This window comes from Galendromus occidentalis, unplaced genomic scaffold (genome assembly GCF_000255335.2).
Source record: "Galendromus occidentalis unplaced genomic scaffold, Mocc_1.1 scf7180000077147, whole genome shotgun sequence".
NCBI classification, from domain to species: Eukaryota; Metazoa; Arthropoda; class Arachnida; order Mesostigmata; family Phytoseiidae; genus Galendromus; species Galendromus occidentalis.
Genome location: NW_003805135.1, coordinates 123822 through 192591, shown reverse-complemented (window position 1 = coordinate 192591; position 68770 = coordinate 123822). Strand labels below are relative to the sequence as shown.

Here is a 68770-nt window from a genome sequence, read left to right as displayed (position 1 = left end):
CCGGGCGGCCGAGAGAGCTCCGCAGGTTGTTCTAGCGCGCCCGAAGGCGCTCGACATTTCTCCGGAAACATTCAATGGAGATCGACTCAAGTTTAGACAGTTCATCGTTCAGTTTCAATGCTTCGTGAAGCAAAGGCCATCCTCCAGTCCAATGGAGCGCCTCATGGTCTTGAGAAAATTCCTCAGCGACGAGCCGAAGCGACTAATCAGCTCCCTCGAATTAACCGATGCGAATTACGACGTAGCGATCCGTATGCTCGAAGACAACTACGCAAGAGTCGAGACGGAGAAACAGAGACTTCTCGCAGAGCTCAGGGGTCTCCCCCGAGTTCACCGGCTTGATGACACAAAGGCCCTGCGAAGACTTCTGACGAAAGTGCAGGCTCATGTGCTTACGCTTGAGTCCCATGGCGTACCGCTCAGCCAACTCGCGCTCTCCCTGAAATCATCTCTCGAGTCGGCCATACCGCCTGAATTGCGCCAACGATTCAAAGAGAGCTGCCGTTTGGAGAAGCGTTTCTCTGCCCTCGCCCCTAATTCGGAAGGTGGAAGTACATCAAGATCATCGCTCCGGAGTCAAAACAATAACAGTCTAAGTGGCGACAGTGATTCCAATGGCGCAGTGGAAGAGATTGAGCAATTATTCGAATTCTTACGCCGCTACGTGATCGATCGTGAGGATGTCGGATTCCTTGATACCGCCACAACGGGTGCCGGTACACGTGAGGAAAATGAAAGCCGAAGGGGAAAGCATCTTGATCGCCGAAAGCACTTCAGCGCAACCGTCGGAGGTGTTTCTCAGAGTGGAGCAGCTACGAGGTTCGTCCGGGCGTGCTTATTCTGCAAAACCACGGAGCACAATACTTCTCGGTGCAAGGCAGGGCTCCCCATCGACCAGCGACGAGACACGCTCACGCAGCAGAAGCGGTGCCACAGATGCTTCCGTTTTGAGCATGAAAACCCGGGACAGTGTCGAGGTCCTCGCGCGCCGTGCTCGGTATGCCGCTCCCGCGAGCATTATACGTCCATGCACGATGGTGAGGTTCAGGGCCAAGAGAAGGGTGCATCTGGGGAACCCGTGAGGGGAACGACGTGCGGAGCCGCTCTCGGTGGAGACACTCTCCTTCTCACGACGTCTGCCTACATAGTGAACGGTGGACTGAGGATTCCGGTGAGGGTTTTCTTGGACCACGGCAGTAGTTTAACCTTCATCTCGCCATCTACCCGTGGACTTCTCAGGACAGAGAGACCGGTTCATCGGGCGAGTTTAAACGTGCACGGGTTCGCGGCCCAGCATACCTTCACCACATCGCGATACCGGATTCGTTTGGCAAACCTCGCTGGCGACTACAATGTTGAGTTGCTTGCTTACGAGTACGAGTTCGGGGTGCATCCTTCGGATCAGGGAGCTCGGCGTGCTGCTGAAGCCATCAGGAGATTTGGCGAAAGCCATCCTCTGGCGGATCCGTCAATTGTTGAGGAGCAGGCGTCTCCGGCTCCAGACATCCTGGTTGGCCTGGACCAGCTATATAAGATCATGTCGATTGGCTCACGCTCGGAAAGCGTTGTTGGAAATCTGAGTGCCTTCGAGACCCGGTTTGGTTGGGTTATTGGAGGACCGGTAACATCAGATTCCGCGAAGGCGTCGGCCGGGGTTGCCGCGATACATCTGGTCTGCTGCACGGCGACCATGTCACAGCCGGCCAAGGATTTGGAGAGACTGTGGGCGCAAGATACGGTTGGAGAATCCGGGGAGGCGTCATTGAGGTCCTTATCGTCTGATGAAGCAGAGGCGCTCAAGCAATTCCACGATAATCTGGAACATGACGGCCGCCAATACGTCGTCACTCTCCCGAAGAGGGACACCATCGCGGGTCTCTCTAACAACATGTCGACGGCTCTCGGACGTCTTGAGAGGAAGATTGATCAGCTCCGAAGAGACCAAGCGAAGTACGAGAGATACCACCACGAGATCATGAAGTTCGTAGACGAGGGACACGCCGAAGAGATTGACTTTTCCGGACCGAGCGATTCAGACCAGTGCGACGGAACCTACTACATGGCACACCACGCTGTTGTGTCAACATCTGACGCTGATGAAAAATGGAGGGTGGTGTTCGACTGCTCGGCAAAGGCAAAAGGAGCGTCATCGTTGAACGACCATCTCCTGCCTGGGCCGAATTTGAATGCTGACCTGGTCACCCTACTCCTAAATTTTCGTTTGCACCCGATTGCGGTCTGCTCGGATATCGCTCGTGCGTATATGAGGATCGCTGTTACCAAATCAGACAGCGATTTTTTCCGTTTCCTCTGGAGACCCCCACGTGAAGAGGCAGTCAAATGCTACCGAATGCGCAAGGTCACCTGGGGGGCGGCGCCGAGTGGATTCCTTCTTGCGGCAACCCTCAGGGAGCATTTCAGGAGGACCAGCCCAGCCGAGGCGAAAGACCTCAGCGAATCATTCTACGCTGACGACTTCGTCAGAAGCTTCGAGAATTCCAATGAGGCTATCGAGTTCACGGACCGCCTGCGGGCAACTCTTTCTCAAGCTGGCATGTCACTCGCTAAATGGAAAACAAACTCCAGCGAGGTCATGCGACACGTCAATCGCGACGCGCTTCCATCGCTGAAGGTGCCGGCGCCTGCAAGTAACGTCTTCAAGGTGTTGGGTGTCTCCTGGCTGCCCGCAAAGGACAGGCTTCGCTTCTGTCTATCACCGCTCGAGGACCGTGCGGGATCTCAGAGAACGTTGACCAAGCGCATAGTTCTAAGCTTGGTTGCCTCCATCTACGATCCCCTCGGCCTGCTGACACCCTACACACTTCGAGGGAAGAGGATCGTCCAGAAGTTGTGGTGCGAGGACTTGCAGTGGAACCAGACCGTCGGAGAAGACTTGCGAGCTGAGCTCATCGAGTGGACAAGGGAGCTCAGGACGCTGAATGAATTCGATCTACCGCGCCGATATAACGCTTCAGGCGGAAAACCCTCTTCTTATCACCTCCACATATTCGGCGACGCTTCGCAGGCAGCGTACGCCAGCGTAGCATACATCGAATATCGGTACGCTGATGGACACTCGGATACGGCGTTGGTGATGAGCAAGTCGAAGCTCGCTCCTAGGAAGCCGACAGCCTCGCACTCCCTCCCGCGGCTTGAGCTATTAGCAGCGCTCATGAGCGTTCGACTCAAGGCGTTCCTGACTGAACGTATGGCGGTTAAATTCGACGAGGTGACATTCTACACGGACTCCATGATAACATACTACTGGGCTACAGCAGCTAACCCAGGGAGGTGGAAGACGTTCGTGTCGAATCGAGTGGGCGAGATCCAGAGACAGTCGAGAAGTGAACAATGGCATTTCGTGCCCGGCGAGCACAATGTCGCAGACCTAGCCACACGTGGAATCTCGGCTGGAGCTCTCGTCGGGTCTGCTGAGTGGACATCCGGACCTGCTTGGATCCGTCTGCCACGTGAGGAGCGACCAACCTCTCAGCCTAGAGCCGCGGCTGAGATTGCCGGAACCCCATCCGTCGAACGCCGCCAGTTTGTTGGCGCTGTGGTGGAAAGCGCGCCCCTCGTCGACTGGGACCGTTTCAGTACATTCGGGAAGGCGAGGCGAGTTGTCGCGAACGTTCTCAAGTTTCTGAACCTCGTTCGAAGGCGACCGGTTCCCGCCGGAACGCGGCTGACATCGGAGGCTGAGATATTGCTTCTACGGTGGACTCAACGGGAGCACTTCTCGGCAGAGGTGAACGCGACAAAATCTCAGGAGCGAGTCCCATCCAGTTCGAAACTCGCTGCGTATTGTCTCTTCATTGACGGAGATGGGCTCCTGAGGGTGAAGACGCGGCTGAGTCAAGCACCACATCTGAACTACGACGAGAGAAACCCAGTTGTGGTGGCGGGTGAATCTCGGATTGCTCGACTGATGATTCTGGAGGTACATCGCATAAATGCTCACTTCGGAGTGTCGACTGTTCTTAATCATATTCGACGACGTTTCCTAATCACTCGGGCCCGGCAGGTCATCAAATCTATGCTGGCCAAGTGCGTGGTTTGCAGGAAGCGACAGGGTGCTCATGCTGCGCAGATCGAGGCTCCGCTGCCGGACTATCGAAGCGAACTCACGACGCCTTTCGCAACTACGGGGGTCGACTTTTGTGGACCTTTCCTGACGCGTAGCCGAGAGGGAAATTTCAAGTCGTACGTGGCGTTGTTTGCCTGTACATCAATCCGTGCTGTTCACCTGGAACTTGTGCCTTCAATGTCGACGCCTCAGACGCACTTGGCTCTTCGACGGTTCCTGAGTAGCTATCCGGCTTGCTCCATGTTCGTATCCGATAACGGACGGTCCTTCGTCAAGGCCGCTACAGACATAAAACGGCTGTTTAACTCGGTGAGGGACCCGAAGGTGAAGGAGCTTCTCGCCGGCAGGAAGCTGGATTGGCACTTTCTGTGTCCGCGTGCCAGCTGGCACGCTGGATTCTACGAGCGCCTTGTCGGGACGGTCAAGGCGGCCTTGTACCGCACCTTGGGGAAGAGTCTGCTCAACTACGAAGTAGTTTCGAACTGTGCTGAGTGAGCTGGCAACGACGATCAACGAGCGACCGCTCACCTACGTCGCCACGGACCCCGAGGTTCCAGTGGCATTGACGCCAGCAATGTTTCTCCGTGACGGGGCTCCACGAGCAGCGATTGCCTCTCTGATACCCACCGATAGACTGGGGCCTGAGCCTGCGGCGACGGCGAAGAGCCTACGGGATACGCACGCGCACCGTACATCATATTCCAAGGCCTTGCAGGTCCGGTGGTATCGCGAATACCTGCTCCAACTTAGAACGGCAACACAAACCGCTGGCACGCCTGCGAAACCAATCAGCATCGGGGACGTGTGCATTTTGAGGGACGATAATCTGCCCCGGATTCGTTGGGAGTTAGTGCGAATAGAAGATGCGCATCTGGGGCGTGACAAGCAAGTCAGAGTGTACTCAATCAGATTTCCTAATGGTCATGTATCTAGGCGCCCCGCTCAGCTTCTCCACCCGCTCGAAGTAGTAGACTAGTCTGTATTGTGATAAGCTTGATTCGGAATATGAGAGAGTTGGGAAAACCAAGGTTTTCGGGGGGAGTGTCAAATACCTCATAATAATCGTGATGTTCATATCAGTCCCCCGGCGATCGGGAAAAAGCGAGTTTTCCAATAATTTAAAAGTACGCGGGATAAGAGAGCGAACCTCTCTGTTCATAACATGCAGACGAGAATAAATTGTGTTCAGTGTATGACGTCAAGTCGAAATGCCGGTGTCTTGAAGATCTAGCGTTTTGTCAGTGAAAACATAGGGAATCCCAGCCCGAAGGCAAGCAGCCAACCCCGATCCGAACTATACTTCACACACTTAATGCTCACTTCGAAAAACCGCAGCTGTCTGTAGGTCGATGGGCTCTGGGCATCACCGGAGACAAGGTAGTCAACGAGTTCATCCAAGGTGAAACAGACTGGTCATCATTCTAGGCATGAGAAGCTCAGAGCAGAATCCGATACTTTACCAGGATAAGCTCAATGGAGGCACATGGCCGAGAGCGATCTTATCAATGATTGCACTGACGAACAAGTATACTGAGGCAATCAAACGATTGAAGATCCTGCGTGAAAAATACCTTGAAGGGGGAATACCCGTGGTATACACTATCGAAGGATGATCACTCCTAAGTACAAGTAAATGGAACAAGAAGTCCGGGAAACGCAGGACAACGTATGAAGCGTAGGGATGTCCCTCATACAAAGCTTGCAGATATACAATACGTATAAGGAGAAAGGAGGGCTGACCACAGTCGGCACATATTATAATAGGAGAGGTAGCACCCTTCTTGCAAAAGCGAGAGCAGGGATGCTACTGACTCGAAAGTACCGCAGTAAGTTCCCGAACATCCACGCACACTGTTGTTTTTGTGTGTTGAGGGAAGAAACTATCCAGCACGCGCTATTGGAAAGCACCCCACATCACTCCAATGAAGAGGAACTCCGTTAAAGACCGGGACTCCAGGAGCTTCTGGATCGTGGAGCGCTGCGAAATACGAAGGAAATATTAGAGCGATGGGGGAGGAGATCCGACCGGTCCGCTGGGAAATCGCCCCTGAGATGAAAGGGATGTGGTCCTGTGATATAGTACCGCATGATCATATCCCCCCTGATCCGCCCTTTCCCCCTATATATTGAAACAGTAAGGTCCAGACTCGCCGTACCACTCATCGGTGCCTACCCCTGCTCGCAATGACTTTGAACTACACTGGAAAGATGCGGAGCCGCCTGAAGGAGTGTAAGATATAGTTTCCCAGTTGTTTTATCATGTCCTTATCCTGGAAATTTCCTCCCCGGTCCGAGCTGAGATGTTCGTCACGGCCCTCTCCACTAACTCTCTCCACCAAGCAGTTCGCCGAGCACCATCCCGCCGCTTGAGGACTAACGACTAACGACTATGTATGTACGTAGTTCCCACCTCCTAATCATAAGGACAGCGATTACGTATGTGTGACCTTTTCCATTCGAGCTATCCCACGAGAGCTCTGCTGTTCTATAGGATCTAGGACGTCTACATGAAGCGCTCTACAGCGAGAGGGAGAATGGCGGCCTAACATTCGATTCATTAGATAGATGGAATTTTTTGACGTAGAACTACGTCATTGCGCTCGCTAGAGTGGCCATCGGTGAACACCTCGCGTGACGGAAGTGACCGTTTTTTGTCGAACAGGAATCGGCGTCCAAAGACTCGGGAAAACTGTCTCAAGATCGGCATCCATGTACGCGACTCTCTGCGCACCCTCGTTTCACACTTAAGCTCCCCCACTGAGTGCACCGGAAGCGCGCGAAGAGGAGTAGAAATTCAAAATTGATCATATGGCGCTTGGCTTTCACGGTCTACTGCATTGGCTCCCTGGTAGGCTGGGTCAATGAGTGACGGGTTTTCGAGTGTTTAGCGCCTTCGAGTGGTGGCGTAAGGTCGAGCCCTGCTGTTGTGGAATTATGCAGTTTTCCGAACCCTCAATCTCTGTCTCAAACTCATATCTTGCTGAACTTGAACGTGCAGAGCCTACAGGCCCACGCTCTCGACATTTCATCAGATTCGCTGCTCATGGAAGCCACAATATTTTATTTCACAAAATCTCAAAACAAGAGACCACAGAGAGCAGGTGGCCATTCGTCGCCATTTACGACCGAATGGACTCGCCCGGAACCACCGAATCACTCCCTCAGCCAATCCTAACACACAACGATTGCGGAGATCTTTGTTTCGCTCGCCTCCAAATCTATAATCACATGACAGCGATTATCTGCATCTATATCAGTCAGGATCAAACTTCTCGAAAATCGAAGCCATAAATCATCTGCGGCGATTTCGATTGGAATATGAACAAACCAAACCAAAGAAATTAATTGATCAATTTCATGTCAACACAATTGAATGTCAATCTGATCACAGACCCGAGTCTATCAACGACCAACAGTAACACCTGCCTTCATGTCATCTTCACCCGAAATGTAGCTCATGAAGATATCATCAATAATATCGCATATTTCAGCTACCACAAACCAATATCAACCATCATAAACTTGAAAAAAAGTTGATATTTTCTTTCCATTCATATCGTTGTCGATCGCGAGTTGTTGGACTTGGCGCTCACTTCTATTTTAACCGTTTCAATTCTAGTGCTAATCGAGTTTCGTCCGTTGCGCTTCAGTTTATTCCATGTCGGAGTGCGCTCCGGTCGTAAGTTCGTCGAAAGTTGAGGAAACTTTTCCCTATTTAGCGAAGGTCTGCGTTTCATAACTTAATTATTTGGTCGTAATTTGAAACAAGGTGATAGCGGAGAGGAAAAAGCTGGACAAGTTTATTTAGCGAAGGTCTGCGTTTCATAACTTAATTATTTGGTCGTAATTTGAAACAAGGTGATAGCGGAGAGGAAAAAGCTGGACAAGTATCAGGTTCTTGAGAGCCGCTTCATTGTGCAACCAGTTGCGATTGAGACTCTCGGAGTTTTCGGTGAGGGCACAGAGGCCTTCCTCCGAGATCTGGGTGCTCGTATCGAGTCCGAGTCGGGCGATAAGAGGGCAACGGAGTTCCTCCTTCAGCGCTTGTCGATAGAGGTTCAGAGAGGGAACGCCGCTGCTGTTCACGGCTCAATGCCTTCGGGTGACGGGTTGCCCGGAGTAGGGTGATCATACCTTATTTACTACGTTAGAAAGATCAAGAATAAAAATTTGTTCGTACACTCGAAAAAAAAGGTGATAGTCAATCATTTTCATAAGTTAGCATCATGCCGAAGAAAGGTCGGAGACGTCGTTTCGATCTCCGACGCAAGAGGCGTAGAGAATCCCTTGGCGAGACATGGAGGATAGAGAACCGCTTTTCCCACGGTACTCCAGTGATCGAAAATCACAAAGGAATGGACATTTCTTGTGGGGACAAAGGTTCGCATTCCCCTTAAAGTTCTGATGGTAGAGGATCGCATTTTGCGCGAGACTCAGGGAACTTCGGAGCTTGACGATTGCACTAGCATGGGCATCGAAGGTGAGCGGGAAATCATTGTCGGTGATCTCGCGGGAACCAATCGACGGATCGCACGGAAATTCCGTGATGCTCGGGAGACACACAACTGTCCTTCCAACCCTCACAGTTTTGGACGGATGGACGATCTTTGCGCTGGCGGCGGAGCTGCCCATTTCGATGCCGAGAAGACCACTCCCGGACGAAGTGCGTAAGTCATGTGCTGTGCTTCGAACAAGGTCCAATTGACTCGCTTCCAAGATTCTCCTGCGCTACTGCGGTCCCTGTCTTCGGATAAAGACGAACAGTCAAAACATTTTCGACAGAATATAAGGAACTACAATAATGCATTGGTCATGGCCTCAATGACAGCGAAAATCGAGACGCCGCGAGGATTCGGCCCGTACTGCTTCCGTTCACTCCTAGTCGGGATTCTCGGAGAACTCCACAGTGAATATAATGAATCTCGCATCCTCGAAATTATTGGAGAAAAAGTATCATGCAGAGGGAAAGGAAGCGCTGCGAGGAAAGGTGATTCCGACAGCGCGAGCCGAGCACGAAAGAAGACTCTCTCCGAACAAAATTGCAGCATCGCACTTCGGACCCGGCTCTCAGAAACCTCATGAGAAACCTGCGGCGCGCGTGAGGACTTTCGCACCGGAAAATTCCCGCATTCTACTCAGCTCCGTGCGTTGTGCGGAAATTGAGCTTGTGGCGAATCTCGGGGTAAGGCAGTCCATGATTAGGAGGACCCCGTAGAATCTCTAGCTGCAAGCGGTCGATGATTGGGGACATGCCGTACGAGAAATACATTCACCCTACCGGGTTTGCCATCCGTGGGACGATTCTACAGGCGATTCACCTCGGGTTCGAGCTTGAGATCCGTTTCGTCTCGCCGACGATGATGATAACCGCATCTATCCTCGAGCTCAATAGTTTCTTAAAGATCAGAGTAAGAGCAATCTAGAAGCTCGCGCATTATCTTTCATCGCACCTCCTAGAAGATGCCTCTTTATTCGCACAGAGACGCTCCGTCTCATCTAATAATTACCTAGGTAAACTTTGAAATATCGATGTTTTCATTCAGCTCGAAATAGCTCTACGATCTCTGAAGCCCTGATCGCGACAACGACCATGGATCTTTCGTATGGAGAGGGGATCGCCCCGACTGATGTGCTTCCTCACCATCCCTCCGGGCTCGTCAAGCCTATGAAATCTTCGGAGAAGCACAATCTCCGACCGGGGGAGATCTGGTGCATGTCGTAGGACTGTATGTAGTCCATTATCGGGCATCCGGGACCCATGTATGTTCCGGTGAAGGATCGAGCCATCATATCGTAAAGCGTAGGCTCGATGTAAAGGTCCATCGCAGCGGAGCCGTGGATGTGTAGCACCTCGAGTCGAGGCAGGATTCCCGGCAAGTTCAGCTCCATCTGTGAAAGACTGCTCGGCAGCTCACTAAGCGACAAGCAGAGCTGCTTGAGCTTCTTGATGCTGCGGAGTGCCCTCCATGCAAACGCCGAGTTCATGTCCACCCACTCGGCAGAGAGTTTGAAATTTTCAAGACTCTCGCAGTTTTCCACAAATCCACCCAAAGCTGCTATGTCGCTCGGGTACCTCAAGCTTAACCTCACTGTTCGAGCGGTGTGGCTGCTGAAGTTTTCGAATGCCGATCCTGCCACATCGATCTCCGTCAGCGTCAACTCCTCCAGGTGCGCCAGTTGCCGCAGATCGGGAGTGTTCTCGCGGAAAAACTTTCCGGCGCAACCGCGACAATTGCTGAAGAGGCGAGAGCTTTGCCTATGGATTCTGACGCATGGATTGTTGCCCCTGACGATGAGCTTCGCAAGCCCCATTTGACTGAACACTTGGGTCAGACGCTCGCACTCTGCTTCGGAACGCGCGGCTCGCAGTAGACAGGCAGAGATGCCTAATGATTTCATCGACTTGCAGGAAGCGAAGAATTCGAGCGGCAATTTCGGATCGACAGAGCCGTCGCTGTGGAAGTCGATCAAGTCGACCGCCACCAGTGATGAAAGCCTCGGCGTGATCTCCTGAAGGAGCTCGTTCGTTCTCAGAGTGCTCCCGGAGAAGTTGAAACGAATTTCGCGCGCTTCGGACCATGATCTTCTTGAGAGATCTCCCAGAGTCTGCTCCCTGCTCAAGGCGATGTGCTGGGTCCGCTGAAGGGCACTTGTGGCGTCGGCGGGGAATTCACCACTCAACCAACCCTTCTGGTAGATGTAGCACTCCTTTTCCTCATCGGCCCACTCGCTCATTCGTCCATCAAATCTGTCCCCGAAAATTCGCTGCAGAATACACTTCTGGAACGATGAGCAATCGGACATGCTCACAATGATGACGAGAGTATTCAGGCTCTCGGGAGTCTGCACTGGTTCAAAGGCGTCGAATCCCCCACTCAAGTCCCGGACACGCTCCGTTCCGATGACATTGATGGTCATATTCTCGAGGGACGTACACTTTTCGAGTAGTTCCAGGGTATATTCCATTGGTTCTTCCATCGGCGACAACTCGATCTGCAGCTTTTTGATCGAGGGGAAAGTCGCAGTGTTCCTTGGCACAGTCTCCGAGTCGGAAGGGTACACTGCGGTCTGAAGGAAGATCGAAAAGCTCAGACTCTCCAGCTCCTTGAGATCTTCTAAAACACTCCATAGAGCCGGTAAGGTTAGGGATGTGTTTTGAATGTTCAATTCTTTGACCCCGGGACACATCCTCAAAGCATAGCATAAGTCTTCGGAGCTTGCCATGCTGTTGGACAGGTCCAAGGATCGCACCAGATGTCCGAAAGCCTCGAAATAGCTCCACGCAGATTCCGTCAGGATCTCAACCTTCTTCGAGTGGCGAAAATCCAGGGCCACGGCATGAATTCGAGGATTCATCGAGGAGACGGCAACCAAGGACTCGGCGTCCATGCGGGAGAGTACCTCACGGAGGATCTCGTTAGGCAGACTTAGGAGAGCCATTTCGCGATCGGAAGGGTGAAGAAGGTCCTCAATAGGAACAAACACTCACGAATACAAATCGTACGATCGAGACGACTACTTCGACGAGCTTGTGCCCAGTGATGACTGCATGAAATTTGGAGCTCAATATATACCTGAATTGTATCGACGGAATCCGAGTTGAGTTCCTCCCCTCGCTCAATCTGACGCTCTATTGAAAAACGAGATCAGAGCGGTCCGCACCGGGTCGCCCTCTGGTGCGGACCCTCTCCCACATAGTCAGAGCTGCATAGCCACGAAGCCCCGCGATTCCGCGCTTCAAGACGGACTTTGTCGGAATTCCGGAAGAGAAGCCCAACATAACGATGCTGGCTTCGTGTCGTGAAGACGTCGAGTATTTCTCTCTTGATCTACATCTCTCTCCTTTCCGCAATCCTTGTCGAATGCTCGTTACAAAAATGAGTCATGGAACTATCAGATGTGCTCGAGCGAGGGGGACCATTTTCGAATTTCGGCATCACTGTTTTACTGATCGACTGGTGGCGATGGATGATTCGCAAGCTCTCTTGAGACATGGCGAATCCCGGACATGGACATACGATCCGGTGCCGCCGGGGATCCGTCTCCGAGACATCGATGAGCTAGCCCGACGAGGAGTCTCGGAAGAGGTTACGTAGAGATATTCACACGCTTCGAGCTATCGGTGCGATTGGCGGCTGGTCTATTTTCTTCCTCAGTGATGCAGTCTCGAGAAAAATGAGCTAGCTAGCTCTATACCACATGGTAGATGGAAATCTCCAATCTGGGATCGCTGCTTCGGACAACGTAGGGGATCATCGGCTCCCATGCTGGGGACTCAAACTCAAACTCGTGCCAGACGAGGATCGATTAGAATGTATTCGAACAGCTCCGTGCATTCATGTTGAATGTACTGATCTTCTCGAGCTTCAATTTCGGCGGATCCTTCTCTCGCTGACGTAATTTCCGCTGCATTTGTCCACTGTGGTTGTGGTTCTATCTTGAGCGCCCTTGAGGCGCGGCACAGTAAAATTCAAGACTTGAGAAAAGACCAAACACTTTCCGGTGGAGCTCAGATACTATTATCCAGTGAGAGTACATTCTGGCGTCTATCCCGCGATCTCGGCGCCGACGAACTCAATGCCTGATTCAAATCATCAATTCCGTGGCAGCGTCTGGTGTTAACTCTAAAAGCAATAACGTCAATGTCCGTTTATTCAACGGACCAGAACCGCTTGTCCCTCAGACAATGCTGTCGGGGCCTTCCGAACCATATCGAACGATGATTTCATTCCCTCCTGCGCCTCGGCCAAGTATCGATGTCCTTGTTGTCCTTTTTCGGCGGTCGGCTGACATCCCTCAACAGATCGCGGCGGCTTACCTTCAAGCTCAGCCGTGAACCCGGAGAACATTCCGAACGGGTTCTTGCGTAAAGGCTCGCTGACCGTAGTGTTAATCGAGAAAGCCATCTTTGAATGGAGGCTCCGAAATTACGATCACCCCTCAGATACGAGTGCCCTCGACCTTTCCGTCGAGGGGCAGATGGTCCCCTCGGCAAGGCCGTTGCATTGTTGATCGCCAAGACTCGTCCGTATATGAGCACTTCCTTGTTGTCCTAGGAAATCCGCCGGCACTTTGCCTCGAAAGCAGGAAGCGTCATCAGAGAGGTCGGTGCCGATCCGACCGAAAGAATCCGATTTGGTCTCCAGCGCTTGCGTCACGGATCCTGCGGGTATTCGCCCTATCGGGAACAGGCTCACGAACCTGGTGCAGAGAATCAAGGGCCACCGAAACATATGCTGGCTCTTCGTTTGGAATGGTGATCGGTCCCGCAAAGTCTAGTCCGATCTTCTCGAACTGCCCTCGAAGTGGAGTCACCGACTGTCCTGCGACCAAATCCAATCGAGACAATGCATCCGCATTACCGTTGTCTCGGCCCTTCCGGTGCACTACCTCGATGCCGTCCGCCACTTTGAACTGCTCACTGCCGAAAATGGGCGTTCTTTGAGAACTATGAAAGGAGAAACAATATTTATCGCATGTAACTACATAATAGAACGAAGTTCTTGGAGTACTATCAGAGAGAAATTCCGGGGTTCTGGCGCCTAAAACGGGTTCCACTCGACATCCCGCTAGGATCGAATGTGGTTCTGATTGCAGGTCCTTGAAGAGAGCTCCCAGAAATCTCCAACTTCTGTTCGCTGTTTTGTCCGGTCTAGATGAGATTGCTTTCTGCTTTGTGTCCGGAGTTATTCTTAGTTTGGGAGCGATTGGACTTTAAATGAAGTATGAACAGGAGACGGCAGTGTGGTGTTTATTTTCCGGAAATGCGCTGGTCATTGGGTTCTCGTTCGGCACGATGTCGGAAGCTCGGGGGTCCCGGTAAGTTCTGGGAGCAACTTGCCCTCTGTTTTCAGCGTCGTGTCACGGGCTTCCAAATCAGGGACAGGCTTATGATTCGTTCCTTCTTTCTGTGCCTCTTGCCCTCCAAGAACAGCAGGGCGGGAGACCATTCTCACGTCCTGCGTTCCGTTCAAAGCGTGCACGGTGGTGGAGCATGGGATACTGGGGCGGGCGACTCGCTGGAATCACCGCCCGAAACGATCAGGGAATCACAGCCGGCGGTGAACTTCTCCTCTTCAATCGGAACGCGCTTGTGCCGTTTCCGAGTGGTGATTTTCGTATCGGTCTTGGAGGTAGCAGCTCTCCAGCGACTTGAAGGTTTTGCAATCGACGTCATCATGAATTTCACGTCCAGGTCGGCTAAATGGAGCTCAAAGGAATGTGTCAGAAGTGTCCCATCGCTTTTCGATCCAGATCATGCTTATTGTTCTAGTCTCAGTGCGTAATGAAAAAGTATAGCGCCTTTCAGCTGCCTAGGCCCTAGTTCCGTTTTTCCAGAAACTCCAAAACTACGTTTTCCGCCATTCAAAAACTAGCTCTCCCTCATTCCTCACGCGAACTTCGGGAATGCATGTGTCGGAACTATGGCAAACCATCACTGAAACACAATGCTCTCAATGGCAAATCTCCATATCGATTTTCCGATTTCCCGAATGGTAGTGATGCAGGCAGTAGAACCATTGGGCGTACAGAATTTCCGTGCAACAAACACACCGCATGGATGGCATGAAGCGGGAGTTTTCTACGTGACACGGGCCTTGAACTTGTAACAAAGTCTCCGCCAGGCTCAGGAAAGGTATGTCGGGCACTTCGAATCGACCGAGCCTTACGCACAAAGCCACAGCGGACGGCAAGTCAGGTTTTGAAACTAAATGTGTGTCAGAGACTGCATCTGTATAACGCTCTCGCGGTCGTCGAGGCGGATGTTGAACAGCATGGCATGCTCTGTCAGTCGTTTCGCGAAGTCCTTCCCATCTAGCAGCCAATTGCACCAATAGGTCTCGATGTGGTAACTTTAGTCTCTAGTGGACCACATCCGGCTAATGCCACGCACTATCCAATGAGAGCGTGCAAGATCGAGAGAAGAAAATGTCTCATGGAGATCCGGCTGGTGCGACAGGTCAAAGCTTCACACCCAGAGGCCGCCGTGCACACCATTGAGACTCTGCGAGAGAGACACCCAAGCCGGCCAAACACGCCGCGGAAGATCAGAAAACATCTGAGAGATCCCTATCGTACGCCTCGGTTGTTGCCTCCAGGGCACTCAGGGTCGATACTGGTCGACTCATGGACGGTTTGCCGGGCGGAAGGCTGCACCGCAGCTCAATCCGCAGCAGTCCGTCAGAATCCTCAACTCGTTCTGTCTCAAGGCGTCGAGGTACCTACAGAGACTATTCAAATCGCTTGGCCCCGTCATAAAGACGGTGGACCGACTTCGATCGTAAACTGCCCCTTCAATCCCATATCAATGTCATTTACAAATGATCCTTTTCATCTATGGCACGATCCTGATAGAGATGTTAATATTTCAGACCTTTCTACCTGTATAACTACTCCCAAAGAGACCTGGCTTCGGACAGGCGAGTTCACCAGCTATAGTGTTCCGGGATTCAACTTCGTTGCGGCCGCTTGCGAGAACTGTGTCTGCGGAGAGGGTGTCGGAATGGTCGTTAGATCGTCGTGCTCCGTTCTTGAGGTTGACTCGGTTAGCAGCGAGGACGGTTGCATTCAGATCGTTCGACTCCCCCAGGAGGTCGGATCCTTCAGATGTGCATACTCCGCTAGCTTTGTCCATGGTGGTTCCCTCCTAGAGTTGCTTGATCCTCTTCCTGCTGTTGAAACCGATCTTCCGTGTATTCTCGCGGGCGATACTAATCTTGACCACCTCTTCCGTAAGCGCAGCGGGACTATGCTGACTTCTATGCAGCAAGTGCTCAGCTCATCTCCGACGTTACGCGTCCAGCGTCTGCAACTTGTCTCGATCACATAGCAGTAAGAAACTGCGGAGTCTTTCTCGACATCTCCCCGTGTCTACGGCGCTCCTATATTCTCCGATCACTCCCCAGTTTTCGCCAGATTCGCTGATCTTGCTGGCCGTCCGTCTCGTAGCCCTGGGACGACTGGCACTGAGTGGACTAGAGTTCACTCTGGACGTAACATTGGTACATTCGTTAGTAGCGTTCAGGCCATCGACTGGTCAGATATCTTCGAGACGGCTATTCTTGATCTGGCGCTCGGTGGTCTCTCGAGGCATCTCTGTCATTCTTTACGAAGGATGCTTTCCGAAAGTTCTTGAGAGGACTCCTAAATCTGACCCTCTTGCCTTTCCTTCCTCAAATGACCTCCGACGCCTCCGTATCCACGTCGACAAAATGTTCAAACGATATCACAACAACATCCGCCGAAAACAAGACGGCCTACTATACCAGTCTCTGCCGGTTTAGACTATCGCTCTCCAAGGCCAGACACAGTTTCTTCAACACTAAATTCGATAAACTCAGAGATCAGCCGGCTCGGTTGTGGAAGTTTATCGATCGTACATGTGGTCGTGCACGTCCTTAGGCCTCCCTTCCCGAATCCCTTCCCGCTAGCTGGGCCTGCGGTGTCGTTGGCATCCCTGAGAAGATCCTTGTGTCTGTTGCTGAATCAACAGCTGTTCCACTTTGTGGTATTTTCCTCGAGGACGCAAGACTCATTCCGTTGTTAAAACGCAAGGGAGCTAACGACAAGGTCGCAAGTTATAGGCCCATAAGTCTTATAGATGGTATCTCCAAAGTTTCCGAGAGAATGGTCAGGGCCAGACTTGAAAGGTTCCTTGAGGGTCGCGGCTTTTTCTCGGCGTCTCAGTTTGGCGTCCGTAAGGGACGCTCCACTGAGCTAGCTCTTGCCCACCTCAACGATAGCATAGCTCAATGCCTCGGTGAAGGGGATCCTGCTCTGGGGACATTTCCGGAGGTGTCTGCTGCTTTTAATTGTGTGAGGCACTCTTACTTCCTACAAATGCTCAGGTGCCTTGGCTGTGGTGAGTCCGCCGTGGGTTGGTTCGACGCTTACCTCCGCGGGCGCCGACAGTCGGTTCAAGCTGATGGAGTCGCTTCTGAATGGGTAACCGTGGACGTTGGGGTCCCACAGGGGTCAATTGTTGGTCCATTCATGTCCATAATCTACGTCAACTTCATAATCCTCAACATAACTCAGAGTTTTGGAGGTGATATTATCACTTATCACCTACGCTGACGACACTACAGTGAGGTTCAGAGTGCGGTCATTCCGCAGGCGACTATACAGGGTGCTCCGCTCCGACTCGACCCCTCGGCTAAATGCCTCGGTGTAACTTTTCATGAAAGCCTTCAGTGGTCCTACCATGTTGATGATGTTCCACAAAAGTGCTGCGGCGTTATTGCTGCAATAAGGCGCCTTCGTTCAGTGTGCGTTCCCCGGACAGGTGTCGTTCAGGTTTTCAAATCGCTTCTCTGTTCAATTCTGTCGTACGCAGTATCCAAATGGGGTGCCTGCAACACTGCGGTCAGGAACAGGGTCAAAATAATTCTCATCGATGCGCTCAGGGCTGTCTCAAACAGATCCCGCAGTCAATCCGTATCATATCTTTACTAGGGTATGGCCTCCCCCGTATGGAGCATATCTATGAGTCACAGCTAGCTAGAATTGCTTTCAAAATGGTCAATGGTGGGATCCCCGCCGACATTTGCTTCCCGGTGGTGGCCGAGGTGCCTGCTCGCCCCTCCCGTCGTCGAACTGCGTTCGAAGTCCCTCGCCCGGTGCCCGGTCAACGAGACTCAGGCCAGATTGCTCGCATACCGGATCCCTCAGTGTTGGAATAGTTTGCCTAAGGGGGTCCGCTCTCTTGGTTCTGTCAGGAAGCTTTGTGCCGTGCTGTGAGACGCGATATACAGCGCTGAGGGCTGACTCCTGAGCCAACATTGGTGAACAACAACACATTCAATTTCTCTTAAATTCTACACATTTATTGCTGTTACCTCCTTAGGTATACACAGAGACCTTGAGCTTTGAAAAGAACTACATGCACTTCCTGAAAATGAACCACCATGTTCAATTCAGTTCCATTGTCTGAAGCCATACAAGTCAAGAGGGTAGATCATGCTCGTTGGGCACTTGGGAGAGACCTTGACGTCCAGGTCTGTAGCTGGCAGCAAGTAGAGCTCCTGGTCCCGATGTCCACCCCATGAGTCTACGTATACGTATAGAATGCCTTTTCTAATTCCGGGGTCCGAAAGCGTCCGCCGGAACACTGTGCTGTCCCAACTCCGTACCAAAGTTGTTTTCTCATTCATTACCGCGGGGTCGCTCGCAACGGGCGAGCGGTGGCGTCCAGAGGAGAGCAGGACAAACGGGCTAAGTATGAAGTATGAATCGCTCCGCGGCGAGTTCTTGATGATTCCTCTCGTGATTGAGTCCACTGGTGTGTGGGGAGGCGACGCCCTCAAGTTCGAGAAGGAAATCGGACGGAGAATCGAATGCAGAGACGGGAATACGGGAATCCCCGAGCTTTCGTTTTCATTCGACAACGAATCGCCATCGAGGTACAGCGGGGCAACGCGAGACTCATCGCGGGAGGAGTCTTCCAGTCAGGGGCCCTCGGGGAACTTGGTTTCCTGGGTGGCTAGCCTTCTTCGAACTCTCAATTTAAATTAATTCAATTCTCTGATAATGAATCCAAAGTTAATTCATTCATTCATTCAATTTTCTTTGCATGAATCGAAAGGTAATTCATTCATTCATTCGAAACTCCTTTTTATTAAGGGCTGCATAAATGTAGAAGAAGTACTGTATACAATTGACCAGATATGAAGAGGGCCGGGCGCCCTGTGGGAGTAGCGCTCATATGAGCTAGTCCTCTTTCTCAACGTAGATTCCTAGCTCATCAAACCCGATACGAGACACAAGTGCTGCAGAGCGAAACACCAAAATCGAGTGGAGTTTATTTTAGGAGGAAGACGAAGCTCCCTGACCCCTGACAATTGACAATGCTCACGGGATCACAAGCATCCATTCTCTAACAGCTCAGATGTGACTGACTGAAGAGCACATTCGGTATACGATTGACGGTCACCGCCTTGCAGACATGCCAGGACCACACGTGTTTAACGCTGTCTCTGTGGGGGAGAGCCTTAGGTCGCACCATGTGGCCGCTACGGCGGTTGTTGGAGGAGACGATGAAGAATTCATTACTGAGACCGAGTACGAGGAAGCGACATGGAATTGTCGCCACACCATCTAAGTTTTGGTCAATTCACCCGACTTCGAACAGGTCACGTAGAGATTCGGAAAGTCTAGCAATTCCTGGGGATGCCTCGGACCGATGCTATCCCGGCGCTCTCTTAAGTTCACGTGTAGTCGTCCAACAAGCTCCCCATTCACACTCACTACAGGCTGGATCGTGTAGTGTAAGGCTCTTCAGGCTTTTGGAGACGACTACGCTTGTTCGTTCGTTCTTGTGTGACAGCGTTATATTCGTATGCACTGATATCTGAATATCTGAATATCTGAAGATAAATGAATCCAGACTGGTCGGTGGTCAGAATTTCACCCGGATCATATCGATCTTTAACGTTGCTAACAAAATCGAGCAGAACCTGCCTCGCTTGGGCTTCGATTTCTTCACGTTCCCGTTGTTGACGGAAGCTCACGAATTCGACGTTCCTTCTGGAAGATATCCGATGGGCATTCTTGAAATCCGCGATACACGAGTGGCTGACATTGGACGTCGGCAGACTAACTTCTCTGGCTTTGGCGAGGGCCCACATGCGGATGGTACGATCGTGGACCATGATAGCATGAGCCCGAGCAGCGTCGAAGTTTTCCTTACAAAATTGCGCCACCTGAATGTACTTCTCTAGGTGCGTCCTACAGTTCCTCCGATACTCCCTGGATCGCGAGAGATAGCTTCGATGCCGAACCTGAGAAAATCGTTTAAGGATCGTTTCCTGTTTGAATCCAGGATGATTGTCCACGGAATCGAGCACTTTGCACACGTAATCGTCAGATCAAGGGAAGCGTGTTTATGGCTTCGGAGTCGACATCTCCGAAAATCCAAAAATCCAAAAATCCAAAAATCCAAAAATCCAAAAATCCAAAAATCCAAAAATCCAAAAATCCAAAAATCCAAAAATCCAAAAATCCAAAAATCCAAAAATCCAAAAATACCAAAAATCCAAAAATCCAAAAATCCAAAAATCCAAAAATCCGAAAATCCAAAAATCCAAAAATCCAAAAATCCAAAAGTCCAAAAATCCAAAAATCCAAAAATCCAAAAGTCCAAAAATCCAAAAATCCAAAAATCCAAAAATCCAAAAATTCATAAATCCAAAAACCTAGTATCTGAGACTCCAGAAATCCACAAATCCAAAAATCCAGGAATCCGAAAACGTGGAACCCGGAAATCCGGAAATCTAAAAACGTAGAATCCAAAAATCAGAAAACCTGAAATAAAAAATAAAAAAGTTTGACGGGATGTCCGGTAGACGATCCCGCCTGTGCCCTCGGGTTTGTAGTTTTCGAGCTCAGGAAAGTAGGTAGGATTTATGTGCATGTCATGTCCCGAATACAATATGAAGACAAGGATTAACCTCAGACTGATAGCTATACTGCTCCTCAGGGCTTTTCCGTCCTGACTCCCGGAACTAACCTGAGCATCGGGGGTTCTATATCGCTGGCGCGGCGAAGTATAGATGTAGCCAATGAGGCCCGTACTGGATTCCTCTTCCCGTCTGAAACTGGCTGACCTGAGAAAATTTCACAACAACGAGGCCTCCCAATACTCCGAGCGAAGCGAAACACATTTCGCCTCTTGGAGAGCCTACACGAGCTGAGGGAATGCCCACCTTGGAGGAGACGAAGTGCGTCTCAACGCACCGAGAATCTTCGCTGTATCACTGTTGACGGGGAAAGTAGTGAGCTTGGATAACTACTGCTCGCCATGAAACTTCTCAACGACGCTGGTAGTTCATACAAGTGCATATTGATAATAGAAGACTCAGTCAGTACTTGGATGAGAGTAACAGTAATAGGCTAGCTTTCAGAGAGATGAGGCACGCCAGATCACGTCGGAGACTGCTCTTGACAGCCGGCATTTATTCGAGATCGTTGTTGGAAAGCGCTCCCCCTGGGCGCGCCATTATTTAAATCGGTTACAGTAAGTTTACCCGCATTTCGTTCGAGTGGAAATCTCGCACCGCCATGTGTCAGAAAATTGACGACTGCCATCAAGAGATTCCGGGTTAAAGCCCTGAGTCCATGGTCAAGACGCTATCGTCATTTGATTCTGGAATCGTGGGAGTATCAAATATTGAGTTCATGTATGCATGCAACGCTGCACCTAAATTCGTCAGGATCCATAGAGCTAGATCTGTAGTGAATAATATCGATAATGGAACAAAATGCCTGATTCTAATAGTAGGGCACCCCAAACTCCGACTTGGATGCACCGGCGAATCGTCTCTGAGAGAGGTAGCGCAACCACTCAGCTCGCATTCCGAAGCTCCGTTATCTGGCGCAGGGATGACCGACGGATTGTTGCGCGAGCTCACTCCGGGCAGATTTTTCGGGGCATCAGAGTTAGAGCCGGGGTGCCCCACTATTAGAGAGAATACGGTACATGAACTAAGAGAAGCGATTGATGAAGAGTTTCGATCGAGTTGCTCGTTCAGCTGTTCATCCATGAGTATATCCTGGCCGCCGCGAAACTCGTCATCGCTTCCGATGTACCTAATTCCATTCTGAGCTCTTTCTACGCAAGAGGGTGGTCTCGCACGGATCCCGTAGACTCAGCGGTGACCACAAATCCAGATGATCCTCCTTCGAATTCTACGATAGTCCGCGTGAGCTCCATTCCTAACTAGATTTTCGCGGTCATGCTCTCCGATAAGCCATGGCCTCGAATGCCCGAAGCCCGGCTATGAAGGGGAGATCATGACTGATGCTCATTCATTTCGTGTACGGTCTGAGGATCACGTCAGAGACGACACGAGAGAACTGTATGCTTACAGTTCGTACGAGCGTCTTTGGGTGCCGCCGATTGAGACAAGAGCTCCTTGTCAGCCTCGAAAATGTTGTAGGTGATCACTGACCGTTTTCACTCGAAGTCTTGTTAATGTGCACATAGAACGCGGCCTAAAGCAGGCTGTATCAAAAGCTTAGCTATTGTAGAGTCATCGATGCTCCGAACTCGATCGCATGTGAGCTCGGAAATCTGATCAATTCCATCTCAGATCTTAATCGCTTGTCGAGATGAGTCTCTGTCCCTTCTATCTTGGGAGCGGCTTGTGGAGGAATTCTTTTTTTGTTTTTTTCGTTTTTTCCTTTCAAGGAAGGGCTCGGTCGAGGCCCGGAAGAAAAAGTGCCGCAACGGGAGTATCAACGACATAGGGGTTGACCGTTCAAGGCGAGGCAGCGGTCAGGAGATATGATGCTTTGCGAGGCTTCCGAATCGTATCAGCCCTCTCAGGCAGAATCACGTTTCATGATACCGAACTGTGTTCCGTTCTGTGCGTTGCGGTCTGACTGTAAGTGTTCCATTCCGAGGCCATGATCTAGATTCTGCCGAAGGAAGCGGATCGAGAAAGAGTTGAGCACTGACCTCATCGACACCCACAGGGGGAAGGAGCACTCATTTCTCGGGAATGTTGAACAACGGTTATGCTATCTGTTAGAGCTTTCGAATATTTTATTCTCGCTCCTAATGTGAATCGATGATGAGACTCTATACGACGCCACGACAGAGTTAGACTTCCCAACCCCATGGATCTCCGGGACACCGATGAATGAAACGCCGAAGAACACTGTGCACAGTCCCTGGTTTATATGCAAAATCTCGAACGTCGTCGGATCAAAGCCCTCCGGGTATTCTTGTGCTTTCCAACTCTCCATTCTGTCTTATCTAGGGTTCTCGGCCTTGATTAGGTGGGATGAGGAGCCGCAGATTCCGGGAAATCGGAAATAACTCACGGAGCCGCAGATTCCGGGAAATCGGAGATAACTCACGGAGCCGAAACTCAACGCGACCGTTTGGAACACATGGGATTCCTCCAGGCAGAATGTTGCAGGAGCAGCCATTGTCAACAGACTTCACGGAGCGGCGGTCGAATGCCCCCGAGGAATGTTTCAATCTGTAAGTATTATGCTGAAACCTATTTTCGTGGCATTGTGAGGAGGCTTCCGGCTTTTTAACGATTCAACGCTTGAACATGAGCGGAAGCACTACTTCATCATCCAGGAGTCATGGAGGTCCATTTTGAGCCCGTCTTCGCTACTGCGGAGAGATGCCGTAAGCTGGACGCTTTTTTGGAACGGGCGAGAGAGTTGGATGTTCTCAATGGCCGTTCGTAATTTATCGAGCTTCACGAAGACAAGAGTGAATCTTCTAGTGATGTTCTTACCCAATGGCGACTCTGCTGGACCTGCCGCGGCTGCTCGCGGTATCCGAGACGGACGATGGACCGGCTGTCTTCCGCGGGGCGATTAATCGCCTTTGCTCGCCAATTCTCAGAGACCACTCCAGTAATTTTTGGGATGATAACTGCAGACTTCAAAGCTCAACTCCCCTGAAGCGGAACTCAGTACTACCGGGGTACGATCTCGCAATACATAAATTTATTTTAGCTTTTTTCTCTTACACATTTCCGGACGCTCGCTCGGAAGCATCTCTCCCCTCACCGGGGACTTGATTGAAACCTAAACGTCCCGGGCTCGTATCGAGTGTGGTACATTACTACACTGTTCATCTTTTTCTTGTTGGCACTTCTTCGTTCACACCCATAGTCTGTCGGCCTCGACGGCCCCCGCAGAAGTTCCCTGCATAACGCGTGCAACACACGGAAGAATGACTGAAAATGAAGATGGAGGCCCTACTGACGAAGCGTAGGACCATTCAGATGAGCTTTTCTATCCACCAGGCACGATGAGGCTGGGCCTAGCAAACGATTCTATCGCAATCGTCGTTGATTGTCCTCATTGATCGTCCTTCGCCTTGTTCTTGGCCTTCTGCTGCTGTTTCTTCAAGAGCTTGACTTCGGCGTCGTCTCCGTAGTAGTTCTCACTGCAAAGCACAAAGCTTAGTAAAAGTGCGAGCAGCGGGTCAGGTGCTGGACACGTCTTAGACACAACGAGGAGACACTGAAGGGATATCACCGCCACCTGACCGAGTCTCATGCTCATGCTCCAGTCGCGTTCAATTAAAACCAAGATTGATACCGAATCGTGAAACGGAAATCATTCATAAAATGCAACCGAATGCAGGAGTCTTGCATAACCAGCTTCAGAAAAGGCACAAGACGAGATTAATAGTTCATCGCGATTATTTGTTGCGCAGTGTTTCAACGGGAGAGGAAACATTGCAACTTTGCATGTTCCGTGGCAACGCATGCAGGCGTTTTTTTCAGATCCGTGAAGTTTCGTCTAGCTCCTTGCGTAGGTACGATTATTATGATTGCGTCAGTGGGAGCAAACCAGATGATTTTTATAGTTTAGTTTGATGTCCGGAACTGTTAAGGAGGTGGAAAGAGGAAATGGAAAAGGGGAAAGGAAGGAAGGAAGGCTCGATCAATTGGGGAAATGAGTTATACTGAAGCTGGTTTGTGCTTTGCTGTAGGCGAGATAGACCCATATTCCGGTGGATCTATGACACCTACCATCCTTGAACATTCTCAGGATCGTCGCACTGGAGCGTGTCCACGTTGAAAACTGTTCCGATGGAACATCCGTAGGGTCTGGCTTGCCCCTCAATGCAAACGTAGAATTTTCGGCAGTCGGTGGGGTGAGCGTGACGAGTGAACACTCCGGGAGCATCGGCTTCAGAGGGGTCGGGGCACACGAAACCTTCGGCAACCTCTGCACGAGAGAGAATTATGAGGCGTGAGTGGGTCGCCAGGAATGAGAGTCGAGGGCCAATCATTCGATAGAGTCCATCGGATGTAGAAACTTGAAATTCCAGGATAGCAGAAACTTACCGCGTTGGTCACATCGATCGACCGTGTCGGCCCATACGCATACGCGCTGGTCGTTGTCGTAGGCGAGTCCAGGGGGGCACTCGTAGCGGGAAGATTCACCATTCCAGCACGAGTAGAAGACACGGCAGTTGTTGTTGTCGGGGAAGATTCCGTATAGGCGAGGACAGTGAGGAGTAGAGATCGGAGGCTCTGAGGAGTAGGAGGGAACCCGTCAGACTAGCTCGTTCACGGAATTACGGCTCGAGGGGGCGGTCCTGTTTTTTTTCTGAGCATCCCTGCCGAATTCCCGAAACTGTATCTACGACTCTTTTCGGGGGGAGATCTCCACAGGAGCCAAAAAAGAATTAGATAACGCTCGAGGCAAGTGATATGCACCGTCAGCGTCACGCTGGAGGTTTGTTTACGGTATGCTGTAATTAGTCATTGAATTGATCGCAGGAGTCGCCACCCACCAAGGTCGGTTCTGTCGCCACACTTTACAGAGAATGGGTAGGCGCAGTTCTCGCGGAGGGGGTCGGTATCATCGAAGACGAGACCGTTACCACACAGTTTCAGGGTAGCGGTTCCATTGCTGCAAGCGAAGTACTTATCGCACGACTTGGAATGTGGGAAAAAACCGAAATCATCTGCGCAATCGTAGTAGGCGTCTTGTTGGACCGGCGTTCCTTTGGTCGGTGCCCGCGCTCCCTGCTGGGCAGCAGCTGCAAAAGAAAAATAACGGTTAATCTTGAGCGACCAACCGATCGACCGGGCGCGGTTGCACCATTCGGGTGATTGGCAGCAACTGATACTGATAAGAGTGTTACGTAACGCTCTTGACATCGTCCGGAACTGGGCGTGGCCGGTGACAACGGTGGTCAACGGAACGAGCGCGCGTGTTTCCAGACAGGGGTCAAAATTAGCCGTCGAGCCGTTCGCGCAACCCTCGACGGATCGAATGGTCGTAGGGGAGCGTTGGCGTTTCGGAGCGACCTTGAGACCATTACCAAGGTCGACTTGGGATGATGCTCATTAAAAGTCATCGCTTATGGTTAACGTGACTTGTTTGGTCGTCTTATTTTTCATCGGAACGGCGGCGTCAGGATATGCGCGATCCGCGAATGAATCGAAGCGGACCGGTCACGAATCTCGATATCTTCACCTTCACGTCGACAACACAAGGCTCTGAACCCGGGTCGGCCAATCGAAATCAATTGCAGATAAGATAATAATGTCGAGTGGCCAAGGACACCGCCTGCTTTTGTGAATCATTCAATCGGTTACAAGGCCCCGCAGTGCAAAACACCGGTCACGTCCGTTGTTTTTCTGAAGATCCCATGCCTCCAAGTATTCAACGGTTATTTCATATTCCTGGGCGGTGCCGGCAATTATCGAAATGTAGACATTTTTCCTACGAGCCACCGTGATGTTCATGCCCATCTTCGCAGCGATATCGGATGCTCTTCGCTTAGCTCCCGCAATACTGAACGATTGTTGCATAACGAGGGTGTGTTCGCCAGGGAGTGCTTCCGAAAAGTGGCGTTCTCTTTTGGTGGGAATTCTCTCCCTCTCGCGGGAAACCATCGGAAAATGACTTCTCGATTCCGAGCGGAGCTCTGGAGGGGCAAGCTCCGGCCCTTTGAAATGATCCCCGCTTCGAGGCACCAGGTAGAGTATACGTTCGAGGGATGAGGGTCGAAAAGTATCCATTCAGTCAGACTTCACAGGAGCCGTAAGGTATCCGGCAGCGCTTCGCACATTTCCTGGTTGCCCAGGTTGATCATTGATCTCATGATTTCTGGATCGGGTCGGTTCGATCGTGAGACGTGTTTTCGGGACAGGCTCGGGTCGGATAATCTAATTGAACGAAGCGATCGAACTTACCACCAGCTACGCATATTACAGCGATAGCCAATCCTTTAAACATGGCTCGCTCGCGTTGGTCGGAATCACACAGAGCACACGAATCGAATAAAAGCACACAAACTGTCTGCGATCCGGGTCTCGCGGGCCTTTTAAGTGTTCACCACCCTCTCTTCCCTCCCCTGCTTCCATGCCGCGTGTGTCGGAGCTGCTCAACAACCAGCGAGCAGTTGTTGCTCCGGCGTCCATCTGATCCAGCTTCCCTTCAAATTCAAATTAAATTTTCACTTTCAGTTCTTGCTTCGGTCTCGCATTTCTAGACAGTCGCGCCGCTCGGACGATGATTCTGGGTGGTATTGAGCCCCGGCCCTCTGTCGAGCTGCGATGTGACAGACTCCTCTATTTTCTGCGTGATTCTCTGCGAGACTCTCGGTCCCTCATGTCTTCCTGCTGTTAGTCGGATTGAATCGGAATTCAAGTCGGAGTCCGATAGCCGAGAACCTGAGAAAACAAGGTAGATTCCGGGTGGAACAGATGTTCAAGCGAGCGCGAGAGCGACCCGGTGGGAGCGTTGGTCCACGAAGCGATCCTCATGATGATGTTCGGTTGCTTCTCACACCATCGCTTTAATCGCCATCAATGCTTACTTCTTCGAGCTCTATTCTACTGCGACAACATCTACACGTTTATCCAAACGAAGCAAGCAGACTGACACAGTCAGCGGAGCAGTCAGCGATTCAGACAATGCTTCTTTTTGAAAGTAAAAACTTTTCAAAGGGGCGGGAACGATTCGGAGGAGACTCGCCTTTTTCTTCATCCCCGGTTTTTCCATCGTTCTTTCGCAGCTCTTTGCTCATCACACTCACCAGCTCCCGATGTCATCCTCCCTTGAGGCGGAAGCTCCGATAAAAACGCATCTTTGCGTCTTTTCCCCCGTCAAATCCATCTGCCACGGCTCACGGCGGGCACCCGTTTCCTTCCCGAACGCCCATGCCTCCGTCTATCAGAGGAGCGATCTCGAATCTTACTAGAGACTCATACGATGCGATGGCCGAATCCCGAGCCGAGTCCCGAAGGAGCAGCTCGAGAAGACTCCACGGACTCTGTCCATGCTTTCTGGAAGGTGCTTTCGTCGGGGCTTCTAAACGCTCAGATCGGATCCTTCGGATCGTCAGAATTTCGCACGTGCCGGTCGGCAACCCAATTCTTATTTTACCCAAGTCTTATCTAACCAGAAGACCTCGGAATAGATTCTTCAAGGGGTCTCGTCAGGAATATCGATCGAGCCACGGCTCGATCCTGACAATGTCAGCATGCGCGCGTGTTCCGTGCTATCAGTCCTGCCTGGCCTAACGCCGGTACGGTATCGACCCGCACAAGTGTCCTCCCACGACGCCCCACACCTCGCAGGAGACTGGCTTCACACAGGACTCTCGTTTTCCATCTCTTTCGTATGGCCGGGGCTTGAGTCTCGCTCAGATGACGCCTGTGAAATGTAGTCCTAGGCGTGCGATGAATGGAGCGAAGATTCCATCTTCGCGCGAATATATGCTCTTCTTATCGAAGAGTCCCCGAGTTTCGTCACGCTGTGACGATGAATTCTCTGGTTCCTGTATCGAAGCCGACCTGGTTAGTGGAAGAATCCATAAACGGGTGAATTAAGGTGCGTATGGATGGGTGATGGACGGGTGCGTAGCGGTAATCTACATAGAAAGTCTTGTTCCATGGCCGCGCCGCAGTCAGAAGATGCTGACGCCGCCGACGACTCTGGTTACGTCACCGCAATATTTCAGGGCGGAAGCAGTATTAACGTCGACAGAACACTACGCCTGTTTTTCTCAGTAGAGGAACGCTTCGCGTTGAGCTGGGGGTTGTTTCTCATCGAGAAGACATGGATAATAATTATTATCCATGACTCCTCGATAAATTATAATTTATCCCCCTATAACCCTTTGGGAGAACGACTTCATGGAAACAAAACGTCCTACCACATCTCCACTTGAATCGAGTACGGTGAACGTGCAGGATTGGGAGATTTCTGACCGCATAGAGAAGCTGGAGATCACATTCTGACCCGCTTGCCGACGAATTCTGATAGATTTTTGACTAAGAGACTATGTGGTCTGGAATGATAAGAAGTTGAACCCAGGGGCTCCCTGAAACGGGTGATGACTACTGATTTTCGCCGTGCCGACTTCATTTTGACAGGCGTTGCTAGCCACGGCGAGAATCCTCGGGTGGGTTTCAAACACAAGGAGCTATGGTTTGCCTTTTCATCTGGATAGCTACAGCTGTCGTGCGAATCCACGTGAATGTTGTTCTCTAGAAGTTTTCTTCGACGGCAATGAAAGCGATAGCCATGAAGGAGGAGATGTACTTGCGATTAGGAGCGAGCACAAAGTCGAGCAACTATACGACGAGTAGACGCATGCCGTGGGACGAGCTTCCGAAGAGGTAATGTGAAATCACGGCATGGTCTCATGGAGCTGATCTGTGGTTGCCCGACTGACACATCCGGGGGAGGAGTGGGATTGGCGTCAAGGGGATCATTCAGCCGTGACCCCCAATCCCCTCAGTAGGAAATGGGCATCACTTAGCTGAGCTCACATGATCCAGAAAACTGTGGCGCGGCAATGAATGTGACTAAAGCGGTCCAATTGGAAGACTCAGGTCAAAGAAAAAAGAATAAGAGCCGCCCCACGAAGCGCCCGAGAAATACGTCGACTCCCTTGAAGTATTGCTGAATTATTGTTCATCTGTCGACCTGAGGTCGAAACCGGAGTCGCTCCCTCGCGTTCCCGATCAGCAATGCGGCGGTTTCCCTATTGCTCTTTACATTCGGCGCGAAGAAATTGAAAAATACATGCGGATCCCGATGGACGCATCCACGACTGTCTTCCCGCTAATTTTCCTGAAGCACCGATTCGCAAATAAAGTCCACTGACCGTCTCAGAATGTTGTTACATAATGAAAGCATCGCCGACGTCGTCTTCATCATGATCCGTCCGGAACAATCCCGTCGATAGCCCCAAAACTTTGCGTTGCATTCGCAGCACATCAAGTAGCGCAGCGTGGTACTTCGGATCGTGACCCTTGTCCCGGAAACAGCAATGAGTCGGTGAGTGAAAATCATTGATCTGAACAAGAAATATCGTTGTCTCAGCAGACGCACAAATATGGCCGCAACCGCTGAGGTAGCAGCAGAAGCGAAGGCTACAGCATACAGCCGATGTTGTTCAGGGGATGAATAAGTTTTTCGTGATTCGCTGGGGCCGTCAGATCGGATCAAAGAGGAGTTTCAATTATCGCTGCATCCATTCGATCGGATCCTCAGATCACTTAACGGGTGCCCACTAAGCAGTGTCTCAAAATGCAAAACCGGGAGCGGAGATTTCTTAGATCCCTTGAGCTTCCATCGCGGAATCCAGGCCGATCCTCTCTTGGCCCGTCATTGCCCCAAGTTTCCATATCCACTCCCGCGACTCATTTTTGCGAGAGCTATTCCGGGAGACGTGCTCTTGAAGATTTTTCTCGCCAAGGGGCTGTATCTGCCATAGCCAGCCGGCCGGCTAGCTGGGTGTCAATCATCATGACTTGGAGATAATCGGAGTCGAATTCTACCAGCGACTGATAGCTTTTCCATCATCAAACCATCTTGATAGTTTTATGGACTGGGCAGCTCAGCTCAAATGAAAGATTAACAGAGCCCGAGCTTAGCTGAAGACTGATCATGGACGGGAAGACAAAACTTGCCCCGTACTGGCAGAAAGTCTACAGCGGGAGCTGTCACAATTCAACCGGAAGAGAAAGGAGAAAGAGCTTAAACATGGCAAGGAAAGAACAGCTTGAAGTCGTGTCGTTGGAACGAGGCATTCAGAACCGATCCCGATTGTCGGCTCAAAGGTCTGCGAAAGGCGATGCCTGACTCCGGGATCGATACCGGCCCAAATCGACTGTATACTCAAAGGCGAAAGTTGAGCGATAATGGTCGTATGGAGGTTTTGCGCCAAAGCGCCAGAAATTGTGAGATTCTATCTTCATATGCTTCAAGGGAGGGGCATTCGCTCTCCCCCCCTACCCGGATAGAGATCGACGCTTTCCGGAGTCCAGATTGTGCGAGATCGGGAATAGCGATCGGCGAGGGTGGAGCAATGGGTGGGAGAAGAAAACACGTCGTTTGTTGTGGGATGATTCCAGACAGTGTAGCGATTTTTCGCTGGGTGTGACCTTTGAGGCGACTTCGCAGCTAGGGGCATCGAAAACTCAAGAATTTAGCGTCGGATTAATTCTAGTCAAGGTCGATGCCCGCACTTTCACCTCCTTGAGCACGACGATTTGCGGTGATTTTTCGCCGTAAAATTCAGCTCATTATCCGAGCCTCCGAAGGGTATCGGCGTGAACAACGGACACTGGGAGGCTGCCGCTCTTATTCTAGCTCAGGACTTCTCGCGTAATTTAAGATTCTATTTTCAGTATTATTCCAACCAGACGGTAGCTTTTCTATCAGCTTCTCCCCTCGTCTCGATCCCCGACCGCGGCTGCGCCCATCTCTTCAGGAAAAACACTGCCGATGGGTAGGGCTGTCAGAATTATTTTGCAATCGTTTCTCACTGATCCAGATAAATTCGGAAGGTGGATGCAAGGACTCTCGACCGCTAGCTCGTCGAGGGTTCATCCCTCCGGAGGTGAGCCCCAAAATGACGCGCATCCGATGGGAAAACCTGTGGAGAAATTCCCTTGAGATCCGACAGCAGCTCGATCCCTCGACCCCCAGCATCTGGGGAATTATATATCGGCTGTTCGGAGTTTCTGCTTGTTTTGGCTGCTCGTTTTTTGTCACGATCGGCGAGCATCGTTTTTGTACGACAGTTTTTCAAGAGAATTCCACCGATTTTCTTATCCCGATATTTTCTCAGCTCGGCAGTCGCAGCCAACCGGCTCACCGGCCGTCAGCACTGGTTCCTGTTTGGAAAGGTAGACGAGGAAGGCTCTTTTTCACAATAGATACTCAGCCGGAAGTGTCCGGCACAGCAGCCGCACCCGGCATCCTGCCGCCTATGCGTCCGCCCGCGCGCCGCGTGACCCTTGGCTCCAGCTCCATGACTTGAAACTTTGAACTAAGGGTGACTCGCTCGCTTTCTTTCAGGCGACTCTTGGCATCCGAGTGTATGATATGCGAACGTCTGTCTCGAGTTTGCCTCAATGTTATCTTGAACATTCGCTGAACTTCATGGCCCAGCCTGTCATCGCAGGTGATAATTACCCTCCATTCCATTCACGAAATCATCGTCCAGGAAGAAAGCGGCAAAAACAACGGAAAAAGCGAGGATCTGCTGTGATTTAGCGAGCAGAATAGCTCCAAAGACCTTTGTCACTACGACCGAACCTCTCGTATTCGGCCACTTATCCGGGTCATGCTGTCCAGAAGTTTCCGTGTCACAGACGATTCACTCTCGTTTCTGACCATTGTGTCCCCACTTCGGGAGTTCCGGGCAGGCTCAGGAGGCTCTGCGGCGAGAACAGTACTCAACTCTTCGATCGATGAGTGAATAAATGAAGTATGCATTTGTTTCTGGAGACTAGAAAACATTGAAAAATATTTTAGTACACAGAAACGCCTGAATCGAAGCGTTGACGAAGTATGTACCTACATCTGTCATTTCTCCCTGCTCTGTTCGTCGTTGCGAAACGCGTACTGTAATCGGTCATTGCGGGCTACTGACATCGGTGAACGGAGCGGTGCGCGCTTGCGTGATCTTCCGCGACGCTACTATTCTGTGACATGATTTACTGTAATAATGATACACTGCCTCGATTGCTAGAGGTTCGAGTTGGTCAAAACAGCCTTGAGAATTCTTCTGGATCTCGCTACTGGGTGTCGGCGTCGCAATGACTCGTCCATTTAAGCGTGATCAGCAATCGACGGTATCTCAACAAGAGTCGCGCAACCAGGGAGGAAGAGCTGATGGCCACTCGATCGAGTTCGGAGAATCCAATGTACAATTTTCGATCTCGAACGCCCTCCGAAGAAGCCTGATATTTGAAGAACGCTTGCGCGTCTTCTTAATTTTGATCCAGCTCATTCTTTTTACGAGCTTTTTGGCAAGGCACGATGGGCGGAAGTCGTCGTAAACGACAACAGTATTCGATACGGCCACAAAAAAAAGACGATGAAATTCAGTCAGGCGTGGCAGTGAGTCGAAGAATGCGACATTTGCCGCTCCGATGAAAACGGGATGAATGGCTTTCCGGAACTTTTTTGAGGGCTGATCAAAATTTGCGCCACCGGAGGAAGATCGGTGGACACAGTACGAATGAGCTTAATAAGGCCGGAACTCTGTATACTTCACGGGGTTGAGATCCATTAGATTCATTAAATATCAACGGAGTGATGAGAGACTTCTCTGGGCGATGCTGGGCGCTACACTGTTCGACGTAATGCTTCCGGGTCGGGTTCCAATAGGAAATAGAGACATTACTGTTTTGTGGGAGAGCTGTGGCTCCTCGCGGAGATAGGGAATCAGCTCGGGATATAGAATCGAAAATTAGAAAAAGTCATCAGACATTCCGCCTTAACCCCACCACCTCCAAGAGGAAGTTCGTCGAGGGGTGGCGACCTTCCTTGTATCAATATCCTGGCGGAATCGTGATTTCCCCAAATCCGGGAGGCTATGGCCGTCCTCGGTGAGAGCCGTTTTGTATAAATTGCATCCATGAATGAGGTCAAAGGGGTCCGAATCGTCACATACCCATTTTGAAAAACTCGAGGACCACTTGGCAGAATTCTCCGATCCTTCTGATGATCAGAGTTGAATAATGATCACGTCGAACTATAATAGAGGAGGGGAAGCCGTGGCGCAGGGTTCGTATCAGGAGCGGAGAAACGCTATTATGAACAAAGACTATTCGTTGACGCTAGTTTGGGGTGGAGACGACAACCCGTTGTTTACCTCCCATAAGTTACATTAGGAGAGTTATAAAGCGTTCAAAGCATGCACCCGATGATCTTCTGATGTGGTTCGCATCTACATACCTATAAATTATTTCGTTTAGGGTGCGATACAATCAAGTTTCTACTGTTCTTTGAAGTTGAAGGATACCAGCCGAAGATGATGGGTCCCCTCCTTCAGTGCTTAGCTTGGTTCCAGTCATCCCAGCGGTCGCTTATCGGGAAGTGATCAATGAGTCTTCCTCTTCGTGACGGTCGCTCCGAGCGCACTGCGTGCACAGTAGTAGCCGCCTGCCGCATTTGTACAAGCGACTCACTCACTCGGAGCGAGAAGAAAGCGTAACCTGGATTCCCAAATCATCCGTTTGCCGTTCCATGAATTGACCCCTTCGAGCGAGGAAACTTATTCAAATCTAGATATCGCAGCCGGTGGAAATCCTCTTCCTCTCGCGAGAACTTTTCGCATTACCCTTCAAACGCAGAGCGATGCATCCCCGCTCCGACCCGGGATGAGTGAAGAAGATTTATCCTAAAGTAGATGCGGAGGAGTTTGGGGTCGCTAAATATGGACATCCGATGTAAGAATCATCCGGAGCGCCGTGATTTGACTTTTTCGTGCGGAGATTGGCCCTCGGGAATCAGGAAGCGGAGGGCGCGAGAAATATTCTCCTGACATGAGTCGTCGAATAGCGATAAGAGCCATTCCCTAGCCCGGAGAGGCTCAGAACCGCCGTGTAAGGACGGCTTATGCTTCGACGGGTTGCCCTTCGGCATCTTGTCCTATACCATCCATTTATCTATTACCACTCGATGAGGAGGAAAAAAAGAGGAAGAAGACGAACAACAGGAAAGAATGAATATCCTTTTCATGAGCCGCGCGATAACAGCTTCCCAGGCAATTCGCGCGCACAGAGAGTGCAGCGGGACGGTTGCACGGCTCCGGATAAATAGCCGGCAAACAGTCAAGCTAACAAACACTCACTCGCAGACTTCTATATCCGCAAGGGACTACAATGCAGAACTTTGGCCGCAGCAGAGCCGTTCGGCCCCAACCACCTGTGAAACGGGTCGTAAGTAAAAAATAGCAATGCTCGCTCGCTCGTTTTCATTCTTCTGGCTGGCTTATTGGATCCTTACCCGACAGCGATGCTCGTGCGGCTCGCTCCCGATTCACCATTGCCACCGGTAGTAGTAGCGGCCGGTCGGGAAGTCCTCAACCGCACAACGAAGTATCAGATGCGAAATCTACCGGCCCCAACCAACTCCCAAGCACGCCTCGGGCCGGGCACACGACGATGACCTTTCATTTCGCTGCTCCGGAAAGTCAACCAGCCGAGCCATTGGGTGGTCAGAGGAAGCATCTCCGGCGACTCGATTCAAAAGTGTTCCGATTTATTGTCATGTAAATTTCTTCGCTCGATTATCGCAAAGCATCGAGGATCCTCCCGATTCCGGGGAAAAATCAATCCACGTGGTGGGTACCCCGATGTCCCAGCCCCGCAGTCGTGGTATGATCTTATGATGGTGTACATGACCGTAAGTTGGTACTCTACCCTCGATCGCTCTCTCGGTCCTCAGGCTCCCAAGCGTCAGCTTCGGATTGAAAGCCGACTAGACTGTTTCGACGTAGTTTGCGGGCAGCATTCCTCGCTGGCCGTTACGGAGCACGGTGCCAATCATCCAACCGCCCTCAATCGGATCGCCGTTAACGATCACATCGCCTTCACAAAATGTGACTTCGTCGATGTCTCCCGCCATGTAGTCGTACAGAGCTATGTAGCATAGGCCTGCAACAGGGAAAGTCTTCGGATTAACGCATATAAGCTCCTGAGGTTGAATAGCCGATCACTCGGCTTTCTCAGAGGATTCTCCTCAGAAAGAATTTCGCTCCCTATCGAGCTATTTCTGCTTGAATGTGCTTTCAGCGGGTCTCGGGATGACACTATAATTCCGTAAGGATCCGACTGTCATATGAATTATTCAGGGGTTCGGCATTCACTGCCGCGGCGGGTATCAGCAATCTCGACTAATTGGATTATTGAAAGCCCCGGCTGTCGGTGCGGAGCGAAAACCCACAGAGTCGATTCCGATGCGGAATTCTCGATGGAGCTTGCAACTTCGAGCCGAATCCACGGGTCGTCCTGAGCGTCTGTGCGTATGTTGTCGAAATAAGAAAGAGAGGGGAGAATTTTCTTGGCGGATGCAGAACTCGAACTTCAAATATCCGGATACACCGGTCGTGAATATTCTGATTGCAGAGCAGTCTCGAAGATGCGAGCAGTTTCTAATTGAAGAGCAGGCTTTTGAGGCTTGACGCGTGTGAAAGGGCAGCCTCTGATAAACGCGTGCCTTCTAAAGCTTGAAATCAGGTATGCATGTCCGAAAGAGTGAGAAAGATTCTCGGAGAGGGCTCGAATAGGCGATTCCGTTAGGCCCTGGATAGATCCCGCGGTGATAGCTCAAAAGAGAGCTCGTTCTGTCCTGATCTCGGGGAATGGAAAAACAGATGGGTAGCCCTCTAACATACGAGCATTCACTATGAACGGGCGGGTTTTGGAGTGTCAAAAGATAGGCGAGCATCCTAATTTCCTCGGACATTGGGAACCCCTAATCCCGATGTAGCGAGAAACCGAATGTGGCTAAGAATAAAGGACTAGAATTTGCGTTTCCCTCACACTCATTACGGAGTTTTGCTGAGTCTCGGTGGGGCTAGAAATCCCTTCGCCAGTTCTCCGGAATAGCCCGTACGTCGCTTGTGCGTGACTGTGTCTCAACTGCGATCATCGACTTCCCCGTATTTTGTGAGTGCACTTGCGAGAAGCAGTTATGAGAAGCTGACCACCGTCGGTCGATAGCTGTGATCTCTCCACAAGCGTGACATCTCTCCACAACATTTAGTCTGTACATACACATCAGGGATGTTTCATGTTCCATAGGACCGGTAAACGATTCGCCGTTTGATTTGACTTGCTCTTTGCACGGCGCGCAGCTTTGGGCAGAGGAGAAGCCCCTCGGAAGTACCTCAAGTAGTACTCGGAACTTGCGCTCGCTACAAGGTTACACCCACCGTGTTGAGGCGACGGCCGAAACTTCGTTGCTGAGATGGACTGTTGCGGACTCTCGCGTGTCTGCTGTTGCTGATGCTGTTGAGATGATTGCCTCTGGTAGTATGCATGTGGATTTTGCTGTTGTTGCTGGAGGCGCTGCTGCTGGAGGAGTTGCTCCTGTTGTCTCTGCTGCTGGAGGAGTTGCTCCTGTTGTCTCTGCTGCTGGAGGAGTTGCTCTTGTTGTCTCTGCTGCTGGAGGAGTTGCTCCTGTTGTCTCTGCTGCTGGAGGAGTTGCTCTTGTTGTCTCTGATGATCGAACAGCTGTTCTCTCTGTCGCTGTTGCTGCTGTTGGTGTTGTTGCTGTTGCTGCTGCTCTCGCTGTCGCTGTTGCCGAAGGAGTTGGTCGTGTTGTTGCTGCTGCTGTTGGTAGGAATAATTCTGGTGTTGAGGTCTCTGCTGAAATGCTGTCGAGCTGAAGGTCGGCTGAGAGAAAGTCTGATCTATCGACGGTTGGCTCGTCTGGACCGCAGGGCTTAGGGGCTTCTGTTGTTGGGGACGGGGCGAGCTCCGCTGCTGAACCGATTGAGAGGCCTCTTGTTCCAGTTTCTGCGATGGATCTTGTGAGTTGCCGAAACCAAAAGATTGCGGAGGAGCGTTCCGTTTCAAAGCGTTCAGCGCAGCTGCGAACTGACTCTGGCCAGGTTTCGGCATGGAGTCGTCCTCGAAGGGGAGCTGAGAAGCTTGAGCGTCTTGCATATTATTTTGCGAGGATTGCCGTTGCATTGGCGCACGCGAGGGGGACTCGTTGAAGGATTGGTACTGAGGTGAAACTTGCGAGGGTTGATACTGAGGAGCGTATCCATTCTGCTGAGGTTGCTGCTGTTGGCTGAGGTTTCTTGAGGGAGCTTTGCAAGACTTCGTCCGGCGCAGCGTGTCCATCGGACTGTATATTTCATAATCGCCCAGAGAACCTGAAAGTCCGGAACAAAAACAGTCAGTATATTTCCTTGACCAACATCCTATGTGTCGATTCTGGACACGCTCCTCGATTCGAGCGTGGAATGTAGCGAACTCAGACGTCTGCCCTGAAACTCACTTGCGTTGAATTTCGGTCCGAAAGAGAGGACACTGTCGTCGGTCTGGTACTTCGGAATCGACGGCGTATTTTGTTTTCCATATAGATCGTAGAGCTTCAGACCGCCACGACCACTGAGGGGCTCGTAGAAACTCTCAACGTTTTCTGACGGGGCTGTGCGGAATTTCTCCGAGTCGCCGAAGGGATCCGATAGGCTCAGGATGCTGGAAGGCAAAAACGGAGAAGCTTGGTTTTAGTGTTTCTCTGGGACATTCATACCTCCCGGTGCCTCCTCCATATTCCAGCCACGAATGAGTAAACATATATTTATATGCCATTTTTTGCGCCTACTCCATTCTACGTATTTCACAAGGTTCCGGTGGACACTTCGAAGCCGATCGAGCTATTCAATTGTGAGCGAGAATCATCCGGAGCTCAAATCTCAGCTTGCCGAATCATCACGACGGTGAGCCACGAGATGACGCATCTCGAGCTCGATCGTGAAACTGCTGACTCTCTTGAGACCAACGCGATCGGCCGACGCAGCGACCGAAGGGTGGAAGCCCTAAGAAATAAACATGCTTCTCGACTAGCACAGACACCAAACTTTTGTATTCAAAGCTCACCTATTGTCGAGCTGCTTCCGGAAGTCTTGATCGTTCGTCAGCTGTAAACGGAAGGTCTTGTATTTTCCCAATGGTATGTGCTCATCGCTAGGCGATGGAGGGAGAAAGTTTCTGGTGATGAATAAAGGACCACTAAGTCAATTATTGACGTTCGTTTCGACTTACTGAGTTTGAGACTCGTCCCTTCGACTTCTCGTAATCTTCATGATACCTGATGTTACTTTGCAATTTAGTGTTCTCAGCCAGCCGCCTCGCTTCCGGCGTGTCAAGAACGGTGGTATACGTGGCGTGGGGTACGTGACTGTTGAGTGAAAATTCGTGGAAGTAAAGAAGTCAGAGCGAGGGAGTAACAACTCCTTCCTATTTCGGAGAAGCCTTGTGACTCAAACTGGTTGAGCCGTGAAAGTGTGACCACACCTGTTGTCACTTGCCAAGATGGGCTCTCCCCTTTACGATTGTGCTGCGCTAGACATGCATTTTCTCAAATCACGGAACACGAAAAAAAACATCGCGAAATCGGGAATGAACCCATTCGGGCTGAAAGGTGCCCATCGACAGGCGATTGAAGGCTACCACTATCACTTCGGGAGCTGAAAGAGGTCCTATAGAGGATTCAGTGCGAACGAGAAAATCAGTGCCGTCGCCTCGATCGGAGACTCACGCGTTACAGTAGGGCAGTCTGTTCAGGCCTTTATAGGTGTTCATGCTCAAGACCATACCGCACTCTTGGCACTTGAAGCACTGCTTGTGCCAAATCTGGAATGAGCGGAAAGCAGAATTGAAAGTTTGGGACCGAGACCGCGCCGCCGGCAGAATGTAGGGAGTCGAAGCGCCTCTTGCAAGGTTGTCGCCCATCGCCCCAGCGTAGCGTATCGGGTTCCTGGACGGGCTTCAGCGAGCTCAGGCCCCGCGAGAGAAACAGGAAACTTACCTTGTCGAGACATTTGAGCTCCTCGATCGGATAGACTGTCTTTTGACATCGAGCGCACTTTTTATTAGCCATCCTGGCCTGAAAGATCCCGGGACCTGTACTTGGAGTCCGGACTCAAGCCTTTCGCCAGCGACCACCAGCCGGATCAGAGCAACCCGACCACTGACTAATTCCTTATTGGAACAGGGAAGAGGAAAGCATCTTCCGCTAGCCTACTTGCTGAACGCTAGAAATAGCGTTCTCAGCGAGCGCGCTACTCTTACCCGTTGAGCCCGGCGCGGTTCGAGAGAGTTTCTGGACTAGGGTCCACCCTGCGGAGCTCTAGAAGAGTTTCTAGTAGCTTCTCGGCGCCTGGCTCTGCCGATCGGTGGTCTGCTAGAGATGGCTCCGCGCGCCTCGCAAAAACGACTTCTTTGTCCATAGAATTCGGTAGTACCGTATTTGGGTACTTAGCGATAATAATGAATCGTTGTGGTTTGTCGTTGGCAGAGTGCAATGACATCGACGCCAATCTCGTGGCTCGATTTTGAGCTCGACCAGGCCCCCAATGTCGATTTAAATTTCTAACTCCGGTCTGAGAACTCCCGACCAGATTCTGAGGTAATCGTTCCGACCGTCGGATGACTTGAAGCCGTGAGAGCTAGACGAGGAGCTCCACAGCCAGGAGTTCGATGAGAGCAAAACTCCCTCACGAGATAAATCGCGATCTTGACGAGCCGATTGTATTAGGTGGCGTGCGTAAGTACTTGGAACCGCGTCGAGAAGTGATTTGTCAATCTTCGAGTCCGGGAAGTTTTGCTCCAGATCGGATCGACCCCGTGAAATGTGCCGTGCTCCCCTGGGAGATAAACGCAAACCGACTCCAGAGCTTCCGGCAGCTCACTGGTAAGAAGTTGGGATTCCCGAAAGTTTGCTGAGAAACCAGGGATTAGTAACAAAGTTACCCGAAGCCTTTAAGCTTTCGGAATGCGCTACATGGGTCGACTACGCGGTCGGCGGCATCTTTGACTATTCTGAGCCGCGCTAGTGAATGATCCGGTATCCTTCAGCTGGTTCCATGAGGTTTTCGGAGCGCAAGCTGCTCTTGCACGCATGCAAAGCTCTATCGAGGATAAGCCGATTCCCGAATATTCTAACAATAAGCTGGCCTGACTGAATCCGTCTCAAGAGTGAATCTCATTGAATAATAGGTAGAGCAAGGACGTCGGTACGGCGCGGCGCACGGCCCGAGCCCGAGCTCGATGGAACGAATCATTCACCGACGCTCGCCTGGAAGTCGATGTGCTCCCAAAGAGCTGCGGAGCGCTCAGCATAGGGTATTGTTGATTGGAATAGCCAAACTTCTGCTATTTGTAAATTCTGATCAATTCGTGTCATTGAAATAGCCAAACTTCTGCTACTTGCCGATTTTCATCCATTCGTGTCGTTCTCTCTTTTCCACCATACCAAGAACGAAGGGAGCATGGGGCTCCGCGAGCACAGGGTTGCTTTTTGTACAGTGAGGCTAGCGAACTCCAGTCGGCTTCAAGATCTCAATCTACTTCATAGATGATCCTTCTTCCTGGAAATATGTATTTTATCAGAAACAAATCATGCGGCAGCTGTGCTGGACAAAAGAGACGAGTTAGCGAATGGATGTAGCCGCTGGAAATGAGACTGGAATGCATTGAATTCGGCTCAGTGAGCATTTCCGTCGGAACTCCAATAACGCGGCCAGATGTAGCTGATAGTCGCTCGAGCGAGCAACCTATCGTTCATCTCGGACATATCCTCTCCGATCCGTGGCAGAATTCTAAGACTAATGGACATCATACGGAGCAAGCTTTGCGCGGGGCACGCGAGCTTTGTTTCACTTGACATCAAAGGAATGATATCCGGCTCTTACTCACATCAGAAGCATCAGCTGTTCATTCCGCCTTCCTCCTCGAATGGATACCGGAGCCCTTCGAGCAATATATCTTCTGATCGCGAGTCAGCGGAAGAGAACCCTTCAACGAGAATCGTCATGGAAGCACCTCCGCGTTTTTCGGAAGGTATCGCCTAATAAGGAGGAAGACAGTTACAAACGCTTCACTCCGATCGAGGACTCCCCCGTTCTCATGAAAGATTCTCCTTACTCATCGTATCCGGAGGTATTTGTATGGTATCCCGAATAGAGGGCACGATGTTGATGGGCTAACTCCGTCGGAACTTATTTCAGTACTTGTCAGCCGACTGTGGAGCTCGGAAGAGAATCGAAGGCAAAAAATTCATTCCGAGGCGGGAACGTTTTTCTGCGGGGCAAGAGAAGTCTTCGATGGAGCTGACGCAGCTCTCTCTGGCCTCCTTCACCGAACGAGTTGCAAACGCCATCGACGGCGGTAGCGTTGACGGTCGCGAACATAATTCGATAAAGCCCTTTTGTGTACTGAATGTATCCGTCCGAATGTTCCCGTCGGAAGCCTCACTACGACAGCCAAGTTGGCTCTTGTCGCTCGTTGGGTGTGGTTTGCCACGGAAGACTAGCTGAGCGGCAAAGCGAGTGCGGGCGGCATACAAGTCCTCGCGAGTTTTTTTTCGGCCGCATCTCCCAGCTGGACGCGGAGGGATGAAAAGCCCGACTTGTGTTGGATAGTGGCGATAGCATCGGGGAGTGGCGTGCCAAGCTCGAATCTTATGTCAGTCCGGGAATCGACTCCGGCGAAACTTTCGGAGTGTTCTCCGAGAAGAAGAATTACGGTCTTTGACGTCTACACTAGCAAAGTTGCAAGGAAAGAGTAAACTAGAACCCCGGCATGATCACCGATTACCTAAGCCTGTGATTAAAGTGTTACGCGGGTGAGCCCGGCTCTGTTGCTCGTTATTCTGCTGAAAAGAGTCGAATTTCAGCCTCCATGATTCGTGGATGGGATCATGGCGGCTCAAGCGCTCCAATCAAACGGGATTAAACGCTCCAATTAGAGTTCACATCATCGTTCGCATCCTACGAGTTGAGGATATAATATGCGGTCGCCGGTTGACTCGAATTGGATCACTCATCGGAATCGCCGCGATACTCCCGCTGCCTTCAGGTCCCTGATTAAACCGTCTCAGTGAACGCTTCCCGAATCGAAAATTCCGATTCCTCCATCGTCTCCGATCGTCTCTTAACTATTCAACCCTGCTCTTTAGAGCAGTGGTTCCCAACCGGGGTTCCGTGGGAAGATTTTCGGGGCCTCGTGGCGGGTTTTTGCTGGGAACCCCGGGGTTCCGCGAAGAGATTTCTGGGGTTTCGCGCGAGATTCTCTCGGTTCCACTGAGGACTATCGAATCCGAGTATCATGTTTAATAAATTACCCCTACGGGCTCTGCGATTCTCGGCAGCTGCCGCTCGACCGAGGTAAACGAGGGCCGCGGTCGGAGAGGGCGATTCGACCGCGAAGAACGCGGGGAAGGATGGAAAATGACTGAGGCGTTCCGCGGGGCAAATAAAGTTGGGAACCCCTGCTATAAAGCACGGTCATCGCTCGAGAGTCGATAGGCGACTCGATAAATGCCTCCGGCGAGTTGATACCAAGCGGCGAAATTTCGGCACCGTCCTCAGGTCCTGGAGTTTCGCAGAGCAGGCCATCGCGGAATCACAGCAAATAATTCTCGAGCTGGATGTGCGTCAATCTCCCTCCGCTTCTACGTTGAGACTCTCATGAGATAACCCGTAAGATTCACGATCATATCTTGCGCGATTCCTCGGATATTGAGTTCTTGCGAATGAGCAGCCGTGATTGACAGATATCCCTCTTCTGGACTGGCCCTTTTTCGCTCAACGAATTCGGCATCGATCAGCCGTCCATCAGTGTAGCAAATGTCACCATCTGTCAGGGATTTCCGCGATAACTCTCTATCAGCGGTTCTCGAAAGGACGTTAGTGAAGTCGAAGCGAGGTTCCCGTGCTCTTGGAAGGGAAGTCGGACTCTCAACTTTTTCGCAGTCTTCTCGGGAAAATCCTCTCACAGATGTCTGTCGGGGAGTCCGGTCGGAGACTCGAAAATATGCTTGCAGATAAGCTGACCTTTCAAATGCCAAGGTCAAGTGATCTTCCCCATCGTACAAAAACTCGTCTCCGATCTAATCTAGAGCACAGATTTAGTGAGCCGAATCCTCGAAGTTGATTCTCTTTTTGGCTCGGGAGAAAGTCAGATGTCAGAAGGAGGGCTCCCTGCCGAAAGATTCTCTTTAGGAGTCTCGATTGTTCTCCCCTCGGAGCGGTGCGTAATTCGTTGGTGCGGTTTTCGATTGCTTTTCACCCTCCGAGATGTCCGTCCATTCCCTGACCGTAGTCCGGCACAGAGGTGTACGGTCTTCTAGAGGAAATTGAGATACCATCAATTTCTCGTGAGATCAGGGCTACGGGACATGCAAGAATATTCGGGACGATTTCCAAGGATGCGCCGACTTCACAGGAAGGGGTCAACCGACGTCAAAAAAATGGAACGCTGACGAAACAATTATTTTCCGGATTCCCAGAATGTGCTAAGGCGCTCAATTCGAGCGGTCCTGTCTTGACGCAGGGATGAAAAATGGAGAAAAGCTGAGTGGAAGCCAACGTCACTGGGGGTTCCATCCCTCGTTCTCCTTCCAGGTCGTCGCCATATGTCGCCGAAGTAAACTCAGATAGATCCAGAAACCCGTTTGGGGCTTTGAAGAAAGGCAAAATCGATCATTCCTTTTGTTCGAAGGCTCGGCGAGCGACGTTCCAAATGAAGAGGGAACGCCGCCGCGTTATCGCAAGAGGCACCGTTGGGTGCATTTGAATCAGAAATATCGAGCATCCCTAACGGAACTCCGACTGGTCTGCAGCGCGGCGTGTCGTCGGCACGGGGCTCTGAATAGTGAATATCTTCAAGAAGAGAAACAGAAACTCTTGCATTCGGAAGTTGCATCAAGGGAAACTTTTCCGCTCTTGTGGGAAGTCGCAATAAGTCTCAAAATACACGCAGGCGTGGAATAAACGACAAAAGGGAAAGTTTTCCGTGCGTTTTTTGCCCAGTCTCCTAGCTCTCAATCCCTCGGCCAGCTCATGTTTCGAAGTTCACCGGTGATCCCGCGGCAATCGGCGGGCTGGACTCATTCATGGCTATCGACGACCCTTCATGGCTATCGGCGATGCGAGAGCTCTAGGAGAACTCATTCGAATTCTCAAAGAATCTGAAACCTAATTTTGAGAGCTGCAAACGGACTCGCGAGCTCATGCTCGTACCGCTAGTCTCGTCGTGAAGAACCTCATAATTCATCAAAGCCCACATTCTTGATCCCGAATGCAGTATCTCCGGAAACGATGTCCGCATTTCCTGCTGGGATTACTCGATACGAATAAACTCTGGCTCCCATCAGAGAGTGGGACTCCCATCTGGCGATCGCGTTCCCCTGGCCCAACCATCGAGTGCTCCCTTTCCGGGCAACACGTTCCCCTTCTGACATGGACACCGGTGCGACCATACGAATGGTATTGCCACGAGATGATATGGGCGCCGCGATTCGGAGCTTCAAAGCGGCTCGATTGCGGGGATCATCCGAATGTTGAGGCACGCCCCCACAAGGTGAGCTCAACGATCGAGAGACGCAGCCTCAGTGTATTCAACAGTGCAGCCTCTCTCCATCTTCAACTGTTCGACTCATTTGGTGTCTGAACAGGAAAAGCATACGGACGCTCTGCCCCGCTGGAAGCATCCTCATGTCACTCTCACCCGATCCCCTCGAGGTGTGCTCCCCAGCTGAGAAATGCTGCTCTAGTTACCTCTTTCCTAATGAGACCGTCGGCAACACCTGTTCCGCGCGCATCGTCGACTGCGCGCCGTCCCAAAGAAGCATCGATTTTTCCAATAGACCCTGAGGCAAAGAGCTTCTCCGCTACCTGCCCCTGCGTGATCACTCTCCCTGGATGCGGAGCTGATGCAGAGATTCCACCTGGGTGTAATCAATGTTGAAAATTATATCTTCCCGATGACGATTCGAGGGAACATCCGGGAAGCAGTCCTGGGTATAGGCTCCCGAGAACTGCTCTGAAAGCTCCCTGATTCCGCTGGACATATTCTATGGGATGATCTCATGAGATATACATTCAGCCTTGATCCTTGGCGGGAATATCGCGCCGCGAGGTTCCTCCAACGTACTGAGAGATCTCCTTAGTCGGAGGAACCTTACCTTCTTGTTCTCTGGCTGCGCTTGAGTCTTCGAACACTGTGCAATTCAATCCCACGCCGCTTCGGTACATGGGAGACCCATATGCTGACATCTCTGAGGGAGATGATCTGATGGGGGTTCGGTCGTGGAAGAGGATCCCGTATTCGTTACGGAGGCCTGGAGCGGAAATTTCGAAGGAATCCCCTGCTCGATCCGAGCGGGTCCCGACTCGCCTGACGGATTCTCAGAATCATATTTAGCGGTGGCGATTGACCTCGGATCGGGTCCCACCTTCTTTTCAGGAATCGAAGCCGAGATGCGTCCGCGTGCGGAGTTGGGAGCGTATTCCGGTGTAGTTTCGAGCCCCTGTGGCCTCGAACCACGGGTCACGCGGAGTCTGAACACAACGACTCGTCCCCTTTATTCCGCAATCGATGATCATTAATCGAGACAAAAGGAGTTGAGCAAGCGATAAAATACTTCGTATTCATAATCAGCGATGTCCGTGTCAGTGATGTGTAAGTATAAGGCCTCCGCGACCGAGGGAACTATACGGGAGTGAATAGACTCCTGTTTACTAAATTTCGTACACGACGGTTGGGGCTACCGATCATAGTCAGAAGCCCGGTGGGATGTGAGATCGGACCCACTTCGAATCGCTGCTCTTGGAGGCCAGGTCGTTCTCGGGCGGATTGATGAGCGGAGCCACAGCTCGAGCCGGATACTGCGGGCGAGTACTCCAGAAAATTACAGGCGATCATCGTCCGCAAGGTCAATCCGCCCCGTATCGACGCCATTGCAAGGTGGAGAGCAAAGCCTATCTCGATTACCCGGGGCGTCCCTACACCTTGCTTCACGTGAGCGTGATCAAAGCATAGGAACATCTTTTTCAGAAAGGTCTCGGCCAGGAGAATGAATGCTCGGATGTCATAGCACGAGAAAAGCATGAGATAGTAGCTCCACCGAGCAAGACGGCGTGAGTTCTGCATGTTCTTGCCCCCCGGTCGCCGATACGATCAAAAGAACCTCTTCGCGACGAAAGGACTCCACGCCCAGATTCGAGTCCAGTCGTGGCGACAGCGGCGAGGCACGCAGGTGTGCGCTTTGCAGGGATTTCCGCCCTCGACCAGTATCGATAGATATCAACTTCGACCAGTGGTCAGCCCTGGAATCGACACTTCGGGGAACACATACCGTTGCAGTCACTGCCTGTTGCCACGGGTTCTTTTGCTCGAGCAATAGAGCCCTCTCGTCAGTCTACGAGCTCTCTGATTCAGTAGAATGCCCGCACCGAATGTGTCTTAATTGAGGGAGAACTTCGCTGGGTGTGAGCTTTTACAAAATATACTCCCAAATGACCGATGACAATGAGGGAAGCATTCGAAGGGATCGCTATGGGGTATATTCACCCTCGGACAAACGCGCGGAGACACACGCAAGGGTTCGCACCGATCACGTACGTGTCGTCACGCGAGTGCCCGACCGGAAAGCGCTCCAAGGGAAATCGTCGTGTTTCGGTGGAAAAAAACGAGTCTTTGAACGACACTCTTCGAACGTTTTACTCGAATCTGACGTGGTAATCGAATTGATTACGCAAGCATGGCCCGCGGAAGGAAACCCAATCCTGTTCCGAAACTTCTTGGTAGGAGCAAGAATAGAGTTCGACGTCGAGTCGAACGGAGAGAATAAGCACAGCTAATAGTCACTACGAAGCGTACCAAAATCCATTCGAGCGTATATTGGTGCCGGATGTCGTGGCGGAGTCAGGACTCTTGGGTGGGAATAGCCGGAAGCCTCACAGCTCCCGATCGAGTGACAGAGGGAAAATGAACAGGAAGCACAATATTTATTCGGCATCCAGACGGGCCAGGTGTGGTATCCCTGTGCGTTATGCGAAAATCAGTGCGAAAAGGCGAGTCTACAGTCCGATTGGTGCTTCCGGAGGGAGGCGTATAAATGCACGACAGAGTCTCCTATCTTCCCATTCCTGGCTGCCGCCGCGGCAGATAATTAGGTTTAGGGAAAAAGGGTGGAAAAAGTAGGGAGAAACGAAGACGAAGAAACGCTGTACATTTACACGCATCTCGACTGTCTGAGAAATGGATTCTCCTTAGAAGACGGAATGAGCAAGGGTTGAATGAACTCTGTCAAGCAATGAACGACCTCCCTTCTGTTCTCCGGGGAGTTTTTTCCCACATGACAGGGTCTGGGAAAAATTGGAGAGCGTGAGGTCTGTATTGAGGGCTTAGAGTTTAGACAAGACTTCAGGCAGAGCTGAGGTAGCTCGAAATCTATTTCGTTTTCCCTTCAGACGCTACCAACTAACTAGAATATCAGATGGAAACCGAACAGGAGGTTCCTGGACCTCAGGCCGCTCAAAGGTCAGAGTCGAGGCGAATACGTAGATATTCCCACTCACCCTGATTTCCATAATCAATGTCTGTCTCGCGTTCACGATGACGCACGAAATCCGGTGGCGGTGAGGCTCCGACGCGATCTCAATGGAGTTCGTCGGTGAGGTTTTTTTTGGGAGGAAATACTGCGTGGGACTTCATTATTGACGCGCCCTATGGAGTCGGAGATTCCTGTTTGACGTCTTTGACGACGGCCGGTGATGATTGCTCCCATTTTATGTCCACGGAGTCCTCGGATTCCGGAATTGAAATATTCAAATCTTCGGCGTGATTTTCGGGAATTCGGATGGAATCCCGACTAAACTGTCCCAGACATTCCTCCGTTCGGGAATAATTCCCCGCCGAGACAACACAAATCGTCTCTTAAGAGCTGGGAACTGGGAAAGCGCAAACGTTTATCAGGGAACACGCCGCCTCCGCCGGGACAACTCCCTCAGGATCACAAACAATGGCCCGGGCATTTGTTCGTCGTGATGCAAGGAACTCGTGCGACGGCAGGCTCTTAGTGTCCTGCATCCTGTCGACAGCCTCTCCGTGCTGTGAAGCGGGACGGTCTCTGCTTAGACGACAGCTAATTCCGTCCGGGTCGCAAGCGCCATTGTCACCCACGAACGCTCCGTGGAGTTGTTGTTGACGAAAGTACAACAAAGATCCACGTCTAGCCTCCTGGTCGACGGAGGGTCCGAAGAATGGCTAGGTTGACGTAGTGAATCACTGCTATTGAGATTATTTCTTTTCTTCGTCTCGTCCCGAAACTCTCTCCCCGGAAGGCAAGCGAGAGATGAATTATAGCTAAGAGACCAATTTCTCATCGTAGATCTATTAAGGAGTGCTCCCCTTTCGTCTGTTTTCAACGACGTCCTTCGACCAGGCTCGATTCTCAGATGGGACGAATTGCGCCGTTTTCTTCTTAGCCGGTTTCCGTTCCTACGGGAGGAAAGACACAAGATACCCAAACCGGGAGCATCGCGATATCAATCAAGGATGCAACAAGCACTCCGACAAGGTCGGATACATTTGATTGACTTCGAGGCTAAGTCCGAGAGAAGAAACGGATGACGTTACCGCAGGATCACTTTGAAACCTTTGACTCGGGCATCCGTTCAGCGGAGTACGGCCCTCTATATTCTTCTTGATAAGGATTCCTCTCCCGCACAGACTTCAGTCAGATCGTCTCTTCTCACGTCCAAGTGCAATCTATCAATGTCTATCCGCGTATCAGCTTTGAAAGGCCGATACGACGAATAAATGCATTCTCTGATCGTCTCTAAGTAAGAGTTTTTTCTTCCCATAGCTCCGAATTTTGAGCTGCCGCTTCTTTAATGAGCGCGCTTTTTTCCCACTATCTGCATGATCGAGATGAAAACCTCCGTGTTGGCGCAGCCATCGTTGCCCAACTCCATAACTTGATCGAGCTCTTCGATTCGCTGCAGGGAGGCTCTGCGGAAGGAAAAAGAGTTCTGAACTTTTCCGATTCGAGAGGCCTGCCTCGAATAGACTTCCCGACCAAGCGCGTACCTGGGTAGTTTTCCGGGAGGAGGCTGGGCGAATAGGGCCGGCGAATTCTTAACGGCCGGCGACCCGATCCCCTATCCCAGCATCACGAACCGAAGTTTTGGAGCGCTTGAGGGAGGCTTAAGCTCCGCAAGCCCCCAAGTGGATGCGCCTAGCAATCGTGGTAGAATAGCTGCCGGCTTACAACCGTATCCGCGACGACGTTGCTTCACTTCCCCTAAGTTGCCCGTCGAGGAGTTCCTCCATGAAGCCGTCAGTTCCGTCGGGCTCGTGGGCAATCATGATCAGTCCCGCTCATGATGGATGAAAACTCAGCCATAGGCTCGGCCGTAGCTCTCGAGATGATCGAGGCGGTGCTATATATAGAAGCGTCGCTCTAAATTATCGACAGAGGTGAACAGCACCTCTTGACACCGTCCGGGACACGACGTGAATTGCTTATAGATGCCTGATCGATAATGTATTAAGAAGACCTAATCACATGAATCGGTCGGAGATCTCTCGTCAATTTTGAATCAACTTCCCTCATGTCCTCTGAACACTCGCCTTCGAGGCCTTAGATCCCGGATGGACACGGCGCTTGAGCTCCTCGCTTGTCTCCGATTCCCGAAGGTCGGATAGATATGAGCATGAAGGATCGCAGACCCGATCATCTCGATGCCGGGATAGCTTTGCTATTTCATTTGAGCAATACGCATAGAGCTTTTCGATCGCTCGCTTTTCTAGGTATTTATCCGATTTATTCGATTTTTCACGCTATTGAGCTCGATTCTCTCCTCGGAGGACGGGAGAAATAGACGGACAGTCTCCAACAGACGGGCGTCGCCTGATGATCGGGCAATTTTTTGAGGGTCGAAAAAATGACAGAGAGGTCCTTCAATAGGAATCTTCGCGGCGTGTGTGCTCCAATGTGGAAACTGTCTGTGCAAGCGACTCGCGTATACGCGATCGTGGCTGCCGACGGACTCATTCTAGATTCGCCTATGGGGGAATTCATGCGCGGTCCGTCCTGATCATCCCCCATGAACGGAGGCCGGAGAGCGAGCATGGAGCTAAGGGACCTTCCCGACCATTGCATGTGTCCTGATGTCTCTCCGCCTCAAGGAGGCATCCGCAGAAGGAAGAGTTGTCTCGCATAAAACTTTAGATATCGTTTTAGCTTAAAACCTCATATACTGCCGTAGTTCGATTGATGCTCGTGACTATGGAGTTCTAGGAGGCTCACCGACATGCTGATTGCAGCTCACAGTCCTCCATGATTCGCCGTGATCTTCATGAGTCATTCTGACTTTCCGTAGCGACAGATGCCGAATCTTCGTGAAAGCAAACGTTATGTGACTGCTGACGTTTCGCGGAGATCGAATCGAGCCCAGAAAAGAATCGACCGCATAATCAACTTGGGAGCCGATACTGCTCCAGTGCAGGACCTGATCGAACGCTCGTTCAGCCTACGCGCACAGTAGAACTCAACGGAGGAGAACAGCAGAGAGCGCGCCTTGAATTCGAGTACAGCAAGTGTTCACGTCCGACGGTCGGCCACGGCGGGTTATTCCCTCGAGTCGAAGAAACTTGCGGCGGGACGACCCGTTCGCCTTCGTCTCCGTCCATCTCGCTCGCCGCTCAGAATGACTCCTCGTAAGATTGAGATACAACCTGGCGCTCAACTAACATCTGCGCCTTGCTGTCACGCTCCCCCATGAATCATTGGCTGCGCTCATTACAGCGCGGTTTGCGCTCCACTGATAAGGAACTGGAGGCTTGACCGGGAGGAGAGAAGCCTGATAGGCCGGACTGATGGGCTCAACAGCTCTCGTGATCTCTCATGATCAGTTCCGGTTTTCGAGGGTAAAATTTTCAGCTGTTTGCATGAGACGTTGGAAATTCCAAGGTGAGTTTGAACCCTCGAACGCTTCGTATCATTACCGATGGACCCTCATTTCACTGGTCCACTTACAACTCGGCGCCAAGACAGCTCGATGCGCGTTCAGAACGTCGACGAAGATTTTAGGAATAATTCCCCGATGAATGTCTATAGCACAATCGTAGTTGAGAACTGTGATTGAACCGCTCGCCGCTTGCAGACCATCTGGCCGGTGCGCTGGAACGTTCGAGCCATCGTGTCCGATCGGACTCGGAATGCTTGATCCGTGGGAGGCATATCCGTCGGACTCTATAAAGCCTCGCCGATCGATGCGTTTTCTTTCCAGGGACTTGGGGTAATCCATACACTTCTGCAAAGCGCGAATCATGGAGAGAGTCCGAGTATAATCCGAGCATCCGTTCGTACGCTGAGGGAAACTTTGAGAAATGAAGTGCACAAAGAAAGCTGGACCGAGAAGCTCTTCTCTCGAATAGACGAATAGAACCAGCGGAATCCGGTCGAGCGGTCTTCGATTTCCAAGCTGGAGACTTTAGTATTTAATTCCCTCAGTATGGATGGGGCAGAGGTTCTGTTTCAAGTTGACTCTCGATTTCAGTCGCGGAATGAGTTGCACTCTGGAGAATAAGCGCGAGACCTCGAGCTAGCTATGTAGTCCCACTAACGACCTGCGGGGGAAGTGTTCCACTTCCGCGACTCGGATACCTGTAGTCCTACCGTCAGTGTGGTGAATGCCCCATTCATTGGAGACTGTGCGTGCGTCAGAGAATGCTTTTTTTCTTAAAATATGTATGTACTTACTATGTGTAGGCAGGAGTAGACAAGAAGATTGGTCTCTGCTGGCGACAGTCACTCACCCGGCTTGCGTTCAAACCCGTTCCTATTCAAACATCGACGAAAGGCTCGCTCGACATCAATCGTAGCACGAGAAATCTCCATCGAGCAGCCGAAACCTTGCTCAGTACGAAAACCGTGACTTGCTATAATGAACAAGGATACTGTCAGCCCCCCGAGGAATCCACCCACGTCGAGTTCTCCGTGTCGGGGAGTCGAAGCATTCCCAGCCAAGTACAGTCATCCGACAGCATCGAGCGTACGTTTCCATCTGGAGGACTATTGTTGAATCCCCATTTGTTGGGCGGCAAGGTTGGCTTGAGTCAATTCACCCGAGAGCGTTTCGAGGGAGCGGAGGCGGCACGTAGGATTTTTCTCGGAATTGACACCGAGATCAATTGAGGCTGTACACGGAGAACCGCCCCGAGGGAGACCCTTACAGACAAAGCTTTGGCGAGAACGCACTCGAATTTAAGAACGCACATAGAAGAGAGTTCATAAAATGCACGGCCGAGGAGAGGGAGCTTGCGTGCTCCTCTGGAGAGACAAGAGACAAACGTTCAGTGTCACGAACAGACCGGGCTGTTGAAGTCGACCAATGACTCGCTCGCTCCTCGGTGAAGTATTTTCCTAAATTCTCGAATGCCTTCATATTTATCTCGCCTAGGATTCACGACGAGTGGAGCCGAGTCGACAGCGCTCGGCCACGCTCGCTTGCTTGCTCGGTGTGTTCCGCCAACAGGCTCTTTGACCGAAGTTTGCTTTGGAGTCTCCTTTGTGTCGGCAAGACAAGGACGGCGAAAGCATGCCTTTGTAGGCCGCTTGACGCCGTAGGTCCGTCCGTCCGTCCCTCAGCCAACGAACGGAGCGACCGAACAAGAGAACGCCGGGCTGGCCCGCGGGCCGGACGGCCGACCGACCGCCCGCTAGACGGCGACGGTAGCAGGACGAGCCTGTTGTGGAAACTAGTAACATCCTAAGCCGTATGCTCACGCTGCGTCGACCGACTTACTCACTCGGGCGATTTAGACGTGCGCTCGGAGCATCCTACGCCGGAATTTCCCGCGACTAAGTCTTAGGTAGCAACGGACTTAGCCTTGAACGTCATTCCTTCAAGACAAGCCTGTGTACTGTGTACCAAGATCAACAAAAGGCGTTGCTCCTTCTAGGGATAGTGGAGAGACCCCGATGAGCAGCATTGTTTGAGGAACACCGGACGCGCTTTGTTTGAGCGGCGCGAAGCGGAATAGGTAACAGATGAAATTGTGCTCCCGACAAGAGACAACTCCTAGGCGTACCGCTTTCGAATGAATTAAACACTCCCACGGAACGAGTGTGTATCAAATATATACGGGGTTCGGCATCAAAAATCAGACAAAGCGTGAAGCTCTTGTTCGCGCCAGAAATTGCTTCCCCTCTCCCACCCCTCCCTCAGGATTCTCGGTTCGACATCTCGGTCATTTCGGGATGCGGAAATTCCGATCTAGACATGGGACCGCTAATTTTGATCAATCAGGCTCTAAGGTCATGACGTGGAGTGTGATTTCGAGTGTGGAATAGAAGCCGGACCTGGCCCCCGTACTTCGTTAGTCGTGAGTATGATCGAACAGATTCCCGATTTTCATCGGCGCGAAGGTCGAGACGAGTTGCGTCCGATTTGTTGAGTCCGGAGCAGGCGGGAATGGGGAGGGTAGACGTGGGACAGCCTTCGGATCGAACAGGACCTCGATATCACAAGAAGCCCTAATTTCATAGAACTCCGTAATCGGGTCTTGTTCGATGCCGCGTCCTGTTTGTTCAAGGACTAATCGAAACAATGACAGATTTCAATTCATTTGGATGAGTGATTTCCAATCACACTTTCGTATGTGTCCTCAAGAGAGCTCGTCAAAGTTCCTCCCGAGAAAGAAGTCAAGGGCAAGCACGGCGGTCAGGGGAAGCTCCCCGAGCAGTGCTACGTCAAAAGCTTCTACAGAAGATTGATTTTTCCCTGCTCGTTTCCTCGCCACCCGAGTATTCGCAGCCTCAAGTCAGATAGAAAGCTCAAGAGCTACAAGCCCATGCCCAGCCCATTTTCCGCGAGTCCGACACCTCTTCCCTTCAAGACACATTTTCTGCTGGTCAGCATGTGAGCGAAATCTAGAGGAAACGGTAGGGACGCTAAATTTGTTGTGAGGAGCAACATTCAACGGCTCGTGGAACAAGATGGCGTCAGACTGAACAAGTGGGAGTTCTTGACAGCCTTCTGTCGATGGAGCGTGATTGCAGCCAAGAGCACGTCTTGCTCCGGTCCTCGTTCCACGCTCCTGGGTCCACGATTCCCGCACCCGCTCTTGTTGTCTCCTCCCCCTTAGCAGGTCGTGCTCGACGAGACTAACTTTTTAATCAGTGGAATCTCGCCTCATGGCTTAGTCTCTTGTCGTTCGGAATTCTCCCCACGGTAGCTTGATGTAGGCATCTAGATTCCGTCAAGCGCTACACTATAGCTATTTTGAAAAGAAATCGTTCGTGATTCCGAGGTATGCGGAATATAATCCGGAAACCGTTTCCGATCCTCGGCAAGGATGACGGCAATGGAACTCACATCCGTTCCGACGACGAAGAAAAGTCTCGCATCTCGAAGTTCAGTTTGCGTTATCGCCTCTGACCATGGCTGGGAGCCCCACAGGCTCTTTCAGACTAAAGCTCATCACGGCCTTCCCTTCGTCCCTCTGCGCTGCCTAGTTCACTTAATAAATCAAAATCTAATCACGACTTGATTCGATCACGACATTATATCACCTAATATCTTTCCCTGCCTCTCCTCGCCGAATCTACTTTCTCGACGACTCCTTCCTCTCCCGTCATCATGCAGTGGAGTGGAGCTATTCCGAGTGAAAAATGTTCTTAACGATCGCAACAGTCCCGCAGCTCGCAGCGAGTCGAATTTTCCAAGAGAAAATTATTACGAACAAAGTCTCACCCAAGCTACGAACTTCGTCGACAAAGTGACCACTCTCCGATCCCATGCCTACGATGTCGTCCTTGCGCGAATCCTCAGCCGCTCAACGTCATCAAGAAGGGCATCTGGCCGCCGGGATTGTGTCGATCAGCCCCGTTTCAATGTCGACATGCCGGACACAGACTTGGAAATCGCGGTCCTCCATTTCGCCCTGATCTCAAGAATACTGAGCCCTCTCGATACTGAGTCGCTTGATTTTTCCCGGTTCCTCGGATCATCGGTGTTCCTGCGAAATGACTCCTTGTCGACGGCGAGGCTCGGAAAAGAGGATGGACATTCATGCATCAGACTCTCGGGGAACATCAATTTTGTCCGGGAATCATAAAGTAATGATCAGAGATGCGGGAGTAAGCCCTTGTTCATTCCTATATCCCATTCCTTTCTGACCGATTCGGATCTATTTTGCTTTCTCAAGGTCGTGCTGCCCGCATTATTCGCAAGTTCCAGTTCTCAAAAGCTCCCAGCTCTAATCATCATCATTATCTCGGTGGGAAAAACCCGACAGCTGACAGCAGTAATGATTCGCTCGGTGATCGAAGAAGAATCATTAGCTCTGCCATTCGCGCCAGTTCTTCGGTGATTCTCGCTCCCTCATGGAGACGGGAAATGTCTCGAGTTTGTTCCAGTGATGATCTCCGCGAAGTCGGATTCGCGCAGGCTGCGAACTCTTGTGTCTCGTTCGTCTCGAGATACAAAGCCTGCCTGGTATCCGGAAACGGCATCAAGACTATCCTAAAGCAAACTCCTTCCGTTGCACACGCACCTCTCCACAACATGCCACATGCCTAATGAGCCTCTGTCTCACATCCTCCGACCGTCTAGATCGAGACACTTCAAAAGAGCGGGGCAATTTCACGAAAATATGAACAGACCCATAAAACCTTTATATCTAGCAAGACTGCGGGACATTTCGAACATAGAGGTCATCTGGGTCTCGGCGAGCAGCCGCAATTAGGCCTGGTTGTAGCCGAAAACAGACCATGTTCGTCGAATAGAACTGGCCCATTTGGCACCGTCGTCGTTATGTTCTTTCGGTGGCTCTTGATTTTCTCCGTCGTCATCACTGTTGTTATTGTTGTAGTTGAAAGTGCTGTTGTTGCTGCTGCTGCTGCTGCTGCTGCTGCTGCTGTGGGTGTCGCCGTTCAGCAGGACGCTCTCCGTCGTTCAGCAGTCGGTAGTGGTTGCGGCAGGAGTAGCGGAGATTGCGTGCTCGAAACTCATCTGTGGAATCACTCGGGTGGCGGCGGTTGAAGCGAGCAAAGCTGAACGTTCATTCGTTCCTCGCGACCGGGCGGACGGCTAGGTTTGTTGGTCGGTCGGTCGGCCGGCCTGCCTGCCGAAGGGATGGCTGCTTTGACGAAGCGCTTCTGCCTCGGACTCTCTTGTTCTTATTCGGTAGGAGGGAATCTCAACCAATGTCCGAGTCGCTCGATCTCCCCAACATCTCGTCTCCGGAATCGGGCACCGTTCTCCATGGAAAACGACGTCGACGACGATCTCGGTTGAGATAATTCCGGCGGGAGTAATGCCTCCGCTACATATACGCAGATTCGTTCAGAAAGCTATTTAGACCGAGTAATGAATTTTCGTACGGCTACCTGTCCTGCTCAACGGTGCGTCGGAATCGAATCATAGCCCCGAGGTCAATTTCCTCCTAATTTGGAGAGATTACCATCGATGAATATTAAGATCAGTTTTTCGCCGCGCGGAGAGTCCCGCCGATCCTGGGCTCGTCATATCCATGAGAGTTTCCTAGACTCTAGACTACAATTATTTTCCCCTCATACGGACTGAGTCAGTCGATTGGCGCTCTGTGCGCCAGACTGGTGAGATCATCGTTGAGGTACCAGGGACTCGTGATCGGCAGATGGGAGACCTGCGCCAGGGCACCGGCTGACAAGAGCGTCGTGGCAAAATGAAAATATTCGGCCGAGGTACGCAGGAATGATTTGGGATACGTATCCCGCCCTCTGAGGATGAGAGACGTTGTTTCTGCTTAGCTAATGTTACCTCGGGTCAGAGGACGGGTCGGGAGCTTTGTCAAATAGGTGTCTAGTCGCCCGATCATTCAGATGACTAGTCTGCTCACACTTCCTCCATTTCCGCTAACGCACCCGGCTAAGTGAGTTGGTCACTCAATGGCTGGCCAGGATGTTACTCAACAGCGACATTCGCTCGCCGGATAAAACCAGACAATGTTGATGACCCCACCGCAATTACCCGTGCAGGGTCTAAGCAGATATTTTCTCTCGGAGCATCCGAGACTCTTTTGTCGAGGCCTCTGAGTTGGGACCGAGCTTCGTCCATCGATCCTCCTCGGTTCGAGGGGAAAACCCCATCTCCTCCAACTTTTCCATATCGAAGCGCCCCTTTGTTTAAATAATTTCACTTTATCAGTACTAGGGATCTAATGCTGTCGATCAGCGACCGGGGCCTATTATTCCCGAGGAGACACATCAAGAAGTGCGAATAATTCAGAATCACGCAGTGGAGGTGAGGCTGCTTGGCGGATTCGAAAGTTTCTTTATTCCGCCAGCAAGAAGACGATCTGCATGAGCAGACCCGCCTGCATTCGAGCCTCGCTTGTACGTCGCGCGTGCGCGGCGAAAAGTTTGTCCTCTGGCAGACTGTGGATCGCCTGAGAGCCCGAATCCTCGATTCGCGGATGGGGAAATTCGCAATCAGTGGAGTTGCTCGCAATCCCGGACAAAGCGCACGATGCGACCCAGTGTTATTTCAAGTGATTCCCTCGATGTCCTCCGTCCGAAGACTGGCCATGCTTTTAGGCGAGCGTTTCATTTTGAAGCAACAATATTCATTCGGAAATACTCCTCAAGAATGATAGTCATAATGCTACGCTACCGAAAGATTCCGCTCTTAGGCACTCTAATCGATAAGCCGAATTTATCACTTGAGGGCGCAAAACTGTCCCGATATTCGTTCAGATCCCTCACGGGAAACGGTCATTGTAACTTCCTGGAGACCCCGAAGTGTCAGCGTAAATTTCTTCCGAGGAGCTGATATTCTCTACAGCGCGGGAGGCTTGATTACGGTTGTATACCCGGGAATGATGCGAAACAGAAAGTCTGAATAATTCACGTCAAGTGTTCATTGAGCCCAGTCGTGAGAGATACATCGGGCGGCAACGTAGTGACCCCTAGCCAGATGCTAAAATGAGAGCTACGATGCTTCCATCGTTAGGATGATCCCTTCAAATGTTTCCGACATGGCTCATTGATTCATCGTTATTTTGGGCTCCTGTAGACACGCGGGTTTCCAGCTTTCTTTAATCACGCATGTTCGAGAGCTTGTCAGCGTCTTGTATCTTGCCGACGGGAATCCGCTGTGGCTTCTCGTGTGTCTCGAGCCAGTAGTCATGTTTCCTCCGGGATGATTCATATTTATGTCTTGAGTAGCTCCTTCACCGAGCGAACAAGCTTACGCAGGAAGAGGAACGAAAAATTATCCTCCCTAGTGCTAGGACACCGGAGAGCGGAGGCATCCACATTTACTTCGCCGCTGTTGCCCACGGAACTCATCCAAGGTAGCACCTGCAATCACTTTCCCTGACGCGAATCCCATCATTTGGGGACCACGGAATCGGAAAGCCCCTCCCCAGTTTTACCAATGAAGGCGGCTTCCGTATAGGATTCCGCAGCCTGTCGAGCTGATATCCTCCTCACTGAGAATCTAGATCAGAGTCTTATGTACTGTAGTTAAGATTGAGAAATTCAGTTTAGGCATTAATGGCGGAGGGACAGGGCACAAGTCGACCACAGACCGCATCGATTGTTTGGGACAGCTTTCGGGATCGGGAAAGAGATGGCGTGAAAGGACGAGCCCTGAGCAAGGGCATGGAAGCAAGGGAAAAAAACAGGGACAGTCGCGGGGGAGGAGAGGGAAATAGAGAAAGAGAGACGGAAGACGGTGAGAGGAGGAGAAGGTTGACGGAGAAGAGAGACGGCATACGAATGGGGAGCTGACGCTCGAGAACGGCAGGGAATGAGATGGTCAGAGCCTCGTTTTGTGCGGATCGGCTCCTCGAGAGACGAGGAATTTTCGTCGGAGAATGGACGCTCTCGGAAGTTGAGGAATGCGCTGCTCGGTCTGGTTAGGAGCTCATCGTCCTCCCGGTAGCTTGATAGAATGTCGGGGAGACCTTGACATATAGAATGACCGGCAGCGGAGGAATTAAACGACCCCTAACAGGTGATAACAGCTTTGAACTCTGAAGCGGGACCGATAGCATTAGGAGACGAGTGGAAGCAGAGAAGAGCAGCAGAATTGAATGAGCCGAGGAATATAGGAGCAGGTCAGGGGAGCGTAGCGTCGGGGAAAGGCGAGGGGAATCCCATGGGCTGTCCGGACCGTTCCCTCTGGCAGCCTTCGTCTCCGAATTCCTGTATAGGCTTCTCATCCATCATTCATTCGACTTGAATCGCTCGATTCCGCAGGATCCACAAGCCCGAATAATGCGGAATTCTCGCGAATAAGGGGATTCAAAACCCGCATCCTCGGGGCGGTGTCGCCGACCCTTTCGGCGCTGATAATCAGGAGAGGCGACTCTGTGTCCATCTGATTCTCGTCGGAGCTGCAAGTTCAAAAGCCAAAACTTCAGTGGTCCCTCCGTCCCCGATACACCATCAAGTCCATAATGACAGATCTTTGGAAGAATCTTGATCGAGGACAGAGAATTCTCGAATGATTTTCGAGTCTCCTCGCGGTGACTACGCTCGTAGACCCCGGGGCTGATTCCGGGATTAGGAACTCGAATCATGGATTTCCCAACTTGCGAGGACCCCAAAATTCTTCCCCTTCTCGAGAACCGAAATTTGAGCGGCTCAAGATCTCTCTAGGGAACCCATTGAATCAGTTTTGGTATATCGACTCCCTTCCACCGGAGGGATTAGGGAGACGATATGCCCCGCTCCCCGAGGCAGGAGCGATCAAGAAGTCTGACACCTTATCTAGCGTATGCGCCGGTTCTCTCCGTATGTGAACAAAGCTATCGGATATCACGTGCTCCGATGGGTCGATTATCATTTCATGATAGCTAAAAAATCTTACGATTCGCTGAGAGGAGGAAACTCTCCAATCGACTTCTGAGTAGATTTGCCTTCCCCTGGGAATCAGCTCAATCTGTGACGATGTGAGATATTCCGGAACCGGGAAGAACGTGATGAGATCCTTGTCTGTCGCTCCTGCCGGGGGGACCCTGTTCGCGCCTCCCCAGGTACAAACATCCTGGTAACACGGCGCGGCGCGCGTCGTACTGATAATGCGATTTCGCTATCACTCTCAATCATGAAGAATCTCCGGCGAATAATTCCGATCATCGCGTATTCATATCGAAATTCTACTAAATTTTCTAAGTCTAAAAATGATCCCGATGCTGGCCAACATCGGACGAATTCGGAAAAATTCAAAAAGCTCATCGGGCTTGTCCTGTGTGGTTGAATTTTCTTTTTATTAATTTGTCAACTTTCAACATCTCCTCTTCACCGCTCACTCGCCGGAGAGCACTTGGCTTTGGGTAACACTTTAGTTTAATAGTAGTACAAAGAGTTTTCGAGCATTTGTCATAGGTCATAACATTGTTGCAGATCAGGAAACAACGAGGGGCTGGAATCCTCTGAGTTTGGAGGAATAGAATCTAAATCCTGAGTCCTAAAATCATCCTCGAATCGCGACTCGACTCTTACAATCGATCCGGCGCCTTGACTCTGAGGGACAGAGAATTCGCTGCGACAGAACTGGGGGGAATTGACTGATGTTTGAGCACGGATGTTCACTGCTCGTAGCGCCGCAGAACTATGTGGAGCGTCGAACGGACCAGCAGACACACTCTCGAAGAACCGTAATCAACAATTTACAACCTTTTCTACAACAAACCAGAAGGCTTCTCTCGAATGCTGCTCCGGGGAAAGCTCCAGGATCTGCACTCGGAGCGCTTCGGAAGAGCCTCGAACGAAGTCGACTCAGAGAGCGACGCCACTCCTTAGGCAATAGCTTTTTGTGGATTTGAGAACGCTAGATTTCCAGGAGCAGTGCCATGCCATATATCCTTACGAAGGTACTTTGAGCGCTTCATTTTCGTCAACTTCAACTGTTTTTCGTTCAACTAATGACGCGATGTGACGTTTTCAAACATCGGCTACCTATATCCGAACAAGAATATATACATAGCAAGAGTCATACAATCGTTGGAATATCTGACGGATCTTCTTATCACGTTTGACCCGCCATGTTTGTATGTATATCTGGTTGTCTATATACCCCAGTATCCTTTCAAACGCAACGATCCCCATGTTGCAATGGAGTCTCCGAGTGGAGCGTTTGAAAAAACACCCATATACTCCTCAAGTGTGCGCCGCCCATAAGCCCTCGCAACTGAAATTTCCCACAAGGTAGGCGGAATTCCCAAGAGAAAGAGTTCGCCATTAGTCTGGATGGTAGCTTTCGAGTTTTGGAGGCAGAGGAATTAAAGCTGAAGACGTATGCGACTCGATTCCTCGAAAGTTCATCCATAAACGTTTGTCGAATAGTAGGACCTCTCCGCGGGGACTCGTGTACATATGTACAAGGGACAGTCATTTATGGCACGCCCGGCTCGACTCGGCTCCGTGGTTCCCTAGGATCGATTTTCTCGGATCTAACGAACTTTTGATCAACGCAGATCTCCCTCCGCAGCCCATCGGGCACCCCTCGGAGAAGACTCCACAAATTAGACAAATTCCTCAGACAAATTCTCTTGCAGAGTTCGTTAGCGTGACTCGCGAGTTCTTTTCCGAACTGTATGCTCTTTCAAACTGTTTCCAGACTGATTATTGGGCAGTCTTATTCGGACTCGATCAAGAAATCTCATGAATTTGGTTTGTGGTAGTCTTCGATAGGGCGTGAAATCATATTTAGCATTCGTTACCCTCGTCCTGCCCTGAAGATTAGCTCACTTGTCCTTCCACAAAAGAGCCACACCTCTGCCAGGAGTCCCGGATCTCTTCAAAGAGTCCCGTTCGGTGCTTCTTACGGCTTTGATAAACGTAACAAAAATCCGGGAACTGTATACAACATTCGGTGACCCGCGGGCGGATCCCAATAAGACCCGCTGTCCTACGCTCATCCCATGCTTCCTCCATCTTCTGGACCTCAGAGCGACCCACGTCTTCACGGAAATTCACAAGAGTCGTGTTTGGTGTCCCGTTCCCCATGGAACTCTCGAGAGGGGCTGATCTCCCCTGTGATCGTCTCTCTCCATCTCTCCGTATATGTCAGTCCGAGATATTATTCGGAGAGGAGACGACAAGGACAGTCCAAGTCGTTTCAGGGACGGCGAGTCTTCGAACGAATGCTAGTCGGAATCTGATCCGCTGCGACATCGGAGTCTGGACACGGGCCCTTTCATAGAACCGAAAATCCATCGGGAGAGCCCATGCTGAGCATCAGAGTTCCGGTAGGCAGTGCATGGATTAGCTCCGGAATAGAGTACTTGAATAGGGAACCCGAAACCTCGTTTTGCCAGACGTGCAAACGCCGATCTCACCTCAACTCGAACCATATTCTGTCCAATGTGAGATACGGAAGTCGAGAGATATCTACGGTTTCAATCAAATAACTCCGGCCGTCAACAAGTCCGGATAGCAGAAATTCGCACCAGGAGAATCGCTCCTCAAAACTTGAGAATAGGCTTGTCTCTGATTTCACATCGAGACCCCTCAGCGACAACATATTAGATTAGATTCACTCAAGACTCTATTGTGTGCGCACAATCTCAATTTTCCTGCGCTGCTCGCATGTAACCGATCCAGAATTACTACGCAATGAAATCATGCTTGGAGATAATTTCCAAGCACTTATTCGGCAGTAAAATAGTACAAACGCAGAGATTCAATAAGTATGCGTTCGGGCGTCGAGTTGAGAAACTTCTGGAATTCCCCGGAGCCATTTGTAGCTATCAAAAATCGAAAGAACAAGCTCTCCAGAGAATTCGACTCACTTGTTTTCCTAGGATCGGTGAACATTTGTTTTCATGTTCACTGCAGGGAACGGATCTTCCCCCGCCGCCGCAATCCGCTACGGGCTACCGCGGGACCATTCATCAGATCCTGATTCCGATCGAATAAACATTTGCTCAAACGACACTGACTCCCCCACCAGCAGAATCCTCGGGCAACACCCGAATGAGCTGACTCCACAGACTTGGAATGTCGATTGGAATAGACAGAATAAGTTTTTGCCATATGGATCGCGCTTCCCATGGAAATCGCATCCCAGCCACCCCTAGACCGGGGAGCCCGTCTCCCTTTCCAGGAATCGGGGAATACGTCAAGAGACCCATTATTACAGCCATCTATTACAGATCAAGTCCCTGGAATGATGGTCCTATAAGACCATGAGGCCTTGGAATGCATTGATAAGCTCCGCCTATACCACACTCTCCCGTTCTTGCATCGTTTTTTTTTTCAATTCACAGTCGAAATTCCGTTCCGCTAGGCGTACCCTGTAACTGAGAGAATCCAGTCTCACATTATCATAAAAATTCATCTCTCGAATCTCATAGCCTATCCAACGATCTCGATGAGCTTTTGTAAATGAGGAAGCAATGCTCCGTATTGAGAACTCCTTGTCTGGGTGCGCTCAAGAGAATGGGGCGGTAAAATTGTCCCAACAGATTTTGAGGGTCAATATGTTCTTGAACGCTTTGCGGTACTCCTGGTTGTAGTACGTATAAATGAAAGGGTTGAGCGCCGAGTTGAAGTAGCCAAGCCACACGAAGAAGTTCATCCACATGTCGGGAATAGAGCAGATCGTACAAAACGGCAGAGTGACGTACATTAGAAAGAATGGAAGCCAGCACACAACGAACACACCGACGACGATTCCGAGCGTGCGAGCCGCCCGCCGTTCTTTTGCTAAACATATTCGTTGACGCTCGTCAAAATTCGCTTTGACGTTCAAAGCCGCCCCGCACCGACTGAGCGGTTGGGGGTCCGGAACGTCGATTGCAGCCACGTTGCCTCCGCGAGATCCAGTAGAACAGGACGGTCCAGCACCTGAGTCTGAGTCACCTCCTGCAGACGGTCCTCCTGCTGCTTCCTCACCGTTCGGTTGGGCAGCTGCTCCAGGCTGAAGAGATGGGAGCGGAATCTGAAGTGGAAGAGGATCGTTTTCGGAAACAACATCTCCTCAGGAGAATACTGAAATCCGCACACAGGCTGTTTTTTCTAATTTTGGGCGGAAATGAGCTCCGAATCGCCGGATACTCGGTCAAATGAACCGTTTCTTTTTCAAAAAGAGCTCTATGAATGAAATCTCGCATCGAACTCAGAGAGAGCACAGCTACTCTGCTGGAGAACTTCGAGTCAATTCGTTGCTCATCGCTCTGCTCGGAGGGGAAAATCAAGCATCGACAACGAGACTCACCCTGGCCGCCGCTTCAGCCCTCTGTCTAAGCCGTTTCCTCTGCGAGAGGAAGATCTTCACGTACATGATACACATGAGAGCTAGCGGAGAATAGAATGAACTGAGAGCCGAGAATAGAACGTAGTATTTCTCTGATGATAATTCACATTTGCCCGGGAAGTCTTTTTCGTGCCAGTCGTTCCAGCCAACAAGAGGCGGGACCGACACGGCCAGTGATATTAGCCACACAATGGCTATGTGTCTGAGAACTCGGCCCATCGTTCTCTTGTGCACGTATTCGAGCGGATCGTTTATTGCACAATGCCTGGAAAGAGGAAAAGTTGAATTGAGTTCCGATAGCGCAACGCGTGTCTGATCCTCCCGACACGACCGGGGAGGCAAATTTCATCATCGGGATCGAATCATCGAGTTGGGCTTGGAGCTCCTCCGAGAGAAAACTCGACAGAAAACATTGCTCCTGCTAGCGCCTTTGAGCTGAGGCGCCGCTAGGTCATCTGATGAGCTGATGTCATGCTCAATTTCGGAACTTTCATCACCACCACAGCTCGGAGAGGGAACGCAATTTTCCTGAGGGGAAACTAATTGAATCTTTGGGAAACTTACCGGTCTATAGCGATTGCACACAGGTTCAGTATAGAAGAAGTGCAACACAGCACGTCGAATGTCAGCCACAATTTGCAGGGAAGAATCCCAAACACCCAGTTTTTCCCGTCTAGGTGATAAATCACATTGAAAGGCGTCACAAAAAGACCGACCGTCACATCCGAGGAGGCCAGCGATACCACAAATAGGTTTTGCACTTGTCGCAAGGGCTTGTGGGTGAATATGGAGAGTATCACCAGGAGATTTCCCACCACTATTATTAGGATGATGAGAATTTTGATGAACGCTATCAGCCCGATTGATATTTCTGTGTCGAAGACGCCCTGCAAACGCAGAAGAAAACCCTTCACTGAGAAACTCGGCTTAACTTTAGGCGATTTTTGATTCCGATCACGGATTTTCTTCCCTCGGATGCGTCTCGTCCGATGCCGGGACAATCATCGTCCGGTGCCTAAATAATTTTCCCTCCCTCGATTTTCAGGTCAGGGCGAGGCACCCGTACAGACGGCAGATTTTCATTCCGTACGCCCCCATGCGCAGCGCCGAATTTAATATCTCTTCGACTCTTGTGATCGAAACAGGTTCAATAAGAGCCATCGTCGGCTTCCAACTTTCTTCCGCGGCGCATGCAAAACCTTCTCGCGCTCGGTGTGACACGAATCGGTCCGATTTGCCTGCGTGGGACTTCTGTCGCATAAAGCCGAGCTGATCACAGGGAACTCCGTTCCAGAGCAGACGACATGCCTCCGTTGGCGCAGAGAGTTTTCGCTTCGGAGGAGGCCAGGGAAAGATTCACATCGATAGTGGACCGCTCCCAGGAGCGCGGGGAGGCGCTGGGAGCAAGAGCAAGCACCCAACACCGACCGAAAGTCCGCGATCCGCGATCAGACTCGTGATCCTGAGACATGTGAGCATTCGCAGCCAGCATGAGACAGGGAACAACAGCTTCCGTAGAAGGAACAGGCATTATCGAGGGGAAATATGAAAACGCAAGAGATTCTGAAACCTCCCCCAGTCGGCTTCCCGAGCATCATAGGGTGCAGAGATTGGGCCAGGCCGGATTCGGGACCCATGACACGAGGTGGAAGAAGTAAAGTACAATCCGTCCCGAATGTTCGCTCAGGCATTCTTCCTCCTTCTTCAAAACCTCATTCCGATCGTTCCCGCGAATCCCAGGCGCTCATCTGAAATCTGAGAGGATATCGCTTGCACCGATCGGATCACCAGCATCGTCGCCGCAAGTCGAAATTCATTGGGAACGTTTTTCGGCTTGACTCTTAGCTCGACGGGAACGGAACACTGGGATCGACGTCGATCTCGATCATCCCGCGCCCTCGGGAAGACTGCATAAGTCTGATCGAACAGAGTAGTCTGAGATTATTCCTTTGATTCGAGCGAAGTAGGCGAAAATCTCGCGCGCTCGTTTCAAAGAAAACTGTGCAGCGATTCCTCAGGTTGGCGGAGATTCTTTCCCGCGCATCGAATATGCTCATCCGGACGAGAACGGACGAGAGGGGTTCGTGGGAGAAGCGTGAACGAGACTGCCTGTCAATGGAATCGCTGCTCGGAAAGGGTATGTCTCCTCGAAAGCTCAGGGGAAGACGTCTGTAGCAGCGCCACGATTTCCTTACGAAAATCCCGGAAGGAAATCGATGTCTGTACGCGGCGATTCGACCGTCACCTTGACGGCGGCGGTGCCGATGGTGGCGTCGACGGCTCGGGAATCGATGCGACGAGGAAGGAGCAAATGCCGACGAGTGCAGTTCATCGAGGAGAGGAATAACGAGAAACGTTAGCGGAATTGTTGAATTCCCATTCACTTGTCACTTCGAATGAATGCTTCGACCTTCTTGAAGGGGCTCACGGTGCGTTTCCGCTCCCACCGGGACTCGAGACCTTCAAGATAAAAATTGCACAGGGCGCCTGCCGGCAAACTCTATTCTCCTTCCTTGCGAGACGACTTCTGTTTGAGGCTCACGTGCTCGCCGGACGTTTCTTGGAGAACAAATATAATTTCCCCCAGATGATTCCCTCCGGAATCTATCCCGATTGCAGTCGCATCAGATCATGCCGCTTCCGCAATTACATGTACAGAGTCGCTTAGTTTGCCCAAACGCATTTTCCGTCGGCCATGCTCTCCGGCGCTCGCTACTCCTCCGTCGGCTGATCGTTTCCGTCGCCGCGCGATGTGTCGAAACGGAGTGGGGCACCTATAGCTCTTTTTTCCCCAATGCGTTTCCACATTGGGCTCGACCTCGCTGTCAGCCGGGCAGTGATCGACCGACGCATTTCAATGTCCTCTTCCCGGCCGCGAACCCACCGTCCCGACTCAACGAACACTGCTCGGAACCGAACTAACGCTTCAAAGACGGCGCTCATGACGGTGGGCACCGCTGACTTGTGATCGCCCGGTGGGTCGTCGATCGGTCACTCGCCGCAGGTGAACCCCGACTGACGGCCCTGGCTTGGCCCCTAGGAACTGATATAATGGTTGAAGCGGCCCTTAACGAAAGAGTCGGGATCAAGCTGGTCAGAGGCGGCGTCATCATCCCCGCAGGAGGACGCTCTCCCTTCGTACACGCGAGGCATTGGATAATCATGATAAGCCGATCAGAGTTTCGCTCCCAGAGAAAATTTGAAAACGCGCAGTGGCTTCTACTAGCGGGATTTTCCGCAAAGACCCGTCATCAGCACCCGCTTAGAGGTAATTGGTAATCTGGAAACTGGCGGAGCTCAGAATGTGAGGAAATCTCCACGAGCCCCATGATCTGGGGCAGAGCATGAAATTCTGGCGGAGCAGCGTCTGTTGGATGCAGCTCCCTATTTTCACTCTTTCCCTCGCTGAGCTCGGAGAAGCTCTTGTGCGAACAGCTGTCATGGGAAATTGTCTTCTCTCAATGAGCATTGCGCGAGGTCGATCTCGAGGGTGAATCTCGAGCGTCGGGGAAATTCAGCGATCGCGCGGAGTTTTTCCCGCTACCTCGCCCCGAGTCGTGTTGCTCACCGCAGCCATTTCTTTGGACCAGAATAGGGTCCGGCCCACGGTAGGTAATGAATCCCGGATTCAAGTCTGACAATGAATCGCAGTGGAACATTTCTCATTCGGCAACCGGTCGGCTCCGCAATGGGGCTGCTCCCGCAGTCCGAAGGTCCCGTCGCCATTGTGACCATCTCCTCTTCAGCCGGCCAGACAGCTACCCATTTTTTTTGGGATTATTTTAGACGCGTCAGTTCCGACGAGTGACGTCACCAGCCCATGGACTACTATGAACAACGACTAACGCTCGGAACTAAGCCATAAGTCGATCGTTATGACTTGACTGATCTAAATATTTATGAAATCGATTGGGTATCTTCATGAACCGGTCTCGAGGCTTTGTATCCGCGCTCGCTACATGGAAATTATCAGTCTCGCCTTCGTAGGGTGTTTCCTCTTCATCCCTTAGGACCATAGTCATTTGGTTCCTTGATCAGTAGGATGGAAAGCGTCGATTCGATCGGATCGATGAGACAGCGAGACTTGCTTGTGCCAACAAACAAGAGTTCCACCTGTACGAATAGATTATTGGCTCTCGTCGCGAAAC

At 51.2% G+C, this 68770-nt stretch overlaps 4 protein-coding genes across 4 annotated transcripts in view; 1 reads left to right on the top strand and 3 right to left on the bottom strand.

Moving 5' to 3' along the window:
- Positions 1-151: 151 nt before the first annotated feature.
- LOC100899784 (uncharacterized) lies at positions 152-4582 on the top strand. Its single transcript, XM_003741299.1, has one exon. The coding sequence runs from the start codon at positions 152-154 to the stop codon at positions 4580-4582; it is 4431 nt and encodes a 1476-aa protein (XP_003741347.1).
- Positions 4583-23540: 18958 nt separating this feature from the next.
- Gasp (Chitin binding Peritrophin-A domain-containing protein Gasp) lies at positions 23541-26875 on the bottom strand. Its single transcript, XM_003741288.1, has 5 exons — positions 26776-26875; positions 25365-25613; positions 24913-25101; positions 24595-24793; positions 23541-24002 (listed from the first exon to the last, which is right to left on the bottom strand). Exons 1-5 carry the CDS (start codon positions 26816-26818, stop codon positions 23915-23917), a joined length of 768 nt encoding a protein of 255 aa, XP_003741336.1. The 5' UTR covers positions 26819-26875; the 3' UTR covers positions 23541-23914.
- Positions 26876-35314: 8439 nt separating this feature from the next.
- On the bottom strand, positions 35315-39566 carry LOC100899642 (LIM and SH3 domain protein Lasp). Its single transcript, XM_003741298.1, has 7 exons — positions 39383-39566; positions 39113-39207; positions 38617-38752; positions 38452-38492; positions 37847-38049; positions 36771-37721; positions 35315-35490 (listed from the first exon to the last, which is right to left on the bottom strand). The coding sequence occupies exons 1-7, from the start codon at positions 39452-39454 to the stop codon at positions 35315-35317; spliced, it is 1674 nt and encodes a 557-aa protein (XP_003741346.1). The 5' UTR covers positions 39455-39566.
- Positions 39567-63797: 24231 nt separating this feature from the next.
- The window catches only part of LOC100899498 (tyramine receptor 1-like), an 8341-nt gene continuing 3368 nt past the window's right edge, over positions 63798-68770 (bottom strand). The window contains exons 2-4 of the mRNA XM_003741297.1: positions 65187-65509; positions 64584-64887; positions 63798-64307 (exon numbers count right to left, since the gene is read on the bottom strand). Coding sequence (XP_003741345.1) covers positions 63798-64307; positions 64584-64887; positions 65187-65509 — 1137 coding nt within the window. The remainder of the gene's footprint in view (positions 64308-64583; positions 64888-65186; positions 65510-68770) is intronic.

Coding starts and splice junctions, on each gene's coding strand:
- LOC100899784 (XM_003741299.1), top strand. CDS start 152: ATGGAGCGCCTCATGGTCTTGAGAAAATTCCTCAGCGACGAGCCGAAG.
- Gasp (XM_003741288.1), bottom strand. CDS start 26,818: ATGTTTAAAGGATTGGCTATCGCTGTAATATGCGTAGCTGGTG. Junction 25,614..26,775: donor TGTAATATGCGTAGCTGGTG/GTAAGTTCGATC, acceptor TTTCTTTTGCAG/CTGCTGCCCAGCAGGGAGCG. Junction 24,003..24,594: donor CCTGAGAATGTTCAAGGATG/GTAGGTGTCATA, acceptor TGTGCTTTGCAG/TGAGAACTACTACGGAGACG.
- LOC100899642 (XM_003741298.1), bottom strand. CDS start 39,454: ATGGCTAATAAAAAGTGCGCTCGATGTCAAAAGACAGTCTATCCGATC. Junction 39,208..39,382: donor AGCTCAAATGTCTCGACAAG/GTAAGTTTCCTG, acceptor CGCTCATTCCAG/ATTTGGCACAAGCAGTGCTT. Junction 37,722..37,846: donor CGGACCGAAATTCAACGCAA/GTGAGTTTCAGG, acceptor CCGGACTTTCAG/GTTCTCTGGGCGATTATGAA.